General features: G+C 45.2%; 1 pseudogene; it reads right to left on the bottom strand.

The window, feature by feature from the left end:
* Window positions 1-39408: 39408 nt before the first annotated feature.
* Window positions 39409-39527, bottom strand: LOC134971185 (5S ribosomal RNA; annotated as a pseudogene).
* Window positions 39528-72089: the final 32562 nt, after the last annotated feature.

Raw genomic sequence — 72089 nt, 5'->3', positions numbered from 1 at the left:
GGAGAGCTTACGGGGGATCTGTTTTGTTAAGACCAGCACAGAAAACACGTGGACATCCACCAGGGCTGTTTCTAGCCAATTTGGCTCCCAGTGCGAGATTTAAAAATGCGCCCCGCCATGACATAAAAAAATGTGCCCCCCCCCCCACACACACCTAGATGAAAAAACAACAACTTGCGCGCACACTCGACAAGGGGGCGTGGCCTCACCTAAATTGGCGTGGCATCATCTGAATGGGTGTGGCCTCATCTGAAAAGACTACCTCACAATCCAGTTTTTGACCCTGCTCCAACAGATCACGACCACCAAAGGAAAAAAAAATTCTACCATATTAAGCCCCACACAGTAATGCCCCCTGCACCATATTATGCCACACACCGCAATGCCCTTGATACATTAAATCCCCACACTACGGCAGGCAAGAGTCCCCATTTCACACATTACGGCAGGTATCCCCATTTTACACATTGAGAGAGAGAGAGAATACTTACAGAGGCAATTACCGCTCTTCGGCCCGCCTCACCAGTCGCTCCTCATGCTGGCCTTTCCCTCTTCCTAACTTGAATCCCCCTCTGTACTCCGCTCGGGGGGGGGGGGAGTTTCGCGGAGTGACGGAGTTGCGCCAGTTAGTCCCGCGGCGGGCGCCCAGTGCGGTTGCACTGCTTGCCTGCCCCAAGAAACGGCCCTGACACCCACTAAGGTTAGAGGTGAGGAGATGCCGCACACAGAGGTGGAAGGGTTTTTTCACAGTAAGGACAATACGAGTTTGGAATTCCCTGCCTGAGAAAGTAGTAATCGCAGACTCGCTCAATACTTTTAAGAATGGCCTAGATAAATTTCTAATGGAAAAAAGTGGCGTGAGGTGAGGTCAGTGGCTGGTGAGGCACTACAGCCATAATGTACGCCGGATCCTGCCGAAGACCCATACCGCCGCCGAGCCAATGCCCGCTACTGCCTCTGAGCCGATGCCTGCTGCCACCGCCAATGGCTTACAAACTTGCACACCATCAACTGACCCAGCCCTCCGCCACTAATTTGCATCTCAATCCGATACTGCCAATTCCCGCTGCCTGTCTGTTCATCATACTTGTGATATATTGTGCATTTTTATGGAAAAAAAATTTAGAGTTTGGGACTGGGAAGGGAGTGGGAGGAGGACATGAATGCAATTTTGTTGTCCAGGACTTCCATTAACTTAATGGAGAAGGGTCTGAATGGGTTAAAAAATGTAAAAAAAAAATGGGTGAGGTCCCCCTTCCTAAGTATAACCAGCCTCGGCCTTTTTGAGCCGGTCCTGGTTGTTTAAATACTGGGGAAAAATTGGACAGGGGTTCCCCGTATTTAGACAACCAGCTTCAGACTCTTAGACTGGTCCTGGTTCTAAAAATACGGAGGACAAAAGATGTAGGGGTCCCCCATATTTTTAAAACCAGCACCGGGCTCCACTAGCCAGGGACATAATGCCACAGCCGGGGACACATTTATGTAGGTCCCTGCGGCCGTGGCATTACCCCCCAAACTAGACACCCCTGGCCGGGGTTCCCTGGAGGAGTGGGGACCCCTTAAATCAAGGGGTCCCCCCTCCAGGCACCCAAGGGCCAGGGGTGAAGCCTGAGGCTGTCCCCAGCACCCCTGGGTGGTGGGTGCTGGGCTGATAGCCATAAGTGTGTAAAAAAAAGAATATTGGCCCTCATTCCGAGTTGTTCGCTCGGTAATTTTTTTTGCATCGCAGCGATTTTCCGCTTAGTGCGCATGCGCAATGTCCGCAGTGCGACTGCGCCAAGTAAATTTGCTATGCAGTTAGGAATTTTACTCACGTTTTTTTCTTCGTTCTGGTGATCGTAATGTGATTGACAGGAAGTGGGTGTTTCTGGGCAGAAACTGGCCGTTTTATGGGTGTGTGCGAAAAAACGCTACCGTTTCTGGGAAAAACGCGGGAGTGGCTGGAGAAACGGAGGAGTGTCTGGGCGAACGCTGGGTGTGTTTGTGACGTCAAACCAGGAACGACAAGCACTGAACTGATCGCAGATGCCGAGTAAGTTTGAAGCTACACAGAAACTGCTAAGAGGTGTGTAATCGCAATTTTGAGAATCTTTTGTTCGCAATTTTAAGAAGCTAACATTCACTCCCAGTAGGCGGCGGCTTAGCGTGTGTAAAGCTGCTAAAAGCAGCTTGCGAGTGAACAACTCGGAATGAGGGCCATTGTTTTTTTGTTGTGGAACTATAAGGCCCAGCAAGCCTCCACCGCTTGCTGGTACTTGGAGAACCTCAAGTACCAGCATGCGGATAAATAACGGTCCCGCTGGTACCTGTAGCTCTACAACAACAAAAATACCCAAATAAAAACACCACACACACCGTGAAAGTAAAAATGTATCACAACACACTTACACACTCACACATACTTACCTACATCCCACGCCGGTCACGTCCACTTGTCCATGTAGAATCCAATAGGTGGTTCCTGTAAAAATGATAGAAAGATTACTTACCTACATCCCACGCCGGTCACGTCCACTTGTCCAGTAGAATCCAATAGGGCCGGTACCTGTAAAAATGAAAATTATACTTACAAACGAAGTAATCCACAGGAGGAGAGAGAGAGAGCAATAGAGAGAAATTAATGAATATTATACACTCGCTGACGCGGGAGGACGTTAGCACAGACAGGGGAGAGTGCTGCTGCTGGCTGGGATGATGGAGCAGGCTCCCCCAATAGTTGTGAGCCCAGTAGCTGTACCCCCAGTAGCTTTGCCCCCTGTAGCAGTGCCCCGAGTAGTTGTGACCCCTGTAGTTGTGCCCCCAGTCGCTGTGCCCCTTGTAGCTGTGCCCGCTGTAGCTTTGCCCCTTGTGGCTGTGCCCCCAGTAGTTGTGACCCCTGTAGCTGTGCCCCTTGTAGCAGTGCCCTGAGTAGTTGTGCCCCCAGTCGCTGTGGCCCCTGTAGCTTTGCCCCCAGTCGCTGTGCCCCCAGTAGTTGTGACCCCTATACTTGTGCCCCTTGTCGCTGTGCCCCCAGTAGCAGTGCCCCCAGTCGCTGTGCTCCCTGTAGCTTTGCCCCCAGTAGCTGTGCCCCTTTTGGCTGTGCCCCCAGTAGTTGTGTCCCCTGTAATTGTGCCCCCAGTTGCTGTGCCCCTTGTAGCAGTGCCCCGAGTAGTTGTGACCCCTGTAGTTGTGCCCCCAGTCACTGTGCCCCCTATAGCTGTGCCCCCAGTAGTTGTGACCCCAGTCGCTGTGCACCCTGTAGCTTTGCCCCTTGTGGCTGTGCCCCCAGTAGTTGTGACCCCTGTAATTGTGCCCCCAGTTGCTGTGCCCTCTGTAGCTGTGCCCCTTGTAGCTGTGCCCCCAGTTGCTGTGCCCCTTGTAGTTGTGCCCCCAGTTGCTGTGCTCCTTGTAGTTGTGCCCCCCAGTTGCTGCGCCCCTTGTAGGTGTGCCCCCAGTTGCTGTGCCTCTTGTACTTGTGCCCCCAGTTGCTGTGCCCTTGTTGTTGTGCCCCCCAGTTGCTGTGCCCCCAGTTGCTGTGCCCCTTGTAGTTGTGCCCCTGTTGCTGTGCCCCCAACACAAACACATAAAAAAAAAAATACACAACAAAAATACCCAAATAAAAACACAACACACACACCGTGAAAGTAAAAATGTATTACAACACACACACTCACACATTTTACCTACATCCCACGCCGGTCACGTCCACTTGTCCATGTAGAATCCAATAGGGGGTTCCTGTAAAAATGAGAGAGAGATTACTTACCTACATCCCACGCCGGTCATGTCCACTTGTCCAGTAGAATCCAATAGGGCCGATACCTGTAAAAATGAAAATTATACTTACAAACGAAGTAATCCACAGGAGGAGAGAGAGAGAGCAATAGAGAGAAATTAATGAATATTATACACTCGCTGACGCGGGAGGACGTTAGCACAGACAGGGGAGAGTGCTGCTGCTGGCTGGGATGATGGAGCAGGCTCCCCCAATAGTTGTGAGCCCAGTAGCTGTACCCCCAGTAGCTTTGCCCCCTGTAGCAGTGCCCCCAGTAGCAGTGCCCCGAGTAGTTGTGACCCATGTAGTTGTGCCCCCAGTCGCTGTGCCCCTTGTAGCTGTGACCCCTGTAGCTTTGCCCCTTGTGGCTGTGCCCCCAGTAGTTGTGACCCCTGTAGCTTTGCCCCTTGTGACTGTGCCCCCAGTAGTTGTGACCCCTGTAGCAGTGCCCTGAGTAGTTGTGCCCCCAGGAGTTGTGGCCCCTGTAGCTTTGCCCCCAGTCGCTGTGCCCCCAGTAGTTGTGACCCCAGTCGCTGTGCCCCTTGTAGCTGTGCCCCCTGTAGCATTGCCCCCAATAGCTGTGCCCCCTAGCTGTGCCCCGAGTAGTTGTGACCCCTATAGTTGTACTTCCTGTCGCTGTGCCCCCAGTAGCAGTGCCCCCAGTCGCTGTACTCCCAGTAGCTTTGCCCCCAGTAGTTGTGACCCCAGTCGCTGTGCCCTTTTAGCTGTGCCCCCAGTAGTTGTGACCCCTGTAATTGTGCCCCCAGTTGCTGTGCCCCTTGTAGCAGTGCCCCGAGTAGTTGTGACCCCTGTAGTTGTGCCCCCAGTCGCTGTGCCCCCTGTAGCTGTGCCCCCAGTAGTGTTGACCCCAGTAGTTGTGACCCCAGTCGCTGTGCACCCTGTAGCTTTGCCCCAAGTAGCTGTGCCCCTTGTGGCTGTGCCCCCAGTAGTTGTGACCCCTTGTAATTGTGCCCCTAGTAGCTGTGCCCCTTGTGGCTGTGCCCCCAGTAGTTGTGACCCCTGTAGCTGTGCCCCAGTTGCTGTGCCCCTTGTAGTTGTGCACCTAGTTGCTGTGCCCCTTGTAGTTGTGCCCCCCAGTTGTTGTGCCCCTTGTAGCTGTGCCCCCTAGCTGTGCCCCGAGTAGTTGTGCCCCTTGTACTTGTACCCGAAGTTGCTGTGCCCCTTGTTGTTGTGCCCCCCAGTTGCTGTGCCCCTTGTAGTTGTGCCCCTGTTGCTGTGCCCCCAACACAAACACATAAAAAAAATACACACATACTTACCGCTCCTGTCCACCCACTTGCTGTGCCCCTTGTAGTTGTGCCCCCCAGTTGCTGCGCCCCTTGTAGGTGTGCCCCCAGTTGCTGTGCCCCTTGTACTTGTGCCCCCAGTTGCTGTGCCCTTGTTGTTGTGCCCCCCAGTTGCTGTGCCCCCAGTTGCTGTGCCCCTTGTAGTTGTGCCCCTGTTGCTGTGCCCCCAACACAAACACATAAAAAAAAAAATACACACACACACAAACTTACCGCTCCTGCAGCGCTGTCCTCCATCTCCGTCCGCCGGCTCGTCTCTACTATGGGAGAGATTTAAATGACTCATGACGTCTCTCCCATAGTAGCGCCGCTCAGACACTAGGGGTCAATTATGACCTCTGGTGTCAGTCAGCGGCGCTGGCTGCAGCGGGCGCCCACACAGCCCACGGCGCTCGCTGCAGCCGGGAAGGGGGCTCGCTAGTGATTGGACAGCGGATCCAGCACTGGATCCGCTGGGCCAATCACATCTGGGGCACTGACAGGGGCGTGCATTCATTGGGGCTGAATGCACGCCCCTGTCATTGAGGCACGAGTATAGGTGCCGCTTCACCATTCATTTTCAATGGGCTTTTTCACAGCCCATTGCTGCGCCCTGCCCCCTGCTGCTCGGACTTTTAGTGATAGCAGCGGGAGGCACCTCTCCCGCTGCCCCCCACCCTAACATGCATCCATTGTAAGAGGGGAAAAATGATTACAATAATAAAAGAAGATATTTATCACAGACTGTTATAAATATCTTCTTTTTATTATTTTAATCATTATGACAGGGGAGGCACTGCCTCCCCTGACTGCACGTCCCTGATGGATAAGGATATACAGGGTTATGGTGGATAGGTCACGTACCATAGTTATAATAAAATAAGGAAATACAACACAACGGCCGGCTTTATCAACAGATAAAATGACTCATGAAAATAATACAGACTAGGAGAACATAAATAGGTTGAACTCAACGGAAGGATTGTCTTTTTTCAATCTCACAGCAGGTCCGAAACTAGGGGGGGGCTAGGGGGGCAGGCGACCTGGGCGCCAGATTGGAGGGGGCGCCGAGACCCCCTAACACCCGCCGCGGCACTTACTTTTAAACCCCCTTCTCCCGAGTGCCCAGCTCGGGGGGCGGGGTTTCGCGGAATGACGCGATTGCGTCGTGACGTCACGGCGCAAACGCGTCATTCCACGAAACCCCGCCGGAGGAGGGAGAAGGGGGAGCCCGGAGCCGCGCAGACGAGGAGGGAGAGGCGGCTGAAGAGCGGCGAGAACCGCTTCAAATGTAAGTCAGCCCCTCTCCCTTCCTCTCTCTCTCTCTCCCTCCACCACCTGCCGCAATGTGTAAAATGGGGACCTGTGCCAGCCGCTATGTGTAAAATGGGGACCTGTGCCAGCCGCTATGTGTAAAATGGGGACCTGTGCCTGCCGCTATGTGTAAAATGGGGACACTTGCCAGCGTACTGTGTAAAATGGGGACCTGTGCCTGCCGCTATGTGTAAAATGGGGACACTTGCCAGCGTACTGTGTAAAATGGGGTCCTGTGCCTGCCGCAATGTGTAAAATGGGGACACTTGCCAGCGTACTGTGTAAAATGGGGACCTGTGCCTGCCGCTATGTGTAAAATGGGGACCTGTGCCTGCCGCAATGTGTAAAATGGGGACACTTGCCAGCGTACTGTGTAAAATGGGGACCTGTGCCTGCCACTATGTGTAAAATGGGGACACTTGCCAGCGTACTGTGTAAAATGGGGACCTGTGCCTGCCGCAATGTGTAAAATGGGGACCTGTGCCTGCCGCAATGTGTAAAATGGGGACACTTGCCAGCGTACTGTGTAAAATGGGGACCTGTGCCTGCCGCTATGTGTAAAATGGGGACCTGTGCCTGCCGCAATGTGTAAAATGGGGACACTTGCCAGCGTACTGTGTAAAATGGGGACCTGTGCCTGCCGCTATGTGTAAAATGGGGACACTTGCCAGCGTACTGTGTAAAATGGGGACCTGTGCCTCCCGCTATGTGTAAAATGGGGACACTTTTTCCTGCCGCAATGTGTAAAATGGGGACACTTTTTCCTGCCGCAATGTGTAAAATGGGGACACCTGTCTGCCGCAATGTGTAAAATGGGGAATGGGGACACTTGCCTGTCGTACTGTGTAAAATGGGGACACTTTTTCCTGGATATGAAATTTATGTTAGAAAAGGCAGTTTTTCAGGTAAAAAAGTTCTGAAAGAGAGAGATATATATATATATATATATATATATATATATATATAAATATTTTTATTCATTTATTTTTTATTTTTTTTATTTTATTATTTTTATTTATTTATTGTAAAATATTTTTTTTTTTTTTGCAGGGGGGGGGGGGGTGTCAAATGACTACCTTGCCCCGGGTGACAAAAATCCTAGTTTCGGCCCTGCTCACAGACTATGTAACTATGTAACTATGATTTGGCAAAGTGGATCAGAGTCCACAGAAGCACATGCAGCAGCTGCTTATGGGCTCACTCAGTTGCTAGGCCTAGTGGCAGTTGCTCCCCTTTATTCCCTAGTAGTTGTCACTGCCTCATTTTAGTTTGTTGTTTATTTGCTCTAACGCATACTGTAAACACTAGTGCACATGTCATCAGAACCCAATTTATTAAGCATTTGGCATGTACTGTAACCACACAGATGGTGAGAATTGAACCCATGGCCCCACTGCAATGAGGTAGCATGACTGACCACTGTGCAATTATGTCATCCTTGTTAATTCTTGACACAGGGCCACCAAGAGGGAAAAAAGGTCTACAAAGCAAGAGATTTTAGATCTCCCCGCTAATTCAGAGGTGGACACTAATACAAAGCCGCAGCATCTTTACACACAGCGGCTGTGAAATAATATGCTAATGCCACAGAAGGCATTTTGTGTACATAGGTACCTTCTGCCAGCTTGTCTGATCCACTGCTGTGTCCTAAGAAGTGGCAGTGGATCATCTGTGTGAACATCTGTGCTCTGAGGAACTGTTAGGATGGCCATTGTTTTCACACTTCCGCGGCCAGTGAAGCTACATCCAAGGACACAGTCACTGGTCTTGAAAATAGGACCACAAACCTCCCAACTTGTAGAGTCTCCTTTTCGGGTCCTGGCGCGCCTCCACCCAAAAAGGGGGGCGAAGACTTGGATAAAGATGACGGGCCACAGATAAAGGGGTGCGGCCTTGTTTCCTGACCCCCATTATCGTCTCTTTAGGGATGTGCCCAGCGTGCCCTGGCTCACTCTCTGCACGGTTAGATGCCATGCACATGCGCAGGGCAGGGCAGCAGTGGCCACAGGCTCTCCCAACTGTCTGTCATACCCCCCCCCCCCCCCCGTCTGTACGTGCGACACTGTGGCCCGCGGGTGGAACAGTGGCACAGTATCCAAATAGCAGGACTGTCCCGCTGAAAATGGGACAGTTGGGAGGTATGGGACCATCATGCCCATTTTGGCACCCCTGAGCAAATGTGTACAGTAACTATTTACCATTTATTTCTGTAACCATAGCTACTAAGTAAGATACGCTTTATTTTAGTAAGATTTATTATATTTTTATATTGTGAGTAGTGATGAGCAGGTTCGGTTTCTCGGAAACCGAACCCCCCCGAACTTCACCCTTTTTACACGGGTCCGAGCCATACTCGGATTCTCCCGTATGGCTCGGTTAACCCGAGCGCGCCCGAACATCATCATCCCGCTGTCGGATTCTCGCGAGATTCGGATTCTATATAAGCAGCCGCGCGTCGCCGCCATTTTCACTCGTGCATTGGAAATGTTAGGGAGAGGACGTGGCTGGCGTCCTCTCCGTTTATGTTGATGCATTGCAAATATTTTGTGCTTGCTTATTACTTAATTGTGGGGACTGGGGAGCAGCTGTATATAGGAGGAGTATAGTGCAGAGTTTTGCTGACAGTGACCACCAGTAATACGTTGTCTGCCTGAAAAACGCTCCTTATCTGTGCTCAGTGTGCTGCATATATCTGTGCTCACACTGCTTAATTTGTGGGGACTGGGGAGCAGCAGTATTATATAGGAGGAGTACAGTGCAGAGTTTTGCTGACCAGTGACCACCAGTAATACGTTGTCTGCCTGAAAAACACTCCATATCTGTGCTCAGTGTGCTGCATATATCTGTGCTCACACTGCTTTATTGTGGGGACTGGGGACCAGCAGTATTATATAGGAGGAGTACAGTGCAGAGTTTTGCTGACCAGTGACCACCAGTATTATACGTTGTCTGCCTGAAAAACGCTCCTTATCTGTGCTCAGTGTGCTGCATATATCTGTGCTCACACTGCTTTATTGTGGGGACTGGGGAGCAGCAGTATTATATAGGAGGAGTACAGTGCAGAGTTTTGCTGACCAGTGACCACCAGTAATACGTTGTCTGCCTGAAAAACACTCCATATCTGTGCTCAGTGTGCTGCATATATCTGTGCTCACACTGCTTTATTGTGGGGACTGGGGACCAGCAGTATTATATAGGAGGAGTACAGTGCAGAGTTTTGCTGACCAGTGACCACCAGTATTATACGTTGTCTGCCTGAAAAACGCTCCTTATCTGTGCTCAGTGTGCTGCATATATCTGTGCTCACACTGCTTTATTGTGGGGACTGGGGAGCAGCAGTATTATATAGGAGGAGTACAGTGCAGAGTTTTGCTGACCAGTGACCACCAGTAATACGTTGTCTGCCTGAAAAACACTCCATATCTGTGCTCAGTGTGCTGCATATATCTGTGCTCACACTGCTTTATTGTGGGGACTGGGGACCAGCAGTATTATATAGGAGGAGTACAGTGCAGAGTTTTGCTGACCAGTGACCACCAGTAATACGTTGTGTGCCTGAAAAACGCTCCTTATCTGTGCTCAGTGTGCTGCATATATCTGTGCTCACACTGCTTAATTGTGGGGACTGGGGAGAAGCTTTATTATATAGCAGGAGTACAGTGCAGAGTTTTGCTGACAGTGACCACCAGTATACGTTGTCTGCCTGAAAAACACTCCATATCTGTGCTCAGTGTGCTGCTTTATTGTGGGGACTGGGGACCACCAGTATAATATTATATAGGAGGAGTACAGTGCAAAGTTTTGCTGACCAGTGACCAACAGTATGTAATATATAGCATTACGGTACAGTAGGCCACTGCTGTACCTACCTCTGTGTCGTCATTAAGTATACTATCCATCTAGATTCTATACCTGTGGTGCATTTCAGTTGTGCAGTTTGCTGACACAGTGACCACCAGTATATATAGCAGTACGATACGGAAGGCCACTGCTGTACCTACCTCTGTGTCGTCATTAAGTATACTATCCATCTACATTCTATACCTGTGGTGCATTTTAGTTTTGCAGTTTGCTGACACAGTGACCACCAGTATATATAGCAGTACGGTACGGAAGGCCACTGCTGTACCTACCTCTGTGTCGTCATTAAGTATACTATCCATCTACATTCTATACCTGTGGTGCATTTTAGTTTTGAAGTTTGCTGACACAGTGACCACCAGTATACTATATATAGCAGTACGGTACGGAAGGCCACTGCTGTACCTACCTCTGTGTCGTCATTAAGTATACTATCCATCTACATTCTATACCTGTAGTGCATTTTAGTTTTGCAGTTTGCTGACACAGTGACCACCAGTATATATAGCAGTACGGTACGGAAGGCCACTGCTGTACCTACCTCTGTGTCGTCATTAAGTATACTATCCATCTACATTCTATACCTGTGGTGCATTTTAGTTTTGCAGTTTGCTGACACAGTGACCACCAGTATATATAGCAGTACGGTACGGAAGGCCACTGCTGTACCTACCTCTGTGTCGTCATTAAGTATACTATCCATCTACATTCTATACCTGTGGTGCATTTTAGTTTTGCAGTTTGCTGACACAGTGACCACCAGTATACTATATATAGCAGTACGGTACGGAAGGCCACTGCTGTACCTACCTCTGTGTCGTCATTAAGTATACTATCCATCTACATTCTATACCTGTGGTGCATTTTAGTTTTGCAGTTTGCTGACACAGTGACCACCAGTATACTATATACAGCAGTACGGTACGGAAGGCCACTGCTGTACCTACCTCTGTGTCATCATTAAGTATACTATCCATCTACATTCTATACCTGTGGTGCATTTTAGTTTTGCAGTTTGCTGACATAGTGACCACCAGTTTATATAGCAGTACGGTACGGAAGGCCACTGCTGTACCTACCTCTGTGTCGTCATTAAGTATACTATCCATCTACATTCTATACCTGTAGTGCATTTTAGTTTTGCAGTTTGCTGACACAGTGACCACCAGTATATATAGCAGTACGGTACGGAAGGCCACTGCTGTACCTACCTCTGTGTCGTCATTAAGTATACTATCCATCTACATTCTATACCTGTGGTGCATTTTAGTTTTGCAGTTTGCTGACACAGTGACCACCAGTATATATAGCAGTACGGTACGGAAGGCCACTGCTGTACCTACCTCTGTGTCGTCATTAAGTATACTATCCATCTACATTCTATACCTGTGGTGCATTTTAGTTTTGCAGTTTGCTGACACAGTGACCACCAGTATACTATATATAGCAGTACGGTACGGAAGGCCACTGCTGTACCTACCTCTGTGTCGTCATTAAGTATACTATCCATCTACATTCTATACCTGTGGTGCATTTTAGTTTTGCAGTTTGCTGACACAGTGACCACCAGTATATATAGCAGTACGGTACGGAAGGCCACTGCTGTACCTACCTCTGTGTCGTCATTAAGTATACTATCCATCTACATTCTATACCTGTGGTGCATTTTAGTTTTGCAGTTTGCTGACACAGTGACCACCAGTATACTATATACAGCAGTACGGTACGGAAGGCCACTGCTGTACCTACCTCTGTGTCATCATTAAGTATACTATCCATCTACATTCTATACCTGTGGTGCATTTTAGTTTTGCAGTTTGCTGACATAGTGACCACCAGTTTATATAGCAGTACGGTACGGAAGGCCACTGCTGTACCTACCTCTGTGTCGTCATTAAGTATACTATCCATCTACATTCTATACCTGTGGTGCATTTTAGTTTTGCAGTTTGCTGACACAGTGACCACCAGTATACTATATATAGCAGTACGGTACGGAAGGCCACTGCTGTACCTACCTCTGTGTCGTCATTAAGTATACTATCCATCTACATTCTATACCTGTGGTGCATTTTAGTTTTGCAGTTTGCTGACACATTGACCACCAGTATATATAGCAGTACGGTACGGAAGGCCACTGCTGTACCTACCTCTGTGTCGTCATTAAGTATACTATCCATCTACATTCTATACCTGTGGTGCATTTTAGTTTTGCAGTTTGCTGACACAGTGACCACCAGTATATATAGCAGTACGGTACGGAAGGCCAATGCTGTACCTACCTCTGTGTCGTCATTAAGTATACTATCCATCTACATTATATACCTGTGGTGCATTTTAGTTTTGCAGTTTGCTGACACAGTGACCACCAGTATACTATATATAGCAGTACGGTACGGAAGGCCACTGCTGTACCTACCTCTGTGTCGTCATTAAGTATACTATCCATCTACATTCTATACCTGTGGTGCATTTTAGTTTTGCAGTTTGCTGACACAGTGACCACCAGTATACTATATATAGCAGTACGGTACGGAAGGCCACTGCTCTACCTACCTCTGTGTCGTCATTAAGTATACTATCCATCTACATTCTATACCTGTGGTGCATTTTAGTTTTGCAGTTTGCTGACACAGTGACCACCAGTATACTATATATAGCAGTACGGTACGGAAGGCCACTGCTCTACCTACCTCTGTGTCGTCAAGTATACTATCCATCTAGATTCTATACCTGTGGTGCATTTTAGTTTTGCAGTTTGCTGACAGTGACCACCAGTATATATAGCAGTACGGTACGGAAGGCCACTACTCTACCTACCTCTGTGTCGTCAAGTATACTATCCATCCATACCTGTATTGCATTTCAGTTGTGCGCAGTATATATAGTAGTAGGCCATTGCTATTGATACTGGCATATAATTCCACACATTAAAAAATGGAGAACAAAAATGTGGAGGTTAAAATAGGGAAAGATCAAGATCCACTTCCACCTCGTGCTGAAGCTGCTGCCACTAGTCATGGCCAAGACGATGAAATGCCATCAACGTCGTCTGCCAAGGCCGATGCCCAATGTCATAGTAGAGAGCATGTAAAATCAAAAAAACAAAAGTTCAGTAAAATGACCCAAAAATCAAAATTTAAAGCATCTTATGAGAAGCGTAAACTTGCCAATATGCCATTTACGACACAGAGTGGCAAGGAACGGCTGAGGCCCTGGCCTATGTTCATGGCTAGTGGTTCAGATTCACATGAGGATGGAAGCACTCATCCTCTCGCTAGAAAAATGAAAAGACTTAAGCTGGCAAAAGCACAGCAAAGAACTGTGCGTTCTTCTAAATCACAAATCCCCAAGGAGAGTCCAATTGTGTCGGTTGCGATGCCTGACCTTCCCAACACTGGACGGGAAGAGCTTGCGCCTTCCACCATTTGCACGCCCCCTGCAAGTGCTGGAAGGAGCATCCGCAGTCCAGTTCCTTATAGTCAAATTGAAGATGTCACTGTTGAAGTACACCAGGATGAGGATATGGGTGTTGCTGGCGCTGGGGAGGAAATTGACAAGGAGGATTCTGATGATGAGGTGGTTTGTTTAAGTCAGGCACCCGGGGAGACACCTGTTGTCCATGGGACGAATATGGCCATTGACATGCCTGGTCAAAATACAAAAAAAATCAGCTCTTCGGTGTGGAATTATTTCAACACAAATGCGGACAACAGGTGTCAAGCCGTGTGTTGCCTTTGTCAAGTTGTAATAAGTAGGGGTAAGGACGTTAACCACCTCGGAACATCCTCCCTTATACGTCACCTGCAGCGCATTCATCATAAGTCAGTGACAAGTTCAAAAACTTTGGGTGACAGCGGAAGCAGTCCACTGACCACTAAATCCCTTCCTCTTGTAACCAAGCTCCTGCAAACCACACCACCAACTCCCTCAGTGTCAATTTCCTCCTTACCCAGGAAAGCCAATAGTCCTGCAGGCCATGTCACTGGCAAGTCTGACAAGTCCTCTCCTGCCTGGGATTCCTCTGATGCATCCTTGAGTGTAACGCCTACTGCTGCTGGCGCTGCTGTTGTAGCTGCTGGGAGTCGATCGTCATGCGTCATCCACCGTTAATTCAGAGGCAACTAGCGACTTGATTGAGGTACTGTGTCCCCGGTACCAAATACCATCTAGGTTCCATTTCTCTAGGCAGGCGATACCGAAAATGTACACAGACCTCAGAAAAAGACTCACCAGTGTCCTAAAAAATGCAGTTGTACCCAATGTCCACTTAACCACGGACATGTGGAGCAGGGCAGACTCAGGACTATATGACTGTGACAGCCCACTGGGTAGATGTATTGCCTCCCGCAGCAAGAACAGCAGCGGCGGCACCAGTAGCAGCATCTTGCAAACGCCAACTCGTTCCTAGGCAGGCTACGCTTTGTATCACCGCTTTCCAGAAGAGGCACACAGCTGACAACCTCTTACGGAAAGACACAAGTCTGCAGAGGTTCAAAGACCTGCTGGTGAGAAAATTGTCAAGTCAAGCGGAACGTGACCCGTCAACATTTCCTCCTTCACATTCTCCCGCAACTGGGGGTGCGAGGAAAAGGCTAAGAATTCCGAGCCCACTCGCTGGCGGTGATGCAGGGCAGTCTGGAGCGAGTGCTGACATCTGGTTCGGACTGAAGGACCTGCCAACGATTACTAACATGTCGTCTACTGTCACTGCATATGATTCTGTCACCATTGAAAGAATGGTGGAGGATCATATGAGTGACCGCATCCAAGTAGGCACGTCAGACAGTCCGTACGTATACTGGCAGGAAAAAGAGGCAATTTGGAGGCCCTTGCACAAACTGGCTTTATTCTACCTAAGTTGCCCTCCCTCCAGTGTGTACTTCGAAAGAGTGTTTAGTGCAGCCGCTCACCTTGTCAGCAATCGGTGTACGAGGTTACTTCCAGAAAATGTGGAGAAGATGATGTTCATCAAAATGAATTATAATCAATTCCTCCGTGGAGACATTCACCAGCAATTGCCTCCAGAAAGTACACAGGGATCTGAGATGGTGGATTCCAGTGAGGACGAATTAATAATCTGTGAGGAGGGGGATGTACACAGTGAAAGGGGTGAGGAATCGGAGGATGATGATGAGGAGGACATCTTGCCTCTGTAGAGCCAGTTTGTGCAAGGAGAGATTGATTGCTTCTTTTTTGGTGGGGGCCCAAACCAACCAGTCATTTCAGTCACAGTCGTGTGGCAGACCCTGTCGCTGAAATGATGGGTTCGTTAAAGTGTGCATGTCCTGTTTATACAACATAAGGGTGGGTGGGAGGGCCCAAGGACAATTCCATCTTGCACCTCTTTTTTCTTTCATTTTTCTTTGCATCATGTGCTGTTTGGGGACAACTTTTTTGAAGTGCCATCATGTCTGACACTGCAGTGCCACTCCTAGATGGGCCAGGTGTTTGTGTCGGCCACTTGTGTCACTTAGCTTAGTCACACAGCGACCTTGGTGCGCCTCTCGTTTTCTTTGCATCATGTGCTGTTTGGGGACTATTTTTTTGAAGTGCCATCCTGCCTGACACTGCAGTGCCACTCCTAGATGGGCCAGGTGTTTGTGTCGGCCACTTGTGTCGCTTAGCTTGGCCATCCAGCGACCTCGGTGCAAATTTTAGGACTAAAAATAATATTGTGAGGTGTGAGGTGTTCAGAATAGACTGGAAATGAGTGGAAATTATGGTTATTGAGGTTAATAATACTATTGGATCAAAATGACCCCCAAATTCTATGATTTAAGCTGTTTTTTTAGGGTTTTTTGAAAAAAACACCCGAATCCAAAACACACCCGAATCCGACAAAAAATTTTCGGTGAGGTTTTGCCAAAACGCGTCCGAATCCAAAACACGGCCGCGGAACCGAATCCCAAACCAAAACACAAAACCCAAAAAATGTCCGGTGCACATCACTAATTGTGAGCTAAGTTGTATATTCTGTAGTGAAAAATATGAAATATTTAGACACATTTACATTATTCTTCCCAAAGCTAGTCCAACCTCTGAAAAGAATCTTAAATGTAATTTGCTAGCTCCCCTGAGTCCAAGGATATCATACCATGTAAGGGTAGTACTGTAGTAGTTGTAGGAGTAATTCTAGCAACCAGAAAATAAGCACTTACGGGTACATTTACTAAGCAGTGATAAGAGCGGAGAAGTGAGCCAGTGGAGATATTTCCCCATCAACCAATCAGCAGCTCTGTATCATTTTATAGTATGCAAATTATAGATGGTACTTCAGTGCTGATTGGTTGCCATGGGCAACTTCTCCACTAACTCACTTCTCCGCTCTTATCACTGCTTAGTAAATGTACCCCTAAGCACCAAATGTCCCACATGATAGAGAAAGAGATGTCAGTTAAAAATAAAAAATGAACAAATAGGTGGATCAAAAAATAATGCAAATATTATAATTAATATTTATTAACAAATCTGATAAAATAAAGAAAAATATTAAATATATACAGTAGTTAAAAAATATTTAACACGATAAATTATGAGCAACATTGTTCAAAAACAGTTTTTCAATTGTAACATTTGTGGAACATAAAATCTTTTGAAAAGTAAGCCCAATCATAAATGGTTTGATGATTCCACATCCTATCGCATGTAAATCCATGCAAGTATAAACTACAAATACAGAAAAGTACATGTTAGTATCATAGTTCAGAAGTAACTTGTAATTACAATAATTAGAAGACTTGCTGTGTCTAAACAGCTACTGCTTTAGTCAATCCACATTAAAAGGAAATGAGAATTATCTCACTCATACAAGCTACTTTAATGAAATGGGATATGTTAAGGCACTCATGATGACTTGGCTATGGGTTGCTGCAATTCTCTAGCTCAGTCTATTTAAGTATCATGCATATGTATTATGCAAATAGTCTTTTTCTTACTGATGAATTTACTTGCTTGGAGACACAAAGACACTCATAGGAACTTAATTACCTTTTATTAAAGACTGGTTTATATAGAAGCCAGCTCTGCAATATCACTTTGTTACCTTCATTTTTAGTCAATAGAATTATTTTAACAGAACACTACAGTATCTTCCCCTTACATAATTACATTTTTGTGAGACTTGTAAAATGAGAAATATACTCACATGGAATAGGTGTGGCTACAAGAGATGTTTATGCCTGAAAAGATCTACATATTTACTGGTCCCTTATTGTTTATCCCAGAGCAGAATTATAGTCCCAGCAGCCAAAACAACTGCTGTGTCCTCCAGTTATATTTTTTATTTATTTATTTTAATTATATTTAGATAGTAGCGGCATTCAATGCAGGTCTTTACAAATACAAGCAGCATGGGGATTTAAAACACACAGACAAAGTGGTAAGATTTTCCTATTCGCAAGCTTACAAAAAAATAGGAGTTTTATTCATGAGCTTGTTTTATAGTTGGCTAGGCAGATAGCAATCTGATTAGGCATTGGGTATGTACTGTAAATGCACACAGCAGCAATGTGATCAAGTCGCACAGTAATGTTGATTTTAAGGTCAGGGGATGTAGACAGTAAACTTGACAGATTGGGTTATTTTTCATTTTCAAATCACAGATATAGAATTTTATATAGGTAGCTTTGTTAAAGAAGATTAGCTCTGTTTGAGCTTAAGATGGCAAAAGTACATCCAAGATGAAATGGTAAAAGACATTCAGTAGCATGGACTGTCACAAATGGTGAGGGATATATGGAGGAAATATAAATTTTATCATCAGAGAAATTATACTGAAGTCCAAAAAGTAGATTATTAGTTTTCAATAAGAAGTGGTACACAGTAGATAGAGAAGAATAGTCAGCATTGTACCTAGACTTATGGTACTTTGGGGCTAATTCAGACCGGATCGCTGCTGTGAGTTTTCGCACAGCGGGCAATCAGGTCTGAACTGCGCATGACACTGTCTCTCTCCCTCTCTTTCTCCATGACCCTGTCTCTCTTCTCTCTCTCACTCCTTGACACTGTCTTTCTCTCTCCTTGACTCTCTCTCTTTTACACTCTCTCTCTCTCTGTCTTTCTTTCTGATACTGTCTCTCCCTGACACTGTCTGTCCCTCTCCCCTTGACACTGTCTCTCTCCCTCTCTCTACCTGACACTTTCTTTCCCCCTCTCTCCATTTGAAACTGTCTCTCTTTCTCCCTTACACTTTCTCTCTCTGCCTCTCCCATTAACACTGTCTCTTTCCCTCCCTCTCACTGACACTGTCTCTCCCCACTCTTCTTGACATTGTCTCTCTCCCTCTCTCTCTCTGACACGGTCTCTCATTCCCTCTCTCTATTTCTGACACTGTCTCTCCCTCTCTCTCGGACACTGTCTCTATTTATCTCTCTCCCTGACACTGTCTTGCTCGTTCTCTCTCTCCCTGACACTGTCTCCCTCCCTTTCTCCATGACACTTTCTCTCTTCTCGCTCTCCCTCCCTGACACTGTCAATCTCTCTCTCTCATTGCCACTGTCTCTCTCCCTCTCTATGACACTGTTTCTCCCTAACACTGTCTGTCTCTCCCTCTCCCCCTGACACTGTCTCTCTCCCTCTCTCTACCTTACACTGTCTTCCCCCCTCTCTCTACCTGACACCTTCTTTCTCTCCCTTTCTCCTTAACACTGTCTCTCTCCCTCGCTCTCCCTAATACTATATCTCTATCCCCCTCTTTCGCTTCTTGACACTGTCTCTCTCCCTCTCTGTCTCTCTCTGACACTGTCTCTCTCTACATCTCTTCCTGACACTGTCTCTCTCTCCCTAACACTATCTATCTTTCTCTCTCCCTGACACTGTTTCTCTTTCCCTCTCTATATCTCTCCCTGACCCTGTCTCTCCCTCTCTCTCTGACACTGTCTCTCTCTCTCTCTCTCTCTCTCTCTCTCTCTCTCAGACACCCCTTCTCATCCTCTCACTCCCTGACATCCTCTCTCTCTCCGTCTCTCCCTCTTTCTCTCCCTGCAACTCTTTCTCAATCCTGCTTGCTCCACTCCATATCTCTCTTGCTCCTCCCCTCTATCTCAGTGATACCCTCTCTTTCCATGATGTACTCTCTCTCCCCTCACATCTCTTTCTCTCTCCATGACACCCTCTCTCTCTCTTTCTCTCATTCCCTCTTTTTCCATGAAACTTTCTCTCTGACCCCCTCTCTCTCTCGCAACCTCTCTTTCCACTCCTCTCTCACCCTCATTTTCTCTCTCTCTTTCTCTCAATCCCCTTACTCTCTCTATCTAATGCTCCATATGGGGCATTGTAGTGAGAACAGGGCAGGGGGAGGAGGCCCTTTCAAGATTTTGTTATGGGGCCCACCAAGTTCTAGTTACACTTATGCCCCTTTCCCTCAGTTCAAACGCTGTCACACAGATGCACAGGGCCGCAGTGCATAGCATGACAGACAGGCTTTCATGGACTGGCCCGTCTCTGTACAGCCTCCTGTTGGGGGTCCAGTAAACCAGCACTACCTATTTTTTAATGAAGACTGCACTTCCTTCAAAACACTGTTGCACAGCAGCACAAACCAGCAAGCAAGCACTGCCAATACCAAGAAGCCCAGGTGTTTGGAATGTTATCTGCACTCAATAGACAGGAAGGGATACTAAAAGCAAAGTGTTCTGCCCACTGAATCTGAGTGCTGTTGCCTGTACATCCTCCTGGTGGTCACTGAGCCTCTCCAACTGCTCACAGAGCTGCAATCTCACAATTCACGTTGGTGACAATGCAAGAGTCTTAGCACAACCTTTCCCACTGTGTCTGAAGAGGAGAGCCCACCGCCACAACACTGGTCTCATCCACACAGCACAGTCACACCCCATGTAGTGGAACACAATAGGTTCTTCATAAATTTCAGCTCCAGCCCCATATGGACCTTTATCTGGCACTGGCCAGAACGTGTAAGGTCCTCAATAGCACCATAGCCTCAGACACTGGTTTTCACCCATATATGCTGGCACACTAAGGCAAAACTGTTCCAGTAGCACCTGTAGCATCTGGCAATCTAATTGGATAAAGGGAACACCCTCAGTCGGTCATGTGTCAGACAGACCTCGTCTATAGGGTGATTACAAACAGAGTTAGCACTTACATGTTCAGACAGGCCAGGCCTACAAGGACAAACACACAATGCAGACACTACTCACTCTGCTCCTTCTAATAACTTTGCCAGATATCAACTGCACCTGGAACAAAACACAGGCAACCCACCCTTGCTACTCTGCATAGTATGCACCACCCACCTAGCCTAACTATCAACTGGAGATGTGTGCCGACTCCCATGTTTTTGTTTTGGATCTTAATTAATTTCATGTTTTGGTTTTACTTTATAAAACCACCCTCATGTGTTTTGGTTTTGGATCTGTATTTTTTATTTAAAGCTAAAAAAAACTAAAATTCACGTAATTTGGCCCTGTTTTTATTCCTACAATATTATTAACTTCAATTACATTAATGTCCAGTCAACTCTGACCACCTCACAGTTAAAAAAAAAGTGTTTTCACCAATATTGACCAAAAGGTGCAGCAAGCTGACTAGCTACTAAGCAACAGAGCAGTGGCACAAACACACAGCAGTATAAAAGAATATAGGGGGTAATTCAGACCTGATCGTAGCAGCAAATTTGTTAGCAGTTGGGCAAAACCATGTGCACTGCAGGGGGTGCAGATATAACATGTGCAGAGAGAAAAAGATTTGGGTGGGTTATTTTGTTTCTGTGCAGAGTAAATACTGCCTGCTTTATATCTACACTGCAATTTAGATTTCAGTTTGAACACACCCCATTCAAATCTAAATCTCTCTGCACGTGTTATATCTGCCACACTAGCAGTGCACATGGTTTTGCCCAACTGCTAACAGATTTGTTGCTACGATCAGGTCTGAATTACCCCCATACATAGTTCAATATTAACTCATCACTGCTGGAATCCACCATTACAGAAGTGTCTACTTTTTGACGTAATTTGCAGGAAAGGTCTTCCTCATGGAATTTGTAGTTCATTATTATGAACATCTTCCACATTTTGAGGAAGTAGCCTCCTACGCTGATCACTAGGATCCTGGCTGTGCTGAAAACTCTTTCTGAATACACACTAGAGAGTGGACAGCTTAAGTAGAGCATAGCAAGCTGGAACAATGGGCTCCAAATAGCCCTTCTTTTCTTCCAGTAGTCAAAATGTTGTATCACTCTGTTGCGCTAAGTTGACTCATCCTCATCACCAATGGGTCTCTGGGGAAACCTCCATTTTTTTCCTGGCAGCAGCAGTTGCAGGAGAAACTGAAGGAGGAGCTGTCATCATGTCATTTGACACCTGAGCAGCCAACTTGCTCACAAGGAGATCTTTGCATCTCTTAAGATCTGTGTCAGCTGGAAAGAAAGACATTACATAATACTTATAGAATCAAAATGTAGAGATCTGATTTCAAGATGTTGACATTCCTTTGGTCCTGGTAAAACGAAGAAAGAACTTGATCTAAAAGTCCAACATACTTAGCAGAATCACTTAATTTCATCTCCTTCTGCTTTTTGAGCTGCCTTTTCATTAGTCTACTTAAGGAAATCACCTGACTCAAGCTGGCAGTGTCTGAACTGACATCTGCTAAAAAGCAGATACTGTGATCAAATAGTTGCCGCTCAGAAATGGAGAAAAAACAAAGATCAGCCCTCCCCACATAATTTACCCTATCACTTGTTCCTGACTCCTGAAGTCTGTGTACGAGTCGCTACTGGCGGGGCAGTCAGCAGCAGCACAGTCTGCTCCCTCCTCCCTGCCCAGCTAGTGCACCTCCTCCTCCCTTTGTGTGACTGCTGCCATGGTGACTGACCTCCGCGGCCAACCTCAGGCAGGTTGGTGCGATCACTGCCCCCACAGCGCCATGCACAGCCGCCGCCGGTTGTCTCAAGCTGTGTGCCTGCTATGAAGCATGAAATGCTAGCAGTGCACATGGTCCCGGCTGTCCCCGGCTCCCATTTAGTTGTAGAGTGCAGAGAGCACAGAGTGCAGAGAGGAGCGCTGCTGCCTGCCTGGGAATGTGACATCCTGCAGAAACAGCCACAAGCTACAATCAGATAAAAAAAAAGTAAGTAGAAAATATATTAGGGGTGGGGTAGGTGTGGTGAGGTGGTAGGCATAAAGGCATAATGTATATAAGTGGTGGGGTGATTAAAATAAAATATATAAGGGGTGTAAACAATCATAAAGCAGTATATATGTGTGGGGTAGGGGCACAAAATTATTAAATATCTTTAAGTTATAGGGTACACAAAATCATTAATGATAAATATGGGAAGGAGTGGGGAGGGGCATTTATTGGTTGGTGGCTGTGATTCCCTGTATGCAGAGGCGTAACTAGCGTTTTCGGAACCCAGGGTAAGATGAAGAATGCCGCCACAAAAAAACAAACAAAAAAAAATTACCATAAAATCAACTGTGTGTGCCCCTCAATGCTCCCTGAAGTCCGGTCTCCTATCTTAAATGAGGCGCCAGTTTATTAGCCAATCAGAGCTCGTGGACCAGCAGCCAATCAAGAGCCGGTCCGCAAGCTCTGATTGGCTAACAAACCGATGAGACTTGCCCCACCGCCGGAGATCAGACAGACACTGAGCACATTGAGGGGCAGGAGAGGTGCTGCGCGCTCCTCCCCTCACATTGCAGCAGAATGGGGGACGAGGACAGAGCAATAGCGGGGATGGGTGGGCATGATGCCCTAGCCGGCACCCCCTTCTGCTGGGCCTGAGAAGGCGCCTAGGACATGTGCCTTGCTTGTCCCCCCCTTATATATGCCTCTGCCTGTATATGTATATGGGGAAGTGTAGGGTGGGGAATATCGTGAAACACACAGCATCGGAGAGAGGTGACCTGGAGCGATTGTCACTTGTGTTTTGGTTGTATCCTTTTGCTGAGCACACAGCTCTCCCTGTACTACCCCCTACCTGCCTGCCAGGGAAGGGTCACCATGATGAGCTGCTTCCCCAGTGTCACTCTGGGAATGGACGAGTCCTGTAACCCCCTCTGTACCGGAGTGTGAGCTGTCCTGTGCTCAGAATTACCAGCTCTTAAAATATATTATATAATAATTATAACAACTGTTAATAATATATATAAATATATATTAGTGATGAGCGGGTTCGGTTTCTCGGAAACCGAACCCCCCCGAACTTCACCCTTTTTACACGGGTCCGAGCCATACTCGGATTCACCCGTATGGCTCGGGTAACCCGAGCGCGCCTGAACGTCATCATCCCGCTGTCGGATTCTCGCGAGATTCGGATTCTATACAAGCAGCCGCGCGTCGCCGCCATTTTCACTCATGCATTGGAAATGTTAGGGAGAGGACGTGGCTGGCGTCCTCTCCGTTATTGTTGAACTTGATTGTGCTGTGCACTATTGCTTAATTGTGGGGAGGGCTGGGGAGCAGCTGTATAATATAGGAGGAGTACAGTGCAGAGTTTTGCTGATCAGTGACCACCAGTTATCCGTTCTCTGCCTGAAAAAAAACGCTCCATATCTGTGCTCACAGTGTGCTGCATATATCTGTGCTCACACTGCTTAATTGTGGGGACTGGGGAGCAGCTGTATTATATAGCAGGAGTATAGTGCAGAGTTTTGCTGACAATGACCACCAGTATACGTTGTCTGCCTGAAAAACACTCCATATCTGTGCTCAGTGTGCTGCTTTATTGTGGGGACTGGGGACCACCAGTATAATATTATATAGGAGGAGTATAGTGCAGAGTTTTGCTGACCAGTGACCACCAGTATATAATATATAGCATTACGGTCAGGGGCGGATCCAGAAGAAAATGATAGGGGGGACACCATGGAAGGGGCAAGTACATTTGCGTGCAGCTTCGGTGCATGTGAGGTGGCGCTTCTTATACAATGCCCACAGTTGTAGCGCTCATTATGCAATGTCCACTGTACTGGTAGTGCCCCTTATATAGACCCCATAGTAGTTGTGCCCCTTTTGCAATGCCCGTATTGCCCCCAGTAGTAATGTTGCCTGTAGTAATGCCCCCAGTCATTATGCCCCCAGTGGTAATTCCCCTGCAGTTATGACCCCAGTAGTTTACCCCCCCCCCTTTAGTTTAGCCTCCCAGTGGTAATGCAACCAGTAGTTTAGCCACCAGTAGTAATGCCCCCCTGTAGTTATGCCCCCTTGTAGCTTAGCCTTCAGTAGTAATGCCCCCAGTAGTTTGGCCCCTGTAGTTATCCCCCAGTAGTTTGGCCCCTGTAGTTATCCCCCAGTAGTTTGGCCCCTGTATTTATCCCCCAGTAGTTTGGCCCCTGTAGTTAAGCCCCCAGTAGTTTGGCCCCTGTAGTTAAGCCCCCAGTAGTTTGGCCCCCAAGTAGTAATGCCCCTGTAGTTACGCAGCCAGTAGTTAGCACCTTTGTAGTTGGCCCCCAGTAATAGTCCCCCAGTAGTTTGCCCCCAGTAGATGCCACCCAGTAATAATGTCCCCCAGCAGTTTGCCCCCAGTAATAAGTCCCCCAGTAGTTTGCCCCCAGTAGATGCTACCCAGTAATAATGTCCCCCAGCAGTTTTACCCCCAGTAAATGCCCCCAGTAATAATGTCCCCCAGTAGTTTGCCCCCAGTAGATGCCCCCCAGTAATTATGTCCCCCAACAGTTTGCCCCCAGTAGATGCCCCCCAGTAATAATGTCCTCCAGTAGTTTGCCCCCAGTAGTAATGCCCCCTAGGAGTTTGCCCCCAATAGATGACCCCCCAGTAGTAATGCCCCCAGTAGATGCCCCCCCCAGTAGATGTCCCCCAGTAAAAATGTCCCACAGTAGCTGCCTCCAATAGATGACCCCCCAGTAGTAATGCCCCCAGTAATAATGCCCCCAGTAGCTGCCCTCAATAGATGACCCCCCAGTAATAATGCCCCCTACGAGTTTGCCCCAATAGATGACCCCCCCATAGTAATGCCCCCAGTAGATGGCCCCCAGTAAAAATGTCCCCCAGTAGCTGCCCCCTCAGTAGTGATGCCCCCAGTAGATGCCCCCCAGTTATAATGCCCCCAGTAGTTTGCCCCCCTCAGTAGTAATGCCCCTTGTTGATGCTCCCCCCCGTAGTTTGCCCCAAGTAGATGCCCCCGCTGCATTAAGGAAGAAAAAAACTATATACTTACCTAGCCCCGTTCCCGCTTCCAGACCTCCTCCTGGCGTCCTCTCCTCAGCACTATGAGAGAGACGTCATGACTGACGTCTCTCTCATAGCGCACGCCACAGTGACAGCGCCGGAAGCCAGAGCTCAGTACTGAGCTCCGGCTACCACTGTGCAGGGAGACGGGCGCCCGCTGGTAACACAATCTCAGCGGGCGCCCGTCATCTCCCTGTGCGGCACCGGCGCCGGCGGGGGGGGACGGGGACGGGGGACAGAAGCCCAAAAATGACAGGGGGGGCCACGGGCCCGAGTGCCCCCCCCCTGGATCCGCCACTGATTACGGTACAGTAGGCCACTGCTGTACCTACCTCTGTGTCGTCATTAAGTATACTATCCATCTACATTCTATACCTGTGGTGCATTTTAGTTTTGCAGTTTGCTGACACAGTGACCACCAGTATACTATATATAGCAGTACGGAAGGCCACTGCTGTACCTACCTCTGTGTCGTCATTCATTAAGTATACTATCCATCTACATTCTATACCTGTGGTGCATTTTAGTTTTGCAGTTTGCTAACACAGTGACCACCAGTATACTATATATAATAGCAGTACGGTACGGTAGGCCACTGCTGTACCTACCTCTTTGTCATCATTAAGTATACTATCCATCTACATTCTATACCTGTGGTGCATTTTAGTTTTGCAGTTTGCTGACACAGTGACCACCAGTATACTATATATAGCAGTACGGAAGGCCACTGCTGTACCTACCTCTGTGTCGTCATTCATTAAGTATACTATCCATCTACATTCTATACCTGTGGTGCATTTTAGTTTTGCAGTTTGCTGACACAGTGACCACCAGTATACTATATATAGCAGTACGGAAGGCCACTGCTGTACCTACCTCTGTGTCGTCATTAAGTATACTATCCATCTACATTCTATACCTGTGGTGCATTTTAGTTTTGCAGTTTGCTGACACAGTAACCACCAGTATACTATATATAACAGCAGTACGGTACGGAAGGCCACTGCTGTACTTACCTCTGTGTCGTCATTAAGTATACTATCCATCTACATTCTATACCTGTGGTGCGCCTCTTTTTTTCTTTGCATCATGTGCTGTTTGGGGACTATTTTTTTGAAGTGCCATCCTGCCTGACACTGCAGTGCCACTCCTAGATGGGCCAGGTGTTTGTGTCGGCCACTTGTGTCGCTTAGCTTAGCCATCCAGCGACCTCGGTGCAAATTTTAGGACTAAAAATAATATTTTGAGGTGTGAGGTGTTCAGAATAGACTGGAAATGAGTGGAAATTATGGTTATTGAGGTTAATAAAACTATGGGATCAAAATGACCCCCAAATTCTATGATTTAAGCTGTTTTTTAGGGTTTTTTGTAAAAAAACACCCGAATCCAAAACACACCCGAATCCGACAAAAAAATTTCGGTGAGGTTTTGCCAAAACGCGTCCGAATCCAAAACACGGCCGCGGAACCGAATCCAAAACCAAAACCCGAAAAATTTCCGGTGCACATCACTAATAAATAAATATTAGTGATGTATATATAAAGACACCCTCTGCTTTAAAATGGGTAGGCCAAGGTGGGTGTGGGGCCCCAAGATTCTGTTGCCAGCCCTGATCTCCTATATGCTGTTACTGAATGCGAAAAAAAATCCCAACATTTTTCGGCCCACAGACACCTCCTGTCATTTAAAAAAAAAATTCTGTTTCACCAATTTGTGTGCACAAAACATGGGACCTGTTCAAATTCACCCAGTTGTAATGCTCTTACAATGGAGGTCATTCCGACCTGATCGCACGCTAGCTATTTTTTGCAGCGCTGTGATCAGGTCAAAACTCTGCAAAACTGCTCATGTGTATGCACTGCAATGTGCAGGCGCATCATACGGGTACAAAGGGAATCGGTGCTGGCGATGGATTTAACGAAGAATCCATTCGCACAGCCGATCGCAAGTTTTCAGGGAGTGGTTGGAAAAACGCAGGCGTGTCCAAGCGTTTGCAGGGCGGGTGTCTAACCTCAATTCCGGGAACGGACAGGCTGAAGTGATCGCAGGCCCGTCTTAACAGCAGTGTAGGCCCCTGGGCACAGCAATGCAGTGGGCCCCCTACTCATCCTCCAGTGGTAGGGGTGGGGGGTGCGATCAGCGGCAGCTTTGATGTCCTGCGAGCGGTAGTGGGTGTTCTATTTTCCGATCAGCTTGTAGGACCTGGAGCAGTAATTTCTGCTAATTACTCCTTTACTGCACAGATGGGGCTAAACTGTAGAAGGGGCATTGGGTTGAATGAAGAAGCCCTGGTACATGACTTCCAGGGTGGTAGGGGGTGTTTAATACGTAGGGGAGGGGAGGATAATGGAGTAGGCTTAATATTCATCATTTTCCGGTGGGGGGGGGGGTGGGCAGCTTACTTGACTGCAGATATCTCAAGTTCCTGAAAATATATTTCTTAGCTTTGAATGGGATACAAAACTAGAGAGTCCCACCTTTTAGGAGGTGCTAGGGACTTGGGGATCAGAGTTCAGGAGCCAGAGCAATTCACCAACGAAAATATAAAACTGCATACCAGCCGTTTGGAGCTGGAGCAGGGACCAGCTGCTGGAAGGCTGATATCTCTGGCTCTGGGCATAGTAGAGACAAGCTACCAGTGTCCACCACAAGTGGAGAGTCACAGCTTTTGGAGTATACCATCAGAAAAACTCTAACTCAAACAAAACCCGAGATATCTGGCTGGGAAGAGCAATTAACAGGCTAGGATGGGGACCACTGCTTTCAAGTCGGATATCTCTGGTTCCCCAGGGCCGGTTTTCAAAAATCTGGTATCCCTGGAAAGAGGGGACCCTCAGCTATCAGCCTAGGGCCCTTATACTCCTGGGGCCCTTGGGCAAGAGCCCATTGAGCCCATACGAAAAGACGGCCCTGAGTGATCGCAGCAGCTGAGTAAGTTCAGACCTACTCAGAAACTGCACAAAACCTTTTTGTACCGCTCGGTTGCACAAGCGTTCGCACACTTGCAAAGCGAAAATACGCACCCCAATGGGCGGCGACTATCTGATCGCAGCGCTGCAAAAAATAGCTAGCAGCAAACAACTCGGAATGACCCCCTATATTACTGGCACCAGAAATGACAAATCCTGAGGAGAGTGCTAGCACAGTAAGCCATTTTCTATGACATCTTTTAGCTTTTCTAACAGGTTGACACTGGTATGCCTCTTAATGAAGCCAGTGATAAAGAGAGTAGCCTGCTTGTGAATGAGTTGGTATTTTGTCTTTTGTGTTACATGCTGCTGTCACAGGGGGTAATTCAGACCTGATCGTAGCAGCAAATTTGTTAGCAGTTGGGCAAAACCATGGGGGTAATTCAGCCCTGATCGCAGCAGCAAATTTGGTAGCAGTTGGGCAAAACCATGTGCACTGCAGGTGTGACAGATACAACATTTGCAGAGAGAGTTCGATTTGGGTGGGTTATTTTGTTTCTGTGCAGGGTAAATACTGGCTGCTTTATTTTTACACTGCAATTTATATTTTAGTTTGAACACACCCAACCCAAATCTAATTCTCTCTGCACATGTTATAAATGTCCCTACTGCAGTGCACATTGGGGGTCATCCTGACCTGATCGATCTCTGTCATTGCCTAGCGATTGCCTCTGCCTGATTGTCAGGCAGAGGCAGTCGTGGGGTGGCATGGCAGCAATTGGCCGCCATTTTGTGGGTGCAGTTTGGCCAACGCAGGTGTGGCCGGACTGTGCGGGGGTGGGCCGTAGCGGCTGCATGTGACATCACACGCAGCCGCAGCCACCTGGGCACCGATGAGTAGCTCCCAGCCAGCACGCAAAAGCTGCACTGGCCGGGAGCTACTTCTGAAGTGCAAAAGCATCACCGCTGTACTATGCTTTTGTACTTCTGTGATGGTGCAGCGACTGACATGCGGAGTGGGCTAGCCCTGTGCTGGGCGTGCCCCCGCATGTCTGTGTTCCTGATCGTAGCTGTGCTAAATTTAGCACATATACGATCAATTCGGAATCGACCCCATGGTTTTGCCCAACTGCTAACAAATATGCTGCTGCGATAAACTCTGATTTACCCCCCATGTGCAGTGCAGGGGAGGGGGGGGGGGGGGGGGGAGGGCAGATATAACATGTGCAGAGAGAGTTAGATTTGGGTGGGGTGTGTTCAAACTGAAATCTAAATTACAGTGTAAAAATAAAGCAGCCAGTATTAACTCGGTACAGGAACAAAATAACCCACCCAAATGTAACTCTCTCTGCAAATGGTATATCTGCCCCCCCCCCCCTGCAGTGCACATGGTTTTGCCCAATTTCTAACAAATTTGCTGCTACGATCAGGTCTGAATTACCCTCAAAGTCAAATAATCTTAAATTTGACAAGTACCATTTGTCCACATATGTTGTTAAGTGGATAGTGAGTACAATGGCATTTTATAGCCCAAGAATTAGTTTTATTTAATGTCCTCGTACAGGTGCGGAATTGTTGTTTGGGGCAAATGGAACCGAGATGGAATTTTGTAGCAGGGATACCTCAAATAACTCTCAAAAACTAGATACATTAATGGTTGATATTAGATGCAGATCTAATACCAGCATACTGTAGCTGTCATGGCTTTAAGGATCCACTGTGCAACTGGATTGAAGCTTTCATACTTGATTCCTCTTCCAAAGGATTGTTTCAAACACATTTGTTGTTTTAAACTACTTATAGTCTTCTTGGTCCCCTTCTGGGATAAAGATTCACCACCACCAGGGCCGTAACTAGGGGAGGCTAAGGGGGCATGTGCCCCGGGTGCAAGATTTGAGGGGGCACCAAGGAGTTACAGAGGAGCAGGGTTTTTTTTTTAAACCAGCAGTGCTGTGCTGCTCAAGTGAGACAGCAGAGAACTCCCAGGGCAATGTCTCTGACCTACCTGTCTGCCCGCAGCTGGCTTTGACACTGTGTGAGTGAGCTCCAGTACCTGGGGTCTCTCCTACCAGCTATGGTCTTAAAGTCTCTTCTTTGTCATGCAGTGCTGCGACTAGCGTGTGGTGCACCGTACAAACTATAGAAGTGCATTGTGCCCCCAGTTAGCAGTATCAACCTACGCTTTGCTTCCCAGATGGGGGATTTGGTGTAGCTTATAGGGGGGTGTAGTGTAGTTATGTAGTGTACCATATGGGGTATGTAGTGTAGTAATGTACTGCAGTATATAGGGGCATGTAGTGCACTGATGTGGTGTAGCATATAGGGTATGTAGTGCAGTGCATAGGGGCATATAGTGTAGTGATGTAGTTCAGCATGTAGCGGATGTAGTATAGTGATGTAGTGCAGTGGATAGGGGAATGTGGTGCATTAATGAAGTGTATGATTTAGTGCAATGTATGGGGAAAACCAGAGGAGCATGTAGTTATACACGCTGGTGGGGCATGTGACGCATAGGGCATTTGAGGCACATAGGGGAATATTGTCCAATAGTATCCCCTTTTTACAAATTTTTTGATAATCTGATTATTTTAGTCTGACAGGTTTTTTTTTTATGAGGGCGCCAAATTACTGCCTTGCCCCGGGTGACGAAAATGCTAGTTTTGGCCCTGCCATCACCAGCAGCAGGCCTAGAGCTCAAAGATTCTGCTGAGGAATCCTGAATAGAGGAGGAGTCAGTTAGCCTTAGCAAAGTGGATGCAAGAGGACTACCTCCAAACATTAATGAGGATATTGATGATGAAGGGGTTGGCATTGGAGATTGTATGTGCTGGGATCTAGCTGAGAGATGGGATCTAGCTGATGCTGGACTGCATCGTATTATTTTAGCATATTTTTCAGATTTTGACAAAAACTTTGCATGGACTTGCTGCAAGTTGACCTAACAGGTTACCTAAATGGTTAATGTCCCTACCTCAACTTACTTTGGATTTACAAATGCTATAGATAAATTGACAATTGACAAGAACTGCGGCCACTGGTGCCTGACTTTCACAAACACCATCCTCATCAACACAATCCTCATTAATGGTGTCAGCTACATAAATAGTCCCCTCATTCTGTTGCACTTCCACATTTACATCCTCAATTTCTTTGTCACCAGCTATACGTGTGATGCTCATTAATAATACATTTGTACAGGGTGTAGCAATGGTGGAAGAAGGCTTCTCTATGAGCACAGTATGAGAAATGTCAGACTCGCACATATCTAATGTGGACACCCCTACACTCTCCTCAGGGATTTGTGACATTTCTGAACACACAATGTGCTCTTCAACCTTAGTGGTTTGTATTTTCATTGATTTGCCTGTTTCACATTTGACATCTCTTCTAGACTCTACAAAACACAGACAGCGCTGGCAAACTATGAATTAAAAAGATTGATTTTATCTTAGATCACAAAATAGCTTGGTATTTCCTTTATATACCTCTATACTTGATTCCACATATTTATAACAATTTGTTACTATCTTAAAACATGGTATTATATATGTAACAATTCATCACAAATAAAATACAAACAAACACATTTGTCTCATTTGATCTTATTCAGCACTAAAATGTAGCCATGCTCCACTATATACTCTGTATCTGTTAGGTTCCTGGTGCTCAGAACAAGGGAGATGTTATGAAGTGAGTCCAGAGCACCAGGACGTAACGCTGGGAAAGGGGAATGGAAAGGGAATAGCCCCTGGCGCCCTATCTCCGTTGTCTCGCCCGTGCTGTCAGTACACTCTTGCGAGACTATGGTTGCTTGAGCCCATGGCAGCCGCATTTGAAGGGCGGATTACGTCTGCCCAACTTCGATGCCCCCTCAGGTCTTAATGAGAGACAAAGAGTGTACCGAGACAGGGTGATAACAAGGGGCCCTCTAACTGAAACAACCAAAGCCAGGGGCTACTAACTAGCCTAAAACTAAATGTATGTGCGGCTTGCCGCCAAAGGAAAAGAACAACAAAGGAAATGCTGACCACACGCCGACACAATACTTTTGTGTCCCGGCGGTGACAGCATAAGCAGAACCCTCTGCAAAACACCAGTGACAGAAATAATAACGGAATACAGCGGCCTAGGCCGACGGACGCGGCAGAGCCGCTACTCACGGAACCGGTACGAATACTGGCAAACGGACAGGAACTCCCAATGCTGCTGACACAGACTCTCAGAACTGGAGGACAGGCAGAATCCCAAACGACAGACCGGTGGACACCAAGAAGCCAGAAACTTGACCAGGCACAGGCAAAGGCACTGGACCTCAGGACAGGAACGCCTCACGGCAGGACACGGGATCAGACACAGGAATCGACACAGGGACTGACACAGAAATCGACACAGGAAGCAGCTCGACTGACACTGCTACACAGGAGCTCAGGAACTAGCAGGGACCAAGCTCAGAACTCAAGCAGACTGGAAACCAAGAAATATCACAAGCGTCTGTGAATTGCACTAAGCCAGCATATAACAGAAAGGCCTAATTAATAATATAATGCAGCTGCCCTGTTGCATGACTCCAAACTGACAAGATGCAATTAGCAGCCAGGTGAGGCTGAACACTTGGGAACAAGCTGCAATTACACAGACTCACCAGCGGCAGCAACCAAGAGTATTCTTAAACAGAGCAACGGGAAATCCTGGCCTGCAAGACAACTTATAAACATAAAATAGGAATGAACCACTACCTGTGGTTCATAACAGTATCCCCTCCTAAAGGGTGAGCTCCGAGCACCCCATGACACCCACGGGGAACATGAACAGAAGAATAACATAAAATACCTAACCGACATGCAAAACAGGAATGAGCCACAGCCGTGGCTCATAACAGTACCCCCCCCCCTTGAGGAGGGGTCAAAGGACCCCAAAATACAGACTATCCAAAACAAGGGATAAAAAAAAAAACCTGACACACTGGTCTAACAGTCAAGAAAACAGAAACAAGCTGCAACCACAGCTTGTAACAGTGCCCTCCCCCTGACGGTGGCCACTGGACACAAGACAAGGAAAAAAAATCTTTTTTTATCAAGGCAAGAGTCAAAAATTATTTCTTTTTCTTCTTCTTCTTCTTCTTCTTTTTACAAAGCTCTTTAGGTCTGACCAAGGTAATTCCCCAAACATTGTCTGAACTGATGGTACCACCCAGCAAGGCTGCGTTCAAATCAGAGACAGGTTTCTTTCCCTTGGGAGCTGAACTTTCTGGCAAAGTACTCCTATTAGAAGAAGAATTCAGAAAAGCACATCCTGCAGTCAAAACAACGGGCTGAGACTCTTGTGCCGAGTTTACAGTATTTGGTGGACTCTCAGCAGACACGACGGGTGACTTAGAGGAACCTGAACCAATTTCTTTGGAACCATATCTTTTAATAATTGCATCACTGAATGCTGGGGGATCCTGAAGAATGGGATCTTCAGCTTTCATTAGGCTGGTCGCCCACTCAAAAGGCTCTCCTCTAAAAGAATAAATCAGATAGAGCACAAGGTTCTCTGAAGTGATGCCCAGAAATGGTCTAGACAACATTATAGTGTAATAGTGTTTGAAAAGCGCCAGAAATTGGGCTAAGTCCCCATCAAAGATTATGGATGTTGAGATATCAACAGAGTCAGGATCTGTTTCCTTCCCATCTGACTGACTGGAGTGCTTTGCTAGGACCTGGTCACTATTGACCTGACTCGAGGCTGAGACTCTCTGAACCCCACCCGGGGCAGTGACTTTCTGACAGTGACTTTCTGAACCCCACACGGGGCAGTGACTTTCTGAACCCCACCCGGGGCAGTGACTTTCTGAACCCCACCCGGGGCAGTGACTTTCTGAACCCTACCCGGGGCAGTGACTTTCTGAACCCCACCCGGGGCAGTGACTTTCTGAACCCTACCCAGGGCAGTGACTTTCTGAACCCCACCCGGGGCAGTGACTTTCTGAACCCCACCCGGGGCAGTGACTTTCGGGAACCCCACCAGGGGCAGTGACTTTCGGGAACCCCGCTGGGGCAGTGGCCCCCGGGAACCCCGCTGGGGCAGTGGCCTCCGGGAACCCCGCTGGGGCAGTGGCCTCCGGGAACCCCGCTGGGGCAGAGGCCTCCGGGAACCCCGCTGGGGTCAGCACCTCGGATTCTTTTACTGGGACCGAGCCGTCGGCCTCCCTCTCTGAGTCGATAATTATCGAAACTTCTCCCGGGACTATGACTTCCGGGACTTTTGCTGTAGCTATAACCTTCAGCACCTCCACTAATGCTACGCCTCTTAAGTTCTTTCCTGGGGAAGCGACCTCTAGACCCTTCTTAGAGGCTGCGTCTCTCGAGACCCCACTTGGGGATATTACTTCAAATATCCCTTCTGGGGTTTTGCTTCTCGAGTTTTCTTCTAGCACTATGGTTTTAGATACCCTTTCTGGGGTTGCGCTTTTCAAGTCCCTACCTGGGGTAACAGCTTCTGAGATCTCTTCTGGTATGGACACCTGAACTATAATATTAGATGTCCCTCTATAAGCTAGGGCATCGGGTACCGCTCCAGCACTCTGGGCATCGGGTACCGCTCCAGCACTCTGGGCATCGGGTACCGCCCCAGCACTCTGGGTATCGGGTACCGCTCCAGCACTCTGGGCATCGGGTACCGCTCCAGCACTCTGGGCATCGGGTACCGCACCAAGATCCTGAGCATCGGGCACCACTCCAAGACCCTGGGCAACGGGCACCACTCCAGGACCCTGGGCAACGGGCACCACTCCAGGACTCTGGGCAACGGGCACCACTCCAGGACCCTGGGCAAAGGGCACCACTCCAGGACCCTGGGCAACGGGCACCACTCCAGGGGCTTGCAACTCTGCTTCAACAGGAACCTCAAGAGAGGAGAGAAACATTCTCTTTTGATTCCTGAATCTATAATGGGGCTCCCTTGCCCAAGGACCCCAATTATAGGACAGAGAGCTTTTTAGTGTGGGTTGTGTGACAAGTACCTCTGCCACAGTAGAGACAGGAGTAGGTCTTGTATCCTGACTCAACTTGGCCAGAGGGCAAGACTCGTCACCATACTTTGGCTTGCGCAACTCACAGGTCTGCAGATAGTGGCCTAAACCCCCACAATATAGGCATAAGTTTAAGTTTCTGCGACGCAGACGCTCCTCTTCTGAGAGCCTGGGCCGCAGAAAACTTTTAAACCTTTTCTCTTCAATTAAACCAGAGGATTCTCTTGTCACCATACTGTGAACAAGAGTCTCTTTAGAGATAGATGTACTCTCAACGACTTCTGGCAAGATGAGCAAGATTTTAGTCAGAAGGTTTTGCAGTTGCTTTAGGGATTGCTGCAAAACTTCTAGTCGCTCTGGTCTCAAAGCACTGAAAGCAGAGTTCAGGGCTGAGAGAGATGCCTGCAGGGCTTGCATAGTAGACATAGGAGGATTTAAAACTAGACAAGAGAAGGCAAGACAAGACAAGACTAGACAAGGCAAGACTAGACAAGGCAAGACTAGATTTTTAAACTAGACAAAACAGGACTGGATTTTTAAACACCGGACTGGATTCTGCACACTGGTTTCTAGACAGGACTGGATTCCAAACACCGGATTGGATTCTGCACACGGAATTCTAAACAGGACTGGATTCTAAACACCGGATTGGATTCTGCACACTGAATTCTAGACAGGACTGGATTCTAGACTAGACACTGGACTGGGCCAAAAAAGAAAAAAAAGTTTTATTTCTTTTTTGTGGTATGGCTGGTGATAATGTTAGGTTCCTGGTGCTCAGAACAAGGGAGATGTTATGAAGTGAGTCCAGAGCACCAGGACGTAACGCTGGGAAAGGGGAATGGAAAGGGAATAGCCCCTGGCGCCCTATCTCCGTTGTCTCACCCGTGCTGTCAGTACACTCTTGCGAGACTACGGTTGCTTGAGCCCATGGCAGCCACGTTTGAAGGGCGGATTACGTCTGCCCAACTTCGATGCCCCCTCAGGTCTTAATGAGAGACAAAGAGTGTACCGAGACAGGGTGATAACAAGGGGCCCTCTAACTGAAACAGCCAAAGCCAGGGGCTACTAACTAGCCTAAAACTAAATGTATGTGCGGCTTGCCGCCAAAGGAAAAGAACAACAAAGGAAATGCTGACCACACGGCGACACAATACTTTTGTGTCCCGGTGGTGACAGCATAAGCAGAACCCTCTGCAAAACACCAGTGACAGAAATAATAACGGAATACAGCGGCCTAGACCGACGGACGCGGCAGAGCCGCTACTCACGGAACCGGTACGAATACTGGCAAACGGACAGGAACTCCCAATGCTGCTGACACAGACTCTCAGAACTGGAGGACAGGCAGAATCCCAAACGACAGACCGGTGGACACCAAGAAGCCAGAAACTTGACCAGGCACAGGCAAAGGCACTGGACCTCAGGACAGGAACGCCTCACGGCAGGACACGGGATCAGACACAGGAATCGACACAGGGACTGATACAGGAATCGACACAGGAAGCAGCTCGACTGACACTGCTACACAGGAGCTCAGGAACTAGCAGGAACCAAGCTCAGAACTCAAGCAGACTGGAAACCTAGAAATATCACCAGCGTCTGTGAATTGCACTGAGCCAGCATATAACAGAGAAGCCTAATTAATAATATAATGCAGCTGCCCTGTTGCATGACTCCAAACTGACAAGATGCTATTAGCAGCTAGGTGAGGCTGAACACATGGGAACAAGCTGCAATTACACAGACTCACCAGCGGCAGCAACCAAGAGTATTCTTAAACAGAGCAACGGGAAATCCTGGCCTGCAAGACAACTTATAAACATAAAATAGGAATGAACCACTACCTGTGGTTCATAACAGTATCCCCTCCTAAAGGGTGAGCTCCGAGCATCCCATGACACCCACGGGGAACATGAACAGAAGAATAACATAAAATACCTAACCGACATACAAAACAGGAATGAGCCACAGCCGTGGCTCATAACAGTATCCTTAAAGGCACAACCGCCAGGTGTTAATCTGTTAGTAATCTCAGCAAGCTGTTACGATAGAGTCTCTTTATCCAGCTGATTATAATATTTAGCAGTTTGTGCAGCTTCTGCAGACAACAAGCACAATTTCTCTGCCGCTGTTAATATAATGCAGGACTTCAAATCAGTATTGTTAGTAAGAGCAAAGTTATTTATGCAAAGCAATTGCTATTTAAACATGGCCATGTTAGTCACTTTTTAGTGTGCAGATATTACCACATCCTCCTCCTGGGCTATAATTACTTTTAGCTCCCGTCTCTGGTGCTACCAAACCCTTTGTACAAGCCTTATCCGGAGATATAGTGAAATGCTCCCAGTCGTGAGGCAGGTTCCTTCAGCGTGGAATATCAGAAAGAGGTGTTCAGGATCACCTTTTAAAAGACACGTTTCCCCACCTGGATAACGTATCAGTGGCTTCCTCAGTCAGGTATTGATGCTCCCCCCCCGTCCGCTCCCTTATATTACCGGCATTTTGCACTCCAAGCCTTGCTTTCACTCCAAACTACGTACAGCCGTCAATGATATTCACCGGCCTTTTTGCGTTCCACATTAATTATACCAAGTCCGTATAGTAATACATTACCTCCTCTTTACTCTTTACTTTGCAGTTAAAGCGGACTTCTCAATCAATCCTTTGTCAGTAAATCTACATAGTTTAATCTAAGTTCTGCAGGTCATTTGTATATATAATATATATATATATATATATATATATATGTATATATATATATATATATATATATATATATAGTGTTAATCCTTAAAGTGGAGGATAAATCGGACTTTCAATACTCACAATCAAGCACTCACATATATGTTAAAATATCGGAGCCTGTAATTATAAAATCCATTATCTTTATTCATATATATATATATATATATATATATACATATACACACACACACACACACACACACACACACACATATATATATATATATATATATATATTTATTTTCCTTCTTTATATGTATATATAAAGCACTGTAAATTTTTCTTAATATGGAAACATACAGTACAAACATCTTTTATATAACCAATATTCATATATTTAATCAGCACAATGTTTAGTTGTTAATATTATAACCTTATTCATCCAACATATTTTCAGCAGAATACTTCTTTCTTTAACAAACTAACCCTCATTTCCCCTTAGAAATCACCTTCTAAGTATCCAATATATAGACATCCTACTTTATATAAGTGGATAATTTAATACACTGCTTATAAAAGCTACAGGACCATTTTCATACTAATGAGATGAATCCTGGGCCAGTGACCCAGATGGACCTCTGGTGTCTACCTGTAGGATAACATCTCCCAATCCCTAACATAAACCTCAACAGAGGTCCCACCCTCGACAAGACACAGGGCGATCAGGCACAGGTCATATAGATATAATAGTATTGATGACAGGAAAAACCAAAATTGAGCAGTAAGTTACCCTAATTAGTGGGAAGGAGAAAAATATATACAATTTTCTCTTATTATGTGCTGTCCTAGTTGGTGGTGCGCCCAGAGCCAGAAAGTATACAGACTAGCAATGGGAGAGAAAGAAGGCTCTTGTGTGGGCGCATTCTTGTCCAAAGAAGAAAAGATTTACAGTAATATGTAGTAAAGAGTATTAAAATATAACTTTTATTGATAATATTAAACTGTAGTTACCCATCCAAAAGATCCATGAAGGATTAAGGAATTACAAAAATTGTTAAAATGTTCTGGTCTCTCTAATTCAAAGAATATTTTGGAAAGGTTGTAGACATCGAGTTGTCATACCCCCATTTCCCCTGACCAGTACAGAATTTCTGTATTGATGGAACCGAGGGGTGGTCAAACAAGATATTATAAGAATATCCGAATATGAACACTTAGTTTAAGCTAAATCATGATCATTGGTCACCAAAAATTAATTACACACCTGAATTATGAATAGATACCGTATTTGCGGACAAAAATTGAGGCATTGAGCTGCAAATTAACATAGGATGACTAAAGGGAATGGTAGAGAGATACTTGATAGGATTAGTGGTGATACTGCTGTTGGTGTCCCTTCTCACATAGAGAGGGAAATGAATTCCTGCTCTACAACACCAGGTATTCCAAGGTAGTCTCCTCCCCTGGTACTAACCCGGCCCAACGCTGTTTAGCTTCCAAGATTAGACGAGATCGGGCGCTGTCAGCGTGGTATGGTAGTAGAGGATTATGTGATCTGTACACCAATGAGAGTGCACCTATATAGGAAATTATAGAGGTTAGAAATACTGAGAGAAAAATAGGAAAGGAGGGATGAATGAGTAAAGTAGGTGAAAATGTGTGGATCTGCTTTCCATGTTAGGCACGGTTCAACAGTACACACACAAGTGGCACTGTGCCCCGTGGATCGTGGATGAGAGTCCACGAAAAAACCAATGTGGCAGATAAGTTGCCTCAATAGATAAATAGAACAGCCTAGCTGTGATTACTGATAATGTGAAGAAACCACACGGATGCTACAGATCCTATGGATCACCAGTGTCCTACCCCTGATGAGGTTTGGACTGTGAAACTGTATCTAGGAAAAGTTTCTTTCATAAAGGAAAAATATTGTTCAAAAGACAAAAACATGAATCATCATGCCTAGATACAGGATGTTGTTTTTGAGTAGCATCATTCAACCTGTAAACGTATTCTCATATTATCAGGAAGAGAGTGCATAAATCACCATGAGTTGATGCAGAATGTCATTATGGGCAACGGTAAATTATTACCACTCTGCATATACCGTATGAGCCCAAGTATTGTCAATGATATGGATGCACAGACAATGCCTCTATTGCAAATAAGATAACATATGTACAATATTTATGTGGTCCTGACACTGCAAAAAAACCTAGGATAATGGTAATTGTGGGGATTCTAGTATCAGAAATAATATTCTGGTTTCAATTGAAGATTATAGCACCAGCCCATATCAGAGAGCAACACCCACATAAAATAAATGGCTTTGGTATACAGTGAATGCAGATATAATTAAATATATCTATAACTGAAATGTTGCTATTTGTGGGACGCATCCACACAATAGATGGGGCTTACGGATCTTCAAACCAGGTAGGCAGGTCAGAACTTTGTCAGGTGAAAAGAGATGATGCCATGAAAGTGTTACATGAGCGGACCCCCCTGTGGAAAACGCGTTTTGCCCGTGTGGGCTTGTTCACTTCCGGATCCAGTGAGGTCGGGAGGGAGGACGGATTTTAAAAGCAGTTACAATCAGGAATTACCCAATGATGTAGGAGCAGGTGCGACGGGTGCAGTGGGCGGGCGCGCTACAATGCCGCTCCCGTCCGCCACAGCTCCAGAGCGTAACCAGCTGATGTAGCGTGTGGTATGCGCGAACTAGACAGACGGTAACAGGGAAGCCAGGAACGCCATCTTTGTATTGGGATAAATGAATTGTGGTGTGGGCAAACCCGGAGCAGGTGGTGCGAGACCTATGACGCCATCTTGATAAAGGGATAACCTGATGGGGTGTACGGGGAGTATGGGCAAGGGGAAGAGATCCCACCCTCACCAGATGACATAACTGCCAATAATATTCTAACTTCTTCTTTTCCTATTTCTTAGATTGCAATTTTCACGCAATATGGTTCAACTCCACCATGACATTTAAACTGTACGTGTACAATGTACCCAGTCGGTATATCCAAAATGCTTCCCTCCGACAGAAGGTATTAAATCTATCCCCACCTCGTACAGTAGTTTTTACATGTTCGATCTCCATTACCTTAATAGCACTAGGTGTATAGATATTACATTGTGCAATGTGGTTGGACCAAGGGGCGTGATCTCACATTTGTATTTACATTCCTCCAATGCTCCATGAATCTCGTGTGTAGTATTCTGGTTGTATGCCCCACAAATTGTTTCCCACAACCACACTGCACAATGTAAATCACAAATGTTGCTCTACAATTCATAAAACTTTTTATACTAAACTTTTCACTACTTTTATGTGAAACAAATTCAGTTTCTTTTCTACTGGCATGCAAACATGTCGTGCATGTATGGTTCCCACATTTATGGAAACCTATAGGTCTATTGGGTATCCATGTATTAGTTGTTTTTGATGGTTCTAGTTTTTGTTGTTTAAAATGACTGGTTGTTAATTGTTTAAAATTTTCCGATTTTCTGAAAATCACTTTCCCCTTAAGATTCACCATTTCTCTCAGTACTGTATCCAATTTTAATAATTCAGAGTTCTTTTTAATTATCTTTTTAATTTCATGTGAATAGTTATTAAATTTTGTTGTAAATAGGGATGATCTATCTTCTTTCATCTTATCCTCTAACTTTAGATTTTCACCCATATCCTCTAAATTTTTCTTTTCCATGTTGAGCAATGTATCTCTCTCCATATTTTCAACTTCCCTTAACGCTCTCTGTAATATCTCTCTCGGGTACCCCTGTTCCAAAAATGACTCAAACAACAAGCCTACCTGTTTTCTAAAGGACTCTCACATTGAACAGTTACGTCTAATCCTACTAAACTGTCCCTTAGGGATATTAACTTTCCATACCTTTGCATGGGAACTTTTAAAATTCAAATATTTACTTTGATCTACTGGCTTTATATACGTCTCTGTTGAGATTTCTCCTCCCATTGTTGATATTGCAATATCCAAGAAACTTATATTTATTTTACTTTGATTAGACGTGAATTTCAAACCATATTGATTTTTATTTAAATCGTGAATAAATGTGTCAATCGAATGTGCATCCCCATCCCAAACAAAAAATAAATCATCAATAAATCTGCCATAGAGGACACGGTTTGCACTGAACCCCCTGCCCCACACATGCTCCTACTCAAACCACCCCATGTAAAGGTTGGCAAAGCTCAGCATGGAACCTCGTTCCCATCACAGTACCCCATGTCTGTAAATAAATTTTAGTGTCAAAAAATAATAGTATTTGAAAATAAATTCTATTGAACTTAGTATAAAGCCACGTAGGGAATCTGACATCTCCGAATCTCTATCCAAACAATATTTAACTGCCTTTATTCCCAAATCATGTGGGATATTTGAATACAACGCTTCAATGTCACAAGTTATCATGGAGTATCCCTCTTTCCATTTAACAGTCTTCATTAAATTTAAGAAATGCTTAGTATCTTTGATGTGAGACTTCAGTTTCCCTACGTGGCTCTGTAAATAATAATCCACAAAAAAAGATAGATTATTAGTGAGTGACCCAACACCTGAAATTATTGGACGACCTGGGGGTGAGGTAAGTGTCTTGTGAATTTTCGGTAAATAATAAAATGTGGGTGTGATAGGATGTGCATTAAACAAAAATGTAAACGTCTCTTTTGATATTGCGCCACCACAGAGGGCATCATCAAGAAGATCCATAAATTTCTTTTGGTATTGGGTGGTGGGATTGTGATTTAACCCAACATAAAACAGACTATTGGCCAGTTGTTTATAGGCCTCACTTAAATAGTCCTTCACTTCGAGTATCACAATTCCACTGCCCTTATCTGCCAGGTTGATTATTATATTTTCATCCGAATAGAGGGTTTTTAAAGCTTTTCCCTCTCCTATCTGTAAATTATCTCTAAAACCACCTTTCTCAGCCTTTTCACATAATTTTTTAAAATATTCCAAAGTGCTGTTATAAAAGCTTTCGATATAGGAACCCTTGTATTGAAGGGGATAGAACTCTGACTTCACTTTAAATTTATTTACCCTCCTTGTATCATAAATCACATAAATCATTATTTCTGGATTTAATTAATCTGTATTAGTTTGTAGGTCCTCCAGAATCTCTAGAGCATCTTGATCTTCAGTATGCAGCAAAATAAGGGGTACTTATTCAGATCCACAAAGAGAGTAAATAAATTGGGCTTACTTGCAGGTGCGAAATTGAGGCGTTTCTCAAGGAGTTTCAATCATCCTCATTTATTTTCCTTGAGGACAAATTGAAAACCCCCAGTTTCCTTTCCTGGTTCTCGTTTATCGGATACATAGATTTTTTGTGGGATTTTCTCCTACCTCCTCTCGATCCCCTTGGTCTCTGTCTCGTGTTCTTTTTAATGGGCCCCTTGTGTTCTCCCATGTGGCCATTTGACGCTTCCCTAAAAAAGACCTATTGTAAGGGGATTCTAGGTCATCATCTGGATACTTATAAGGGAATTTCTAAGAAGAGATGAGGGTTAGTTTGTTAAAGAAAGAAGTATTCTACTGAAAATATGTTGGATGAATAAGGTTATAATATTAACAACTAAAAATTGTCCTGATTAAATATATGAATATTGGTTATAGAAAAGATGTTTGTACTGTATGTTTCCATATTAAGAAAAATATACAGTGCTTTATATATACATATAAAGAAGGAAAATATATATGTGTGTGTGTGTGTGTGTGTGTGTGTGTGTGTGTACATATATATATATGAATGTAGATATTTGATTTTATAATTATAGGCTCAGATGCTTTAATATATATGTGTGTGCTTGATTGTGAGCATTGAAAGTCCAATTTATGCTCCACTTTAAGGATCAACACTATATATATATATATATATATATATATATATACAAATGACCTTCCGCACTTAGATTAAACTATGTGGATTCACTGACAAAGGATTGATTGAGAAGTCCGCTTTGACTGCAAAGTAAAGAGGAGGAAGTGTATTACTCTGCAGACTTGGTATAATTAATGTGGAATGCAAAAAGGCCGGTGAATATCATTGACAGCTGATACGTAGTCCGGAGTGAAAGCAAGGCTTGGAGTGCAAAATGCCGGTAATAAAAGGGAGCGGTCCGGGGAGCATCAATACCTGACTGAGGAAGCCGCTGATACGTTACCCAGGTGGGGAAACGCGTCTTTTAAAAGGGGATCCTGAACACCTCTTTCTGATATTCCACGCTGAAGGAACCTGCCTCATGACTGGGAGCATTTCACTATATCTCCGGATAAGGCTTGTACAAAGGGTTTGGAAGCACCAGAGCCGGGAGCTAAAAGTAATTATAGCCCAGGAGGAGGATGTGGTAATATCTGCACACTTAAATTTGCCATGTTTAAATAGCAATTGCTTTGCATAAATAACTTTGCTCTTACTAACAATACTGATTTGAAGTCCTGCATTATTTTAACGGCGGCAGATAAGTTGTGCTTGTTGTCTGCAGAAGCTGCACAGACTGCGAAATATTATAATCAGCTGGATAAAGAGACTCTATCGTAACAGCTTGCTGAGATTACTAACAGATTAACACCTGGCGGTTGTGCCTATAAGAATACAGAGTATATAGTGGAGCATGGCTACATTTTAGTGCTGAATAAGATCAAATGAGACAAATGTGTTTGTTTGTATTTTATTTGTGATGAATTGTTACATATATAATACCACGTTTTAAGATAGTAACTTTTTGTTATAAATATATGTGGAATCAAGTATAGAGGTATATAAAGGAAACACCAAGCTATTTTATGATCTAAGATAAAATAAATCTTTTTAATTCAGTTTGCTAGCGCTGCCTGTGTTTTGTATGTTTTGTTTAGTTCATGAATTGAAAGGGTAGAGAAGTCCCCTTTTTTCAGTGATCTGCCTGAAGACAAACTATTTAACACTGAGTCTTTTAATTAGTGCCAGGGGGTATTTTGTTGTTCTTCTAGACTCTGTGTGACAAGGTGTCACACCATCATGAGGTTACAAAAGAAGATGCCTGACTGACAGCAATTCTATAACCACCAATCGCAAACAAAGGCCAAAGCCTGAGCTTTTCCTTGCCACTGCATGTCGCCTATGGCATGTTGTAAATTTTTTGTTTTTGGGAGTAAACTTTCGCCATATTAGTGGTGATGTTCTTTTCTTTAACATTGTAAAATATTGTTTGGATTTCAGGTGCCCTTTCTTAAACAATCTACAACCTTGAGCACCAGATTTAGCAGATGTTGGAGTACTAATAACATGATCATCATGACTGGTCTCAGCGCCAACACTAGTACTTAGTTGCTGCGCCTACTCTTCTATCGACTGATCATGATCAATATTAATGCACAGCAATTATATTATTAAAACAGTTGCATGGCACCTACTGAGGGTTATTGTAACACAATGGCACTACCTGACCCTGAACACACATAAGTTTTAGAAAAAAAAATATATTTTTCCTGTTTTTTAATGAATCACAACAACTTCACACTGCCAATCACATAGCACTTATATTATTAATACAGTAGCATGGAACCTCCTGAGCATTATTTTAACACAGTGCCACTACCTGGCCATGAACACACACAATTGTTTTTATTTTTCTTAGGTTTTTGACACTTTGACTCATACAGCATTTATATTATTAATGTGATGGCATGGCACCTACTGAGTGTTATTGTAACACAGTGCCACTGCCTGGCCCTGAACACACACAAGTTTTAGAAAAAAAATTTGTTTGTGTTTTTTGGAACAAAATCTTCACACTGTGAATCACATAGCACTTATAGTATTATCATGATCATCATGACTGGCCTCAGCCCCAGCACAAGTACTTGGTTGCTGCTACTATTCTTCTATCGACTGATCATAATAAATATTAATACACAGTTTTTTTATCATTGACACAGTGACATGGAATCAATTGAGCATTATTGTAACACAATGCCACTGCCTGGCCCTGAACACATACAAGTTGTAGAGGAAAAATGGAGAGTTATGGTAGACTTACCTTTGTTAACTAACTGTACTTTCTTCGAAGTACATAGGAGTACATAGGAGAAACATCGGGGTTGTAGTGGTGGATCGGGAATCTGAGCACCAAACACGTAAAGCTTTCAGCGTATCCCAAGATGCTCAGCTTCTCTCCCTATAACCCCACATCCAGGCACAGGCACTTCAGTTTTGTTTACCAGCTCAATGCAGAAAGCAGAAAGGAGAGAAGAAAGCTGTTAGGCACATAAGAACACATTCTCACTGACAACAGAAAGGAACCAGAGGCCAATGTCGTTCAAACCCAGAGAGGCCAGGTGCGTCAGGGTGGGGGCCCTGTGGACCCTATGCACTTCGCATAAAGAGAGTTAACAAAGGTAAGTCTACCATAACTCTCCTTTTTTGCAGCAAGGTACATAGGGTTTCTACAGGGAGACATTGGGGCAGTTCCAAATCAGTACTTCAAGGGTGGGAACGCGCCAGAGCGGATAAGAGTATCCAGCGTCCAAAAGAAGCATCCTGGGAGGTGAATGTATCAAAGGCATAAAACCTAAGAAATGTGTGTACCAAAGACAACATAGCTGCCTTGCACAATTTTTCAGCTGATACCCCATGGCCAAGAAGGTCCTACAGACCGAGTAGAATGGACAGAAATCGAAGCTGGCATTGGAAGGCCAGCTTGAGAGTAAGCATGTGCAATGACCATTCTAATCCATCTGGCCAGCGTCTGCTTTTTAGCAGGCCAGCTACACTTGTGAAATCCAAAAACAATAAAAAGGACATCAGATCATCTAACAGAGGCAGTATGTTCCACATAGATACGTAGAGCCCTAACCACATCCAAACAGCATTCCTTAGCAGACAATTCAGAAGAAATAAAGGCCGGGACCACAATCTCTTGATTCAGGTGAAAAAAGGAAACCACTTTAGGAAGGTAACCAGGTCTAGTTCAGAGAACCGCTCTGTCATGGTGGAAAATCAAGAAAGGAGGATGACAGGATAACCAGAAACCCTTCTTGCAGAAGCAATAGCCAGTAAGAAAAGAGTCTTGGCAGTCAGCCATTTGAGGTCCACTGAGTCTAGAGGTTCGAATGGAACCTCTTGTAGAGCCTCCAACACAACAGATAGATTCCATGGAGCCACAGGAGGGACATAGGGAGGTTGAATGTGAATAACACCTTGAAGAAATGTGTGTACATCAGGTAGTGAGGCTATCCTGCATTGGAACCAGACAGACAAGGCAGAAATGTGTACCTTAAGAGAGGCAAGACGAAGGCCTAAGACTAAGCCTCTCTGCAGAAATGCAAGAATTCTGTAAGTTTTAAACTTAGTAGCATCATAATGCGTAGCAGAGCATCAGGAGAAGTAAGAGTGCCACACTCTATAGCAAATACAGTAAGTGCAGAGGCTGGTTTACGGGCCTTAAGCATAGTCTGAATGACAGCCTCCGAAAATCCTGTGACTCACACAGCAAATATTATTAATGCCGTGGCACGGCACCTACTGAGTATTATTATTTAAAAGTGCCAGCCCCTGGCCCTGAACACAAGTTAAGATAATGTGCCATGGGAGACAAACATGTAAACTCTTGACTAAGGAGATGATGTGTCCGGTCCATGGTGTCCGGTCTATAGTTTGACTAAATAAAGGTAGACAGTCAAGAGATCAATGACTATAGCGAACATACCCAAAGGGGAGTTCCTAAGGTTGAAAAGGAATTGTTCAGACGAGGCAACTTACCGATACAAAAGTGAGGAGGTGACCGTCCGTCTTAAGGAACGGGGCTATAGCAATAGGTCCATCAAAAAGGCACGCAATTCTCTATTGAAAACAAATAGGAACTCACTCATCTTCCAAGAAAAGAAAGTGAAGGATCAAGAAGAATTAAGATTTGTGGGAGATTTTTGCCAGGAGTGGAGACAACTCAAAGAAGGCATTCAAAAACATTGGCATGTTCTGTTGTCTGACCCAGACTTAGCAACCAGTCTGGGAAATAAGGTCTCGATGAGCTGGAGAAGATCACCTAATCTAAAGGATCACTGGGTACAAAGTCATTACCAACAACACCCCTCTGTCTCTCCTTCAGTAAGAGGCACTTACCCATGTGGGACTTGTAGGGCCTGTGATTATATGCTGCCAATACAAGAGATTACAGACAGATTTGGCAAGCAACATAGGGGTTTTGATTACTTTAACTGCAAAACAACTAATGTGGTGTATTGCATACAGTGTCTCTGTGGCAAAATATACGTGGGAATAACCACACGTATGTTCAAACAGCGGGTTTTGGAACATGCAGGAACAATTCGGAATGTGGACAGAGACATGCAGAATTTCCGACAAATAACAACGGTGGCTAGACACTTTCATCTCCATCGTAATGACAAAACCCATCGGATGCAAGCCTTTGGCTTGGAAAAGGTGAAACTCGGAATCAGGGGGGGGGGGGTGATGTAATGCAGGAACTACTCAAAAAAGAGAGCCAGTGGACCTACTTACTGGGAAGCCTAGCCCCATCTGGACTTAATGAACATATACACTACACAGTGTTTCTATAATAACACCCATGTGGAGCTTAGACATTTTTCCTAGATCCATAATGGTATATTCATCCTTACTTTCAACTATACAACCCCTGTTTTCTTGATATATACGATATATACTCTCACCACATCCCATGTATCGGATTCACTTTTCTCAGATTATATTCACACAACTAATGTAGCAGTCAATCAAGCACCCGCGCATATTAATAGTATATAACCATCACTACTTGTTTCTAATTCCACTCTCTCTATTTATCTCTTTCCAATATGAACCTAACACATTCTTTCCACACAATCAATCACAGTCACACTTCCATCACAATTTTTATTTTAAACCTGGTTTTCAATCACGTTTGTAAGGCCTTTTTAGTGTCATCATTTGTATCACTTCACTAACACAATTTTACATTCACCTTGTTACACATGCCAGGTTTAAACTATGTCAGCCTGTTCAGCAATTAGTAGACTCACATACAATACTTAAATCCCTTTTACTTTTGTTGTCACACCACCACACATTTCTTTTATACATTCTTAATTTACACCCAGCACTTTATGATACACCTACACTTGCTTTCATCAAGTCACGATGATTTCACACACACGCCCATTTGGTTTCACACCTATACTAAATTTGTGTCCATTTCTCATAACACATTTTAATTTCACACAATGGTTCATATTCCACAGTCACAATATTAGGTAAGGACCCTTTCAGGGCACTGTAATAATCCACTAATGTTTAGGTACTCTTTCTCTCTTAACATTGTTTTATTCTTCACATTTATTTATATATATTTAATAAATGTTTTTGTTATTATTATTATTATGAATATTATCCTAATTTACTTACTATTCTAAGATTTTCATCATCCCCCTCACTATTAATTTTATAATTAGATTCTTCTTATTTTATTTTATTCTATTTTTGTATTTATATTTATTTTCATTTTTGACCCTTTTTATTAATTAATTTAGTTTTTTGTGTTTTGTTTTTTTGTTTTTGTTTTTTGGGGTTTTTCTAACTTGGTGGTTAATACTTTCCTTAATTAATTTTTGTAACCAATATAGCATATATTATTTGCTTGATTATTATGATCCAACACTATACAAAATTTATCTAGTGCCACTAATATCATTAAAATCCCATTATGATTTATTTATGTTTTTATGTACAAATACTTCTTGTGTACAATAGAAATTTTACATTTAATCTCTGAGATGACGATTTGTTATAGCACTTGCCTTTGGAGTCAGATAGGGTATACAATGTTTAATGGATAGAACAGCAGGGCTAATTTATGCCATAATTAATTAATTAGGACCTCAGGAAAGGTATTGGCTAACGATTCCTTTTTAAATGCATCATCTGAACACCACTATAGGCTGCTAGGTGAGCAAGCCCAGGTGGTGAAACGTACGTCTAGCAACGGCCTGACGCACGGACTCCTCACTGCAGGGGGACCCGTGATTAGCAGCAGCAATCTGCAGTGATCGAGCGGCTAGGATCGACTGAATCCGGGGATACAGCGGTCAGCAGCGGTGATTTACAGCGACCTGTGGTTTGGACTAAACAACCCGGTATTCCCTCAACCTTCCCCCCCCCCCCTTTTCCCCCTCCACGAATGGACACTTGGTCTCCGGTGGCGCATCCGGACCCTGCAAGGCAATAAGCACCAGGGTCCGCCTAACACCACATACGGCTTCACAAGCTGCAGTCCTTCTTTTCTTTTACTCTATGGCACAGCCCACGATCCTACTCTCATCTGTCCTCCGCTCATTTGATGAGGTCAGACAGCAGATGGGATCAGTGAACTGGAGTGCCTACTGCTTTATTACAGTCCTATACCTAATAGGTATTGTCCTTGTATGCTTTCTATTGAACAGGTATCAACCTCTCAAAGCAATATGGCAACGATCAAAGCCTAACCATTTTGCATATATTAATGCTTGAGATACCATTTAGTCTGTGCCCACAAAGATACATATTATAACCATTCTTTATAGTAACAATATCCATTAAGAGTAATTTTGGTGTGGGAAATTGCAGTATAAATAAAAACTGTTTATTCCAAGGATAAGGAGGTATTATTACTTGTGTGTTTAACACTTAATTTCACCCTGGGGACTATATGCCAGGGACTACTCACAGAGAGACATATCGATCTCATGTCCCCTATACTGTGGTAATTGATAGCATTATCAAATCAATTTTATTTTGATCCTTCTCTCTGTTCTCCCCTTTTTCATTTTGGACTCTGGCTCAGGCCCTAGTGGCGCATTTAGACCCTGCAAGGCCTTTAAGCACCAGGGCCCATCTAATACCACAACGGGGTCCCCAGCCAGTGTTCCTTCTTTTCTCATCTCTACGGCACAGTCGACGGTCCTACTCTCATCTTTCCTCCGCTCATGGATGAGGTCAGACAGCAGATGGGATTCATTTACTAGAGTGTCTACATTTGTCTTTTTCACTGTCCATGTTATATTATAACACAATTTTTTGTTATTAAACCCTATATGCATCTAATACCCCTTTTACACTCGCACTCCCGGGTCACTCCCGGGATGCTTCCCGGGATGCGTCCCAGGATGCCTTCCCGGGACTGACCCCTTTCACACTGCACTAAGACCTGGGATCGACCCGGGACAGCCCCATTTACACTGATCCCGGGATATCCCTGCAAATGCATATGCATGTCATTAGAAATGGCCTTTTCTGGCTCACATAGATGAGGTCACACTAGTCAACAAAGGGAGGGGTGGTGCCTGCTCACACCATTGCTGCAGTCATGGCCGACGGAGTACCAGTGTGTATGCCTGAGCTCATGATTCTTTCTGCTTTGCAGATGTTTCATACAGCCACTGACAGCATGATGCAGCTTGTCACACTGTGCAGTATACTGCACATATATTTTATGAGGAGGAGGAGGGCGCAATTTATGCTGGATAGGGCTGCTAGTCACCGCCAATATTTGCGCAGGAGGAGAGCCCTCATATCATCCAGGATGAGTACCATCCTGAGCGTGAGTATGGGCCCTAACCGCTCATTTTGGTCCAGAGATCGCCGGCACGGAGAATCCTTTATGAGGACCGTGGAAGCTTACCAGGATGAGGAGTGGATGGCTAACTTCCGTGTGTCTCGGGCAACCTTTAACTACATCCTGGAATTACTTACCCCAGCACTTGACATGCAGACCACCAGGCTTAGGAGACCCATCGAGGCACGCAGGAGATTAGCTATTGCATTGTGGTGGTATGCTACCCCAGGAAAGTACCGCTCAGTCTCATGCTTGTTCGGTGTTGCGATCTCCACCTGCTGTGTCATAGTCCACCAGGTGACTAAAGCAATTGTATCTACCTTATACAAGCGCTTTATATCTCTACCACAAGGACAGCGCTTACAGGATACCATCAAAGGATTTGTGAAGCGAGGCTATCCGCAGTGTGGAGGAGCGATTGATGGGACACACATCCCCATTATTGCCCCACGTGACAACCATGCTGACTATTTTAATAGGAAGGGCTGGCACTCCATCATATTACAGGCTGTTGTGGACCACAAATATTGGTAAGTGTTTATTTTTGGGGTGGTGGGATGAGTTGCATGTGTGAGTTTTACATTCTAACTTTTTTAAATTTTACTGTTCTTTAGTTTCCTAGATGTGTTTATTGGCTGGCCAGGCCGATCTCATGACTCCCGAGTTCTTGCCAATTCTGACCTGTACAACATCGTAGAGGAGAACCAGGGAGGCTGGCTGTACCCCAAAGAGTGTGCAAAGATTGTGAATGGGGTGGAGATCCCTGTCCACATCATCGGGGATGCTGCATACCCTTTACGCCCCTGGATTATGAAAGGCTACACCCAACAGGTCCAGTTAACCCCAGAGCAACAAACCTATACTCACACCCTGAGTTCAGCAAGGATGGTGGTTGAGAACGCCTTTGGCAGGTTAAAAGGAAGATGGCGTTGTTTGATGAAGCGCAATGATGTGGACCTAAAGAATATATCTAATGTAGTAGCTGCGTGCTGTATACTGCACAACATCTGTGAACTGAAAAATGAGCTATTCCTTCCTGAGTGGACTGTGCAGGACCCTGAGGTTATAAACCCACATGTGGAAGGTGCTTTGTTTGGGACTGCCTCAAACTCCGCTGCAGAACAAATACGCCACACTATTACGTCCAACCTTGCAGCACTGGTACAATAGAGTTTAAGAATCAGCACAACATGTTTGGTGAATTACGTTTTTTTTATTTTGTATTCCACCTTTGATCTTTGGTTTCAATATTTATGATTTTCCAAAAAAAACACATTGCCACAAACTTTGTATATATGCAGAAACAATGTAGAAAACACTGAAAAAATGGTCTACTGTTACGCACAAATGGGAATGTTATGCATAGATTTGCAAACAAGTTTTGATTGGCATAAAAAAAAAAAAACACTGGTAGGCTTGTAGATACAACACCATAAACCACAGTGTCCCTGCAGTATATTATTACTGTGTAAAAAATAAATAAAAAGTGCTTTAATGTAGACACTATACAAAACAGAACATAGAAAAAAATTTTAAGAATGCACAAACTGTTGTGCATAAACAATGACCACACTGTGGTTATTTAACAACAAATAACAACAATAAGAAATTCATTGTGTTTCACGGCATATTGCGCAATACAGTAAACTCTGTGCTTTGCGCACTAGATGGTGCAGTATTTGGGGCATAGTATGGGCAAGGATTAAATGATGAAAAACCCTGCTCAGGGTATTGTGAGTTGTGGTGTTGGATTGGTGCTCTTGAGGTATTGGTCATACGCTCATAGAACGCCATGTTCATTTGGTGCAATTCCCTGTGGCGGTCATACTGCTCTCTACTCATGCGTTCCTGCATTGTCATGACTTGGGAAAGAAATGCATCATGCATTTGGCGTTCTGCCTCTAGAAACCTGTCGAGCCTTGCATCCTCCTGTGCGGACATTGTAGCGTCCATCTCTCGGAGTTGGTCGACAAGGACATTTGACATTGCTTTAGCCACTTGCTCCGCTCTGTTCAGTTTCTTCCTTCTAGGCGGTACGGTGTAAACTGTGAAGAAATACAAAATGAGCGTATATAAAAATAGCAGCGTTAGCAAACATGTGTTTGTGGCATTAATCCACCTACACACTAGCTACTCTGCAACATTGAACTATTTATAAAAATGCAAAGCCCCCCTGGGTGGGGGCAGAAATTGCAAAGCGTGCCACCGTGCCAGCAGCGTGCTGAGCGCAGTGATCCTGCAAGGGGCTCATTTGCGCTCGCCACGCTGCTGCCACACTGGCCACTCATACTACACACATAACCGGATGATTAACAATTGTGGATTTGTGCTATGAGTGTTATTTTCTAAACATGTACTTACTGTTTTTCTGTAAAGTTGGGGTGACGGTACTTTGTACAGTCCCACTGTCACTGGTCTGAGCTTCCACGACGTCTTCAATGGTTGCAGTTATGCTGTTGTCATTTCTGGATGTGTTTATGGACGGCTTGGAGGATGTGTCGCTGTCCTCAGGTGTGTCGTCAATTAACAACGGGGATGACGGACAGACGTCACTGCTTGTCTGTGTCTCTTCTGGAGTGCCTTCTGTAGCAGTGTACTGTGAACTGGAAGACAGACTCACCGGGCTGCATATAGCTGTGTTTCCAAAGATATTGGCACAGATGTCATAGTACTGCCAGTCGATACGGCCAACACCGCTCTTTTTCCTGTTGTTGTCATGCACCTTCAGAAACTGCTTTTTAAGAGTTTTCATTTTGTTTAACACTTGCTGCTGTGTGCGGATGATTCCCCTGGCTTCCAGCATCTTGGAGATGTTTTTATAAATGACTGCATCTTTAACTGTGCCTGTGATCTGCCTCATTATTTCCTCCTCTCCCCTAATGCTCAGCAACTCTCTAACCTCCTGGTCTGTCCAGGTCGCCATGCTGCCTTCCTCACACGCATCAAGGACGCTCCCCAGGGCTCTGAAAGATGACATCATCTTTTCTGAGCCCATGAAAGCTCCAATCGGAGGCCTTTTAACAGTCCCGGGTAGTGAATCCCGGGACGGGCCCTTTCACACTACCCAGCTTCCCGGGACGGTCCCGGGACCAACCCTGGTCGAGACCAGGGTTGAAATCCCGGGATGCTCGACCCGGGAAATTGTCCCTGTACCCTTTCACACTGACAAAAATCCCGGGATGATGCGCGTTCACGTGCAATATCCCGGGATTTTCATGCGAGTGTAAAAGTGATTCCGGCATGTTGACATCTGCCCATATGCATAGGATTTGTAATACATCTTGATGCCTTTATCAAGATATGCTTAGGGTCGTTTTTGTGTTTTTGGTTTTTTTTTTCGAATTTTTGATCATACCTCTTGAACAACCACCATTCCCATATGATCTTAGGGTGATACTGTGTTCACATATTTATGTACGGGTCTTATGGCAGTTACGTGGCTTGCTGAATCGTGACTAGAATTTGGCCTAGATGGAGTGGCTGCTGTTTAGGCACCTGCATCTGTTACAAATATAACTTGATACATATTATCAAATTGTCAGGATCATGCTCAAGATTATACAAAAGGATACATATGAACTATAATACAGATGAGGTGCCCAGTATTTTCAAATAGCAACCATGTATTCTTTATTCAGCAAACAAAGACATGTACAGTAATTTTTAATCATCTTTATGGAAGAGGGATCAGCCATCAATGCACAAGTGTTTATCTATTTATGGGGATAAGTCGATCCTAAGAAGGTATTTAGCACGATTCATGCCGCTTGTTGTAATCCAGACACATTATTGGTTTGGATTTTATGCATGAGACATTCAAGTTTCAATATTAGATACCAATGTGTTGTCTGATTAAATATGTTTATAAAAAATATCACTACTGCTGTTTGCTAAAAGTCTGATAGATTACTATCATTGTCTTTCTATTATTTTTTGAGCAAGATACAGAATCTCAAGAAGACAATATCTGCTCATATATATATTTTTACAACTGTTCATAAGGGGATTCATCAAATGTTATTTAAAGTATACCCCTTTCATTTTTTAGTCAAGTACTGAATAATAAAAGTTATGTTTTAAATAAATAAACTACGAATCAATACATACATATCATAAAAAAGAGTGCTCCAAACAAAGGAATTTCTTTTCTTTTGGTGAGTTGTGGGTTTTTCCACACCCACCAAATAAATGTGTAGAAGCAATAGCCAGTAAGAAAAGAGTCTTGGCAGTCAGCCATTTGAGGTCCACTGAGTCTAGAGGTTCGAATGGAACCTCTTGTAGAGCCTCCAACACAACAGATAGATTCCATGGAGCCACAGGAGGGACATAGGGAGGTTGAATGTGAATAACACCTTGAAGAAATGTGTGTACATCAGGTAGTGAGGCTATCCTGCATTAGAACCAGACAGACAAGGCAGTAATGTGTACCTTAAGAGAGGCAAGACGAAGGCCTAAGACTAAGCCTCTCTGCAGAAATGCAAGAATTCTGTAAGTTTTAAACTTAGTAGCATCATAATGCGTAGCAGAGCATCAGGAGAAGTAAGAGTGCCACACTCTATAGCAAATACAGTAAGTGCAGAGGCTGGTTTACGGGCCTTAAGCATAGTCTGAATGACAGCCTCCGAAAATCCTGTGACTCACACAGCACATATTATTAATGCCATGGCACGGCACCTACTGAGTATTATTATTTAAAAGTGCCAGTCCCTGGCCCTGAACACAAGTTAAGATAATGTGCCATGGGAGACAAACATGTAAACTCTTGACTAAGGAGATGATGTGTCCGGTCCATGGTGTCCGGTCTATAGTTTGACTAAATAAAGGTAGACAGTCAAGATATCAACGACTAATGGTCGAAATGGTGGTCAACATGTAAAAGGTCGACAGTGCGTACGGTCTACAAGTTCAAAAGGTCGACAGGTTCAAATGGTCGACATAACAATGGTCAACACAAATTTTTAAGGTTTTTTTTGCATTTTTTCAATTTTTTCATACTTTATGATACATGTGGACCACGATTGGGAATAGTAACCTTTGCCAAGAGCAGCGGTAGTGGGCACCCTGCCCGCCATGAGCCATGTAAGGGGACACGGCACACTAATTGGGGTTCCCCGTGATTTGATGGTGAAAAGGACACAAAAAAATGTTGTTGACCTTTTTGTGTTGAACATTTTCTATGTCAACCTTTTCATGTGTCATCCTTTTGTACCTGGTGACCTTTTCCATTGTCTACCTTTTACCTATTGACTTATTGATCATGTCGCCCTTTTCCATGTTGAACATATGGGGTCGACCTATTGACTGTCCACCTAATTAGGGTTGACCTAATGATCCATTCCCTATAGCAGTATATCTGTAAGACGTAGCTACAGTATCTAGCAAAGTAAGGAACATCCAGTTTAGGAGGGGCAGATCTTGCTTTGCCAAGAGAGTTGAAGACTAAAGACTTAAATAACACATACATTTGCCAGTAATCTTTAAATACAATTCTTACTATAAGCAGTTGGAGCATACACATCAGATAAAATGTATCTACACAGTTGAGTCACATTATTATGACCATCTCCTATATCTGAAGTCAGCAGCGCGTAGCCCAAAAGTTCGTTATGTTTCATGCACTGGCTTGGTGGGTAAATATGCGATAGGCTGTCTGCGCACATATCACTCGTGGCTGTAATGGGTAAAAGGGGCAATTTATCCGAGTTGCAAAACGGGATGATAATCATATATAGGGCCAAGGGTGGCAGTATTTCTGAAACAGCATGGTTTCTGGACTGTTCGCATGCTGCTGTGGTGAAGGTGTATTGTGACTGGACAAATGGCACCATTGCAAATAACTGATGTGGAAACTGCAGAGCAGCACATGCCATTGATGTGAGAGGGGAACGTTGGCTGTGAAGGTATGTGGGGGCCGACCAACACTCTACAGTGGAGCAGCTCACCATCAAAATGAACCTGGGAGCTACCACACGTGTGTCTAAAATGACAGTTCAGCCTGTCTAGCTGCTGTCCATGCTGCACACAGCGGTTACTCTGGTTATTAGCTGGTGGTCATAATAATGTGACTCAACCATGTAGAACTAGCAACAGTTTCATCAGAAATGACATTGTATCCTTCAGGATCTAGACCAGTAGAGTGTATCTCATATTGTTAATGTCTTTTCACTATAGTTACTATAGTGTGTAAGATACAGAGGCCTTTGTACAGGGCCGGTGCAAGATCTCTCTGCACCCTAGGCAAATCTTCAGCTTAGCGCCCCCTAACCTGCAAACCCTACCACCACCACCTCTCGGAGGGGAGATGCAGGTGGTCACTAGGTGTGCTGGGGTGAATTGCATCATTATACATATACAGAGAAAAGAAAGAGACAACACTCAAGGACTTTTAAAGTGATAAAGCATACTGTAAAACAGTGTCACTAAATTTTGTGAATTTGTTCACAATATACTTTAACTTTCAAATCCTTGAGTAACGATCAGTCTTTCTGCCTACGTATACACACTAGATGGCATGTTAGGAATTGTATAGGACATTGAGGCCAATTTCACATTTTTGTGCTGGGATATTATATATATATCTGCCTCCTATGTGCCATCATATGACTTGATGTTACATGTGTCGGCACAGAGGAAGCGCTGAGACACAATGTGGTACAGCCTGATTGCAGTGGCTGCACCTGATTAGACGCGCAGTGTAAAAGGAGGAGGTCGCATAGAGACATCCTTCAGTTTTTTGCTAGATGAATTCAGTGGTGCCCTCCAGAGGTAGGCACCTGCATAAAAGTGCCTAAAGGTACAGTAGGCTCTGGGTGGATATTAAATATTAGGAGCAATTCAAAATTGCTACTATGTGGGGACAGCTGGGTTCGCACATGCTTATGAAGATACCAATATCCTGAGTCCTGTAGTGAGATCCAAACAGGAGCAGAGGAATCTGAAGGGATCCATAGGACGGAGTGGGGGACTAGGACCCAATGCACATATGATGATTAAATTATTATTATTTTTTTTGGAGCTTGATGAATTTTGGGCCCCATACTACTGTATAGGAGTGCAGAGCCAAATCGGGACTGAAAGGTAAACAAGAGATATCCGAGATATCCCCTGTATTACCTTTGTAATGACTGGCCCTGATACTTAATTTCTACAAAAGTAAGCGAAAATGTATTTATTTTTACCTACTTTTGTAGAAATGATGGGATAATAGCCTACAAAACTGTATTATATATAATTTCTTCTAGACAAATAGAACTTGCCTTGGCAGCATAATGTAACAAACATTGGTTTCTATTGTAAAGAAAGAGCAGACATAGCGGAAAGTACAAAAGTGACCATACATTCTATGGTAGCTTGTCAACCTTTTATATACAAAAACAAGAACAACATTGTTTATTTATACTAGTAGGTTTCTGTCTAGAACCAATCATATGCTGAACAGATTGAATGGTAAATTCAGTAATATAATGAAGCCATCAACTTTTGTGTTGATTATCTGACCACAATAGAGGTGGCCTGTTGGATCTAGCCATTGAGCTGCTTGTTTACTGCTTTGTAGTCTGATTGGCCAGTATATGGGGGACCTTCAATTGCATTGCATCTTAATTTCAATCAATGTGATTTTCACAACCTTATATGAGCTTTACATACACTGTATATTCTTAAATTACTCTCTAATAAAGAGGAGAAAACTGATTGTTTTGTTCTTTTAGCTCATCATCATGTTTGAAGTACAATGAAGAGGTGAAGCGAAGTCTATGAAATTGACTTCTTCACAAGTAAAAAATCTGAAAACATGATACAACTACAGATGCCCCTGTACAAAATGTATACAAATGTATACTCCAAGGAAAAATAAAAATAAATATACATAATAAAAAATACTATTTTTAAAGTAACCTAAATATTACAGTCATTGATATAAATGGATTTGTCTGGACAGCAGAGTAAACTATGATGCTCTTCCATAACCGACACTTTTTCAGAACATAACATGAATGTGTACCAGTACTCTCCTGGGTGCTTCTGCCATGCATGAGACCAATCGCTGGGGGGTGGGGGGGGGAGCAGGTAATATGATGAGGGAAGAGCGGGTAACTAGTGGGAGCACAATCGCGGGGGGGGGAGCTGGTAATATGAGGGGAGAGCGGGTAACTAGCGGGAGCACAATCGCGGGGGAGGGAGAGCAGGTAATATGAGGGGAGAGCGGGTAACTAGCGGGAGCACAATCGCGGGGGGGGCAGGTAATATGAGGGGAGAGCGGGTAACTAGCGGGAGCACAATCGCGGGGGGGCAGGTAATATGAGGGGAGAGCGGGTAACTAGCGGGAGCACAATCGCGGGGGGGGCAGGTAATATGAGGGGAGAGCGGGTAACTAGCGGGAGCACAATCGCGGGGGGAGGCAGGTAATATGATGAGGGGAGAGCGGGTAACTAGCGGGGGGAGCAGGTTATATGATGAGGGGAGAGCGGGTAACTAGCGGGAGCACAATCGTGGGGGGGAGCAGGTAATATGATGAGGGGAGAGCGGGTAACTAGCGGGAGCACAATCGCGGGGGGGAGGGGGGGCAGGTAATATGATGAGGGGAGAGCGGGTAACTAGCGGGAGCACAATCGCGGGGGGGGCAGTTAATATGAGGGGAGAGCGGGTAACTAGCGGGAGCACAATCGCGGGGGGGGCAGGTAATATGAGGGGAGAGCGGGTAACTAGCGGGAGCACAATCGCGGGGGGAGGCAGGTAATATGATGAGGGGAGAGCGGGTAACTAGCGGGGGGAGCAGGTTATATGATGAGGGGAGAGCGGGTAACTAGCGGGAGCACAATCGTGGGGGGGGAGCAGGTAATATGATGAGGGGAGAGCGGGTAACTAGCGGGAGCACAATCGCGGGGGGGAGGGGAGGCAGGTAATATGATGAGGGGAGAGCGGGTAACTAGCGGGAGCACAATCGCGGGGGGGAGGGGAGGCAGGTAATATGATGAGGGGAGAGCGGGTAACTAGCGGGAGCACAATCGCAGGTAATATGAGGGTAGAGCGGGTAACTAGCGGGAGCACAATCGTGGGGGGGAGAAGGTAATATGAGGGGAGAGCAGGTAATTAGCGGGAGCACAATCACGGGGGGGAGCAGGTAATATGAGGGGAGAGCGGGTAACTAGCGGGAGCACAATCGCGAGGGGAGGGGGGTGAGCAGGTAATATGATGAGGGGAGAGCGGGTAACTAGTGGGGGGAGCAGGTAATATGATGAGGGGAGAGCAGGTAACTAGCAGGAGCACAATCGTGGGGAGGGAGCAGGTAATATGATGAGGGGAGAGCGGGTAACTAGCGGGAGCACAATCGCGGGGGGGAGGGAAGGCAGGTAATATGATGAGGGGAGAGCGGGTAACTAGCGGGAGCACAATCGCGTGTGGGGGGAGCAGGTAATATGAGGGGAGAGCGGGTAACTAGCGGGAGCACAATCGTGGGGGGGAGAAGGTAATATGAGGGGAGAGCAGGTAATTAGCAGGAGCACAATCACGGGGGGGAGCAGGTAATATGAGGGGAGAGCGGGTAACTAGCGGGAGCACAATCGCGGGGGGAGCAGGTAATATGAGGGAAGAGCGGGTAACTAGCGGGAGCACAATCGCGGGGGGGAGGGGGTGAGCAGGTAATATGATGAGGGGAGAGCGGGTAACAAGTGGGAGCAGAATCGCGTGGGGGGAGCATGTAACATGATGAGGGGAGAGCGGGTAACATGATGCAGGAGCCCAAACGCGCGGGGGGGAGGGAACAGGTAACATGCGGGAGCACAATCGCGGGAGCAGGTAATATGATGCGGGAGCCCAATTGCTGTGGAATGGAGCGGGTAATGGGGGTCATTCCGAGTTGTTCGCTTGCTAGCAGATTTTAGCAGCATTGCACACGCTAGGCCGCCACCCTTTTGGAGTGTATCTTATCATAGCAGAATTGCGAATGACAGAATAGCAGAATTGCGAATAGAAAATTATTAGCAGTTTCTGAGTAGCTCGAGACTTGCTCCTACACTATGATCAGCTCAGCCCGTTTCGTTCCTGGTTTGATGTCACAAACACGCCCTGCGTTCGGCCAGCCACTCCCTCGTTTCTCCAGACACTCCCGCGTTTTATCCTGGCACGCCTGCGTTTTTCCGCACACTCACAGAAAACGGTCAGTTTCCGCCCAGAAACACCCACTTCCTGTCAATCACACTCCGATCACTTCAACGATGGAAATTCTTCGTTCGGACGTGAGTAAATCAACTAAGTTTTGTGCTAAAATACTTTGCGCATTTTCGCCTTAATCGCTCCGTTCCGAAAATCGGCAACGAGCGAACAACTCGGAACGACCCCCAATATGCGAGAGCCCAATCACGGGGGGGGGGGGGGTTGTAGTAAGCGGGCAACTTACGGGAGAATGAGAGACAATTCATGTGGGTGGGGGGGGGGAATGACGTGCAGCAGTCTAACCTTTTGACGATGTTGTCAGTGCAGGACGGGAATATGCCAGTTGCTATCGCAGAGGTGTGGGGGCGGCAGGATTGTAGAGACAGGAGGGATTTGGAACAGTCAGTGTATGCAATGCATTCACTGACTCACATTATACACAGTGCCGACTGACAATTAGGCGCCCACGACATCCCTGGCTGCTCCTAGTCTCTTAAAGAAGAGGAGGAGCTTGGCTGAGCTGAGGCAAGGGTCTATAAAAAAGAAAGCATTCTCTCATTGCCAGTGTGCGGTGCCACCCTCCAGTGTTCGCCGCCCATAGGCAGCTGCCTAAAGCTGCCTAATGGTGGCGCCGGCCCTGCCTTTGTAACATTACATTTTAACATTTCTGCTTCCACAAATTGTTTTTCTTGCAGTAATGTTAAATCTATTGAATAATGCTAGCAGGGAAGATAGGGAGATAGGGAAAGGAAAAGTACACCAGTTGGGTATGAGAGGTAACAGCATATCAGGCAAATACAGTATATACATAACCAGAGGCAAATTTAGGGATCAGGCCACACCTAGGCACAAGGTTATCGGTCACCCCCTATTATGTCACTGCCCTCTCTATGTTAGGGACTCCCAACTGCCAAAGCAGCATCAACCTCACTCCCCTCCACCACCACAATTTACTGACCATTGTCCCTCCTCCCTCACCAGTTACAAAATAAAAAAAAAGTTGGAATGACAAAAAAAAAAGAATAACCTGGCCTCATCTGGCCATCGGCCTAGCAGGGCTATCATGCAAGCAAGCATGCTGTGCTGCCCTCCACACCCAGGATGTGTCACCCCTAGACATGTGTCTCACGTGCTAAAGTATGGTGATGCAACTCAGCCGTGGAGTGGGAGTGCCACTGGAGAAGTCAGGGACATCTCCACTGTAAGCCCTGTTTCTCTGCTGCATGAATAGAAAATAAAACAGAACTGTTAAAAGCATATTTGACCCTTAGCACCTTGTACATATCCCCCAAAGGTCCGTTTGGGGAGAGCGAGATATATTACATACAGAAACTCCCTACCACCATTTTTTTTTAACAACAAAAGAAAATTTAAGTAGAATACAATATTAAACATAAACTTACCTTGATTTATTTTTTTATTTTTTTCTCTGCTTTTCTTTCACTTCTGTTCCTTTAACTAAGTTCTTCTTCGCCTTCTTTCCTTCTGATCTTCCCCTGCTTATTTTTCTCTTCACTTTTCTCTTACTTCATGGTGCTACCTGTTGGCAGAGTGTATTGGAATTGCCTGGTGCAGTGACGTCAGTCCACACACTTATGGCTTAAACAGTAATGCAGGTTTATTCAGTGAACATAGGTGACTCAGATGTAATACTGATATAGGCAATTATCGGCCCTTATATCATACAAGGTAACAGCAGTGGTAGCGGTACTTATCAGGAGTTGTCTCCGGTGGTGAGGGATGGAGGACAGCACAGCCGTGCAGTCTGACTCCCGCTGTAGAGAGGATGCGGCGCCCGGCTCAGTGTCAGCTTCGGAGCCGCTATACATGCAATGGAACACTGTAAATCTCTGTCGCTGAGATCTGCTCCCGGTCTCAGCTCTGCACATTTGCACACACCAGGACTCAGTCTCTCTTACTCTCTCACTCTAAGATGGAGGAGCAGGGATTACATCACATAGCTCCGCCTCCAAGTGACTCTTGGCACTAGGAAATTAATCTAAGGGATGCACCCATAGACTGCTGTGTAGAAGGAGACAGACACAGAGCACACCATACACTAACACTCCCCATTGCTTAAGACTGTCTCCTGGCACATATTTAAAGAACATGACATTTTATCAAACAAATTAATAAAGTCATTCCTCTATCCAGAAAAACATAATGTGAAGCAAAACAGTAAGAATAAATCAACATTAACCATATTGTAGTCCATATTCCATCAGGAATGCATGTAACAAGTGTGATGACAGTCTTTTTGTCAACATGTCGGCAATATTTTCTTCACTTGCAATATATTCCACATTGACGGACTTGTTTTCCACCAACTCACGGATGAAGTGATGTCTTATAGCAATGTGCTTAGTCCGTCCATGATGCTTTATGCTACAAGAAAGATCAGTTGCTCCCTTGTTATCACACTTTATATTGATGATCTCACTGTGGTAAAGAAGACCTAAATCACATAAAGTCTCTTTTATCCAAAGCGCTTCTTTTGAAGTTTCTGTGAGCGCCATGTACTCTGCCTCTTTTGTAGAAAGAGCAACTGTGGGTTGTTTCCTACTTGCCCAGCTTATGGTAGCCCCTGCCAGTGCAAACAGGTATCCAGTATAAGAACGTATATCATCCTCATCTGATCCCCAGTCGGCGTCACAGAATACTTTTAAGCTGGTATCTGTTGATCTTGTAAATCTCAGCTTTAGTGAACTTGTACCTTTGAGGTACCTTAGTATTCTCTTTACTGCAATCCGGTGTTCTCTCCCAGAATTATTTGCGAACTGGCTTGCCAGGCTCACTGCATGTGTGATGCCAGGTCATCTCCCAATACTTGCAAACATCAAACTACCAATAGCATTTTGTTAAGGGTCTTGCATTTCCTCTATCTCCCCCTTGCTGCTTGGCGACATGGCCTTGACCATCTTTGTACTTTTGTCAATGGCAGTACTTACTAGTTTTGCATCTGTAATTCTGTATTTTGAAATTATTGCCAAAATGTATGTTTGTTGGTCAATTGTGACAGTTCCCTCTTGCAGGTTTTGTACAATTTCCATACCTAATAGATGATTTGCAGGGCCTAGATCTTTCAACTTGAATCTTTGTTTACGCTGGTACTTGATGTCAGCACAAGATCTTCTTGATCTGCCAGAAGTAAATCATCCACATAGACAGCTATGATGAACAACTTTTCTTTGATAGTTTTGTGGTATAGGCAGTGATCAGTCTCTGACCTAACAAAGTACAATTCTAGAAGCACTGCATCCAACTTTACATACCAGCAACGACCACTTTGCTTGAGGCCGTATAGTGACTTCTTTAAGAGACAAACTTTCCCAGTTTGGAATATATCCATATCATAGTATTCAGGTGGCTCCATATAAATTTCCTCAACTAACTCTCCATTCATTAATGCAGAATCAAAGTCTAGTTGATATAACAGTAGATCCTGTAGTGTAGCAATAGCAATCACTAACCTTAAGGTGCTATACCTTGCGACTGGTGAGTAGATCTCTCCGTAATTGTTTCCATAATTCTAGGTGTATCTCTGGGCAACCAGGCAGGCTTTGTAATGAGCTACTGTCCTGTCTGCGATCAACTTCTTGCAGAAAACCCACTTGTTTTTAATCGTTTTGCGGTCACTTGGTCTATCAACCATAGTCCATGTACTGTTATCATTTAGTGCTGACAGCTCTGTATTAATTGCTGACTTCCACTCTGTCAAATCACTGCTTGACTTTGCTTCCTATATGTTTGGAGGTTCACAGTAAGCTATGTTTGCATACTCCTCACTGTTTTTATTGGCTGGAACACCTTTCTTGCTCCTCATGGAACTTCTGTTTCCTGACTTGTCTGCTTTGACACTCTCAGATTCAGACATGCTTTCTGCTGTCTGTACTTCCAAAGATACATTTTCTTGTTGTTCTACTGCTCCAGTTAGTAGTGCTGTCTCATAGAATACCACATCGAAGACTTTTACTTGTAACATCCCGAAGTCTGTATTCTTTGCCTTGATCTCAGTATCCGAGTATTATACATTCTATGGATTTTGGATCTAGATTTCTCCTTTTCTCCTTTGGCATATGGGCAAAAGCTTTGCTCCCAAAGACACAAAGATGTCTGACACTTGATTTTTCCTGGGTCACGCCTTACACTGGCGTTTTACCTTTGACAGCTACTGTAGGTGCACGAATCTTTAGGTATACTGCAGTAGATACTGCTTCTGCCCAAAACTTATTTTCCAGGCCAGCATCACTTAACATAGTTCTTGCTCTTTCAACAATTGTGAGGTTTGCCCACTCATTCACTCACGCCATTCTGTTCCAGTGTGTATGCAATTGTTAGCTGATGCTTTATGCCATATTTCCTAAGGAATGCGGCTAAGGCTTTGTTATCATACTCTCCACCATTGTCTGATCTAGGGATATTTAATTTCAGACCTGTCTGATTCTCCACTAGGTTTTTGTATTCCACAATTTTGTTGACCACTCTTCTCTTTAAGGAAGTACACGTGTGTCATTCTTGTGGCATCATCAATGAGAGTCATGAAATACCTGTAGCCACTGATTGATTCTTCCTCCACTGGACCACACACGTCTGTGTGCACTAGAGATAGCGGTCTCTCTGCTCTACTAACTGACTGTGTAAATGAGTTGCGAGTTTGCTTGCCTTTTATGCAACTCTCACACATGGGTCTTTCAGCTTTGCTCACAGTGATCCCTGTTACCATTCCATCTAGCAGTATTGGGATGTTGTCATATCCCAGATGACCCAAGCATTTGTGTTACAGCTTCATTGACTGTTTTTCATCAGTGGCCATCATTGCAGTACACTCCTCAGTGTCCAGGACATATAGTTGGTTGCACCGGGTTGCTGAAGCAATAACAGTCCCTCTTTTATTCTGCACCTTTTTTCTCTAGGACACTGATAGCAATGAGATTACTTCCTAAATCAGGAATGTACAATACATCTTGGATATCTGTAACAACTGTTTCTCCTCCAATTCTTAAATGTACTGTGATTGTTCCAGCTTGTAAAGCAGTAAGGACCTTATTTCCAATCCCTGTAACTGTAGTGGGTACACATGGTGTTAAAGAATTGAACCAATGCTTATTGTAACTGAAATGTCTAGTGGCCCCTGAGTTCATGTATCAGCAATCCTTCCTATGACTGTCTGCTACATTCAGTGCTGACTTGTTTGGCTTGTCACGCTGCTTCTGTACACCACTGGAATTTCTCATTCTGCAATCTGAAGATTTATGTCCTATCTTGTGACATACAAAACATTTGAATTTGTGCTTCTTGGACTTCATGCCCTTTGTAATCAAGGCAGAACCCTCAGCTTTGGTCTCGACGGAATACGTTCTTAAAACTGCAAAGCAACTTGCCCCTTACAATCTCCGTTGTCAGTTTAGTCTCATTTAACTCTAACGCAACCACCAATAAAATCAAATTCTCTAGTCAGATTCTGTAACATAGCCATTGCCACCTCTTTCTTGTCCACCTGTGCCCCCACAGATGCCAACTGCTGAGCTATTGACAATAATTTATCAATGTAATGGTTCATGTCCTGGCAGGTACTCAGTTTTGTTCCATATAGCATGTGTCTCAAACTTATCCTTCTCATTAGACCTTTGTCTTCATATGCATTTTGCAGGGCTGTCCACATGTCCTTAGCTGACACTTTCCCACTGACTATTGAATAGACATGCTGCTCCACAGCTCAACCTATTGTCCCGATGGCTCTGTCTACGTCATCTGGGTTTGGACCTGCTCCTGGGTCTATAATAACCTTCCAAAACTTTTCCCGTTTAAGCTGCATCTCCATGGCAAACTTCTATGTAGCATAGTTCTCTGAACCTTTCAGCTTAGAAAAGTTCATGCTGTGTCCTGTGTTATGCAGATGGATCCACGTTTATCTTGGCCTTTAATAAGATTAACTGAGACTGGGCAGTCGGACTTAATCCCCTGCTGTATTGTTCTCTGTATTGTATTGCAGCTGAGAACAATACATGAAGGGTTTATGCAAATAAACCATGGTGTGCCTAGGTGCAGCAAAGCCAAGATAACAGCGGATCTATCTGTACATCCTTTCTGCACTTGTATAAAATGTCAATTTAAACCTTGTCAGTGTGATTATTTAAAAGCACTCAGAGGGTTAATCTTCAGGCACATGTGCATCTTGGGCATAACCTGTTGGCAGAGTGTATTGGAATTGCCTAGTGCAGTGACCTTAGTCCACACACTTAATGACTTAAACAGTAATGCAAGTTCAGTGAACACAGGAGACTCAGATGTAATACTGATATAGGCAATTAGGGGCCCTTATATCATACAAGGTAACAGCAGTGGTAGTGGTACTTATCAGGAGTCGTCTCTGGTGGTGAGGGACGGCAGACTGGACAGCCGTGCAGTCTGACTCTCGCTGTAGAGAAGATGCGGAGCCCGTCTCAGTGTCAGCTCCGGTGCCGCTATACATGCAATGGAACACTGTGAGTCTCTGTAGCTGAGATCCGCTCCTGGTCTCAGCTCTGCACGCATGCACACAAAAGGACTCAGTCTCTCTTACTCTCTCACTCTAAGATGGAGGAGCAGGGATTACATCACATAGCTCCACCTCCAAGTGACTCTTCGCACTAGGGAATTAACACTAGGGGATTCACCCACAGACTGCTGTGTAGAAGGAGACAGGAATAAAGCACACCATACACTAACACTACCAGCAGTGGACTTTCCATGGCCCTGCCTATATGGGAGTCATCTAATGACAGTGGCTCCTATGTAGGGTCCTCCTAACAGAGTTGGACAATTATAAGCTGCCCACCAGCTGCTGGTGAACTACACATCCCAGCATGCCTAACACATTTTCAGCATGCACTGATAGAAAAACACTAGCAGGGCATGCTGGGATGTGTAGTCCCATAGCTGGAGGGCCATTTATTTACTTATTTTAAAATGAATAATTAAGAATGAGGCTCACATTACACCACCACTTTTAATTTTTTTTTTTTTTTTTTTAGGGGAAGGCGTGTTAATGGGCAATGGGGTCACAAATATGTGAGGGTGGGGAGGGGGTCTTGAGTGACACAGCTGCATGCAGCAGGGTGACCGTGTCACACATACCCCTTTTCCACTAGCTCAAAAAACACGGGTAAATGCACGGGGGCGCGCATTTACCCGTGTTTTTTGCAAGTGGGAAAGGGTAAACCCGGATCAAGTGACCCGTAAATCCTACCCGGCTATTTGCCTGGGTAGGACACGGGACTGATCCGGGTAGGGTTGTAGTGTAAACGGGAGCCGTGTCGATGCGACACGGCTCCCATTTACACTGTATGGAAGGGCGGCGCTGGGAGATCATGTGATCTCCCTGCGCCGCCCCTGCCACGTCACTAGAAGCGTCACCAACCCGGCATATGCCGGGTTGTGACTGCTGATGGGAAAGGGGCCGAGCACGGGTCGCAGCAGGGGGCAGCTCCCGTGTCAGGCTCCCGGCTGCGACCCGTGCTTGTAAGTGGAAAAGGGGTATAATATAATGAGTAACTCACTGCTGCTGCTCCAACCCCCGCTGATTCTGCACACAACAGTCTCCATCCAGGCAGCATCCATGTCCCAGTGTGATATGGTTTTTGTGCATGGCATGCTGAGTAAGCAGAGGCACCTTCTATACCACCTTCTATGCAACAGCAGGCTGAGTAAGTTATATTCCAGTTTAGTGCAATATAAACATATACAATGCCCCCAAGACAGTGCAATATAAACATATACAATGCCCCCAGTACAGTGCAATATAAACATATAAAATGCCCCCAGTGCAGTGGAATATAAACATATACAATGCCCCCAGTGCAGTGCAATATAAACATATACAATGCCTCCAGTACAGTGTCATACATAGATCCAATGTCCGCAATATAGTGTAAAACATAAATTCAATGCCACCAGTATAGTGCCATACATAGATGTAATGCTTCTAGTAGAGTGCCAAATAAAAATAAAATGCCCCCAGTATAGTGTCATATGTTGATCAGATGCCCCTAGTTTTGTGCAAAATAAATAATGCCCCCAGTGTAAACATTGGTGGTCAGTAGCAGCAGTGTACTTACTGATTAGGGTTAGTGAACAGCTTTGTGTGCTGCTTTAAGCTTGCTCAGCTCTGCGTGTAGTGCTGAAAATATAGATTGGGAGTGTCCGGGGAGTGGCTGTGATGACGTTATCGCTCATCGTTCGTAGTGTATACACTGAGCGATATGCACCTTTTTGTCAATGACATAGCCAATATTGACCTGCATGTACAGATGGCAGAAGCCTTCCCTAGCGACCTGTGGGAGCGTGCATCATTCACTACACAGTGCGTACACACTGGACAATGGCCCTCATTCCGAGTTGTTCGCTCGCTAGCTGCTTTTACCTTTTAGCAGCCGTGCAAACGCTAAGCCGCCGCCCTCTGGGAGTGTATCTTAGCTTAGCAGAAGTGCAAACGAAAGGATCGCGGCGCTGCTACAAAAAAAGATTGTGCAGTTTCTGAGCAGCTCGAGACCTACTCCTAGCTTGCGATCACTTCAGACTGCTTAGTTCCTGTTCTGATGTCACAAACATGCCCTGCATTCGGCCAGCCATGCCTGCGTTTCCCCAGGCACGCCTGCATTTGTATCTGACACGCCTTCGTTTTTCCACACACTCACTGAAAACAGTCAGTTACCTCCCAGAAACACCCACTTCCTGTCAATCACTCTGCGGCCAGCAGTGCGATTGAAAAGCGTCGCTAGACCTTGTGTGAAACTGCATCGGCTGTTGTGAAAGTACGGCACGCATGCGCAGAATTGCCGATTTTTTGCCTGATCGCTGCACAGCGACCGAAAACAGCTAGCGAACAACTCGGAATGACCACCAATATTACTAGTGATATCGCTCAGAAGGGGGAAAATAAGTGTTATCGCTCAAATATCATGTAGTGTGTACCAGGCTTTACAAGCTGCTTTGGAATTTCCTCATTGCTGTATTGTTCTCATATTGGAAGAAGGGAAAATAGGATGTTAATACCTACTTGTAAATCCTTTTCTTGTAGTCCATAAGGGATATTGGGGAAACTAGTATGATGGGGTATAGACTGGGTCCAAAGGATACAGTGCACTTTAAATTTCTTCCACTGGGTGTGCTCGCTCCTCCCCTCTATGACCCCTTCCACATACAGTTCTATGTAAAAACGTGCCTGAAGGAGAAAGGACACATATGAGAGAAGGAACATGATAACAAAAGGTGGTGAAATTTACATACCAGCACACCACTAACATAAAACAACCAGCAACGTCTGGTAATAACAACAGCAACAGCTGAGCAGGTAACTATAGAACAAGAACCTGCAGAAAAGTCAATGCACTGAGGCGGGCGCCCAATATCCCTAATGGCCTACAAGAAAAGGATTTACTGGTAGGTATTAAAATCCTATGTTCTCTACCATCCATAAGGGATATTAGGGGAAACTAGTACGATGAGGACGTCCCAAAGCTTCCAGAACGGGCGGGAATGTGTGGAGACTGCTGAAGCACCGCCTGCCCAAATTGGGTATCCTCTTTGGCCAGGGTATCAAATTTGTAGAACTTCACAAGCGCGTTCTTCCCCGACCAGGTAGCAGCTTGGCATAGTTGCATGGCCGAGACTCCACGGGCAGCCACCCAGGAAGAGCCCACTGATCTTGTAGAGTAGGTCTTTAGAGACTTAGGAACAGGTAAGGTTGCCGACACTTATGCCTGTTGGATAGTAAGCCTAATCCAACAAGCAATAGACTGCTTTGAAGCAGGGCAACCCTTTTTCTGTGCATCATAGAGCACGAACAAGGAATCCGTTTTTCTGACCCGAGCTGTGCGTTTGACATAGATCTTCAAGGCACACACAGCACCCAATGCTTCTGGAGGACCAGAAGTGTCAGAACTGGACTGAACCACAATAGGTTGATTCAGATGAAATGCGGAGACAACCTTCGGCAGGAACTGCTGTCTAATCTGAAGCTCCGCTCTCTCCTCGTAAAAGACCATGTATGGACTTTTACACGATAAGGCCCCTAATTCTGAAACACGTTGAGCAGAAGCCAGGGCCAGTAACATCACCGTCTTCCATGTGAGGTACTTGTCTTCTACCATCATCAGAGATTCAAACCAGGAGGACTGTAGAAATGCCAACACTACATCCAAATCACAGGGTGCTGTAGGCGGCACAAAAAGTGGTTGTATGTGGAGTACCCCTTGCAAGAAGTTCAGGCAACACTGCCAATTTCTTCTGGAAGAAAATGGAGAGGGCTGAAATTTGGACCTTAATGGAACCCAGATGTAAGCCCTTATCCACA

Source organism: Pseudophryne corroboree, chromosome 11, assembly GCF_028390025.1.
Source record: "Pseudophryne corroboree isolate aPseCor3 chromosome 11, aPseCor3.hap2, whole genome shotgun sequence".
NCBI lineage: Eukaryota > Metazoa > Chordata > Amphibia > Anura > Myobatrachidae > Pseudophryne > Pseudophryne corroboree.
Note: the sequence above shows the minus strand (reverse complement) of the source record. Positions and strands in the feature narration are given on the sequence as shown.